The following is a 72,089-nucleotide window of genomic DNA, read 5'->3' on the forward strand; positions in this document are numbered from 1 at the left end:
AAACGGGATACATCGTAGTGTAAGGCTCAGGGATTTCTACCAGGAATGGTTTCTTTATGTGCACTCAAAGGTTACCTCACCGACTTTTACGCATTCGGACTTCATCTAATTGGGTCCGACGCAGTAGCTGTAAAATCCACGACCTCCTTACAAACCCACTTACAAGTAGAACTCGCTAACTATCTCGCCACCTCGGCGTGTAAGCAATTGAAGGAACAGTGGGGAGAAAATACAGCTTTCTTTATTTGAACTAGCCTTCGGTAACTCAAATTAGACCCTTAAAGAAGTTTTCATTAAACAAGATACGGAATATGAAAAACACTTCACCGAACGCAACGCCAAAAGGACGTAATAGGACAAATATTAAAATAGAAGAGTTCGCTGTCTCACAATTATGTTAGCTTCTAAGTGCCTATACGAAACCGGATGCATTATTATCAAACTCCACAGCCTTTTCTTTTCTCATTCCGATGGAAGCAAGCGTCAAGAACTCGCGCGTTCTAGAAACGTGTTATGAAATGAGCACACAGCAGCATTTAGGATTTACGAGATTATAAAAAAATAAAATCCCGTGACGCGATTTTTTTTTTTTTTTTGCACAGTCTTTTAATTCTTTTTCTTCCGTGCAAGCCGCGACCAGCGCAATACTGGTTCCTATGTCAAGATTCATGGAAGCAGCGTTTATATTCCTAAGACTGAGTGGAGAAGAAAAATATGTAAGCGAGGTGTGTGTCAGTTGACGGCACTTAAAAAACAAATGGCATTGATAGCACATTCATTGTCAACAGCGCGTGGCCGAACCGTTTTGACATGAGCCGGTAACCGTTATTTTTTTTCCGGTTCAGTTCCGGTTCGGGTTCATCGCGATAACAATATAACGGTTCGGGTTCAGTTCCGGAAAAAATACCGGTTCGGTTCCTGTTTTCGGTTCGACACCCTGATATATACATATATATATATATATATATATATATATATATATATATATATATATATATATATATATATATATATATATATATATATATATATATATATATATACCGGATGTTCATTTTTAATTCGCACAGATTTATTTTAAAAGAATCCGTAAAACATGCACTGACACGGTTTGTGCAGGTGAGTTATACGGCCAAGTGGACATATTATAGGGGGCTAATCGTAACGATCAGTTGGCTAATTAATTAAAATTCGTTAACTAAATTTTTAATTAATGAAAATAGACACGTGGTTCCAATTAGAAACTTGCACAGCGTCACCGAAAACCACTAAATCAGTCATTTTGAGAAAGACTTTGAGCGCGTGAGAAGCGTAGTAGTGCACTAAAGTTACGACTCGTGGATCAGGTACAAGGCTGGGGCTAGATAAGAGACGGAAAAATCGCGCGGGCGCCTTATCGCAACCGCTAGCTTTGTACCTGCTCCATGACTGGTAACTTTAGTGCGCTACTACGCTTCTCACGCGCTCAAAGTCTTTTTGAAAATGACTGATTAAGTGGTTTTCGATGACGCTGAGCAAGTTTCTAATTGGAACCATATGTCTATTTTCATTAATTAAAAAGTTAATTAACGAATTTTAATTAATTAGCCAACTGATCGTTACGATTAGCCCCCTATAATATGTCCCCCTGGCCGTATAACTCACCTCCACAAGCAGCATAAGTGTAACTTTCACGGCTTTTTAAAAATAAATCTGTTCAAATTAAAAATGAACACCCGGTATATATACTATATATGAAAGAAGGGGGCGCAGACTAAGCAGCTGGAGGATGAGGAAAAAGAAGTTTAATAAACAGGGGGCATCAATAGATTTAAATATTACTGACTGATAACAATTTTAAACGCAATAAATTACGAGATAATATTAAGTAAGCAAAAAACAAAAATACAATTCTGGTGGGCTGACGTTGACGCTTCGGCGGTATAGCACTGCCTTCTTTGGGACGTGGCCCGATCGGTGCGTGCGAGTTCATTCACACATTGCCTGAGGAAAAGGGAAGTGTTTTCGCGATGACCGTTCCCCTCAAGTTAGCTTCACGGAAGGCGAAAACTGACGATTTAAAAGGATTAAGTTCAGTTAATAGGCGACACTCTCGCTGAGTTGATGGGGTGGGTCGGTTGGTTGAAGGTTCTCTAAGGGGAATAGGGGATGGCTTTGAGAAACGCATTCCTATACTTCCTTTCACCTTATGTTGTACCGCACCGAAGGCTATTAGCGCGAGCTCATAGCGCTTGTGCCACCGAGATGTGCCCTAGAGCAAAGAGCTCGCGCTTGAAGCCTTTTCTGCGGGACATCATAAAGTGAAAGAGAGTATAGTGCGAGAGCTCGTTCTGCGGAAGAAAACTTCAAAGCAGCGACCTCGAGCTCTAGTTTCGTGCCTCAGCGGCGGCAATAACAGTTTTATTATTGCGTTGAAAAGGATAGATATCTGGCGCGGTGTTCACGCCAGCGTACGTCAAGATGACAGCCAATGTTCGGTGCGGAAAGAGCCCGCGCTCAATCACCGTAAGAAGAAGCTCCTTTTTTCTTCTTCTTTCGGATGCGTCGCTTGGAAGGGCGCGCGCCAAGAGGACTTTATCTGGTCGATCACGACGCAGTGTTTGCCGTCGTGTGCGTCCATTCCACAGCTATATACTGTAAACGACTTATTTTTTCGCGATTTAGGTCAAGGCTGAAGTTTGGGAATAATTCGCGGGTTCTTATTTTCGCGACACGGTGGGATCTCAATATAGATTTTAATGTTTTCACATTTTACCGGCATTGTTCGCGGGACCTATTTTCGGCGAATTGTACGCGATTCGCGAAATTCACAAAAATTAGGTCCTCGCGAAAATTAAGTCATTTGCAGTATGTCTATACACCAAATACTGAGTACTTGTTGACACCGTGGTCCAGGCAAACAGCCGCTCCCATCACACGATCATAAAGGTACCTTTAGGGGCCTTTAGTGTCGGTGGCGAGCAATTTCGTGATCCTCGGCGCGTGACATGCTCGCGGATTGTAAAGGGACCTATGTTAACCAAGCACGGCGCCCTGACTGTTGCACCACGCGTGTAAGCACGTGCAGCTTGTGCGTGAACGTAGGTTTGGCAAGCTTGCAATGACACAGGCTTGTCCACACGAGCGAATCTAGACATGGCGGCGGCCAGTCGCCTTGCTTGTAATCGTGCATAGGGAGTATTCATTGGCTGCCATAGCTGTGCCCAACTGATGAGCGCGAGCTGACAGCGAGCTTTCGCGGTTCTTTTGTAACGTGCACTCCGCACAATGAAGATTGCCGGCCTTAGCAGCCTAGTAATGCGAGCTCGTTATGAGCATGTTCTCGAAACATGGCATCCAGTGAACACTTTCCATATTCTGGCCGTGTGAATGGGGTAGATACCGTGCCACCTTTACCTCATCGCCGATCATATCGTCGTTTTCATTACACCTTGGTTATTTCTATCGCAAGTTTTTTTCTTCTTTAGAATGAAAGTTACAAGCCAACTGGATTGTGTTTCTTTTATCACCATTTGAAGTTGCGTGACTTTAGGGACGTAACACCTCCGGCGAGTTTTGAAACCAATGTAATTTGAAATGATACAAGTGATACCACTTGAAGTGGCATCACGTAATGATGTTATATGCCACTTTACGAAATGCCATTTTGATGCGTGCTCCGTCAGTAACTTTGAGTGATATCACATGGAAGTATGTTCGCCCGGGGGAGTCCGACGAAGGCCCAAGCGAAACAGCGTGCGGGGAAGCAGATGTCCTCGGGAGCTCCGAATCGATAAGAAAGGACGACCGCGGCGAACGAGGTCACTGACATCTGGCCGCCGCGCGGCGACCGACGGCGCTGGCCAGGGCCACGCAAGCAGCACGTGCCGTCGACATCCACAACCCCAGCGCACGCGCTGCCGGGATGGCGAAGACTACCGCGCTGGCTAGAGTACGTCCTTTATTATGGTGACTCACAGGATCTGAACGACGGCGTGTCTTTCAAACGCACGGCCTCCAGCGCGCGCGCTGTGCCTCGCGAAGTGCTTTTTGGCTGCGCCGCTGAGCGTGACCGCCTGACGCTCACGCGGAGACCAAGCGTTATCGCAGGCAGGAAGCACTTGGCGAAGGCGAGCCAGCCGAAGGCCCTCTCTGCCGCTGTCATCCTGTCAGCGATTCTACCAACTCGGAGCGCGAAAGTACAATCCCCAACCGGTGGAAACAAGTAACCAAGAGCGCGCACGCAGAAGTGCGCGCGACGTTGCTTTCACGCCCGACAACACGAGTGCGGAAGAAAGAATGCAAACTTACGGTGTTAGGGCAGGCGTTCGTCAACAGGCGCTTGGGGCACGAGGAGGGGTAGTCCGTAATCCCATGGAAGCAGCAGCACTACATGACATGGGATCCGACGGGAGGTGTCGTCGGCAGGGGAGCGTCAACACAGCGCCTTGCGACAGCACGGAGCGAGCGACCGCCGACGGGAACGAAGGAGAGCGGCGCGCGTGTTCTCTTTGTGAGCACCGGCTGCATTCCCCGCTACTCCGCCGACCGCAGCCGCAGCGGACGAGTGAGAAGTTAGAGAGCGAGTAGGCGGGTTCCCTCCCTCCCTCTTTCCCCTCTTTCCCAACACCCAGCTGACTTTTTCCTTTTTTGCTTCTCGCGGCTCCGTTTCTTCACAGAGTTTCTTTCGGGATGGTTGCGCCATCTAGGTTCCCACGGCGTCCACACAAACCGCACCCGCGACGCGCGTTTGGGTTGGGCGCTGCCGCATTCGCGGATCGAGCGAGCGGACGTTTGAGGCAGGACTCGCAGCTTGGAGGCTGGTTTGGGGGTTACAACTTACCAGGACTAGGCTCGGCGACTACAACAAGTACTAATACTATTACTACTACAACTACCACCACCAGTACTACTACAATTACTACCATTACTTGAAGAACTAGGGATGTCGCGAACCGGTCGAGTTCGAGTGCGACCAGGTTCGACTTTTTATCACTTCCGCAAAGTTCGACTAAGGTGCGACTCAGGTTCGACTGCTATGCGCATGCTCGACAGGCTGGCCAGTTGGCTTCGGACTGGATGGTGATGGCTAAGGGATTAATTAAGGCCAGCACTGATTGGTTATTTCAGTTAATACAGTACACAAATTAAGTTATTAACTTCTTCAGTATTTAGAATTAGTTTCTTTTAATTGTAACTATTCATAAAATTAAAATAAAACTTTTCATAAAAAAAAAAAAGTTTTTTCAAACTTAGACATGCTTGTATCAAGGTCTGGCCCATAGAGATCATACATACTAACTCGGAAGCAGTGGTTCTCAAGCATTGATGTTCCGCGGACCCCTTGTGGATCGTATATTCGCGTTCCTTTTCTAAGCTTTATTTTTGCATAGCGCGCAGATGTACAGCCTCGCGTCAAGCTAAACTAAACTAGGGGTGTCGCGAACCGGCCGAGGTTCGAGTTCGACCAGGTTCGACTTTTGCGAACCTTTTGTAAAAATTGCAAGTGTTCATAAAATAAAATAACCCTTTGCATAAAAATAAATTCTCCAAACCTAGACATGCGTATATCAAGGTCTGGCCACACTGTCCGCGCAAAGTCGAACCGGTCGAATCTGGTGAAAAGTTCGAAGGTTCGTCGAACCGGTTCGACCCAGTCGAACCCTGAAAGTTCGGCCTAAAAATCTGGTTCGACAAAAGTTCGCGACACCTCTAAACTAAACCAGATAACTGGCTCCGCGAGTGGACGCGGCCCAGGAATACGAAACCGCGCAACCACTAGATTTCCGAGATTTCGACAGAAGGGAAGTTAATGCAGCGTAATGTGTATATTGCTTTTTAAAAGCGTTAGAATAGCTCAGAATATTGTTTACAACGTTAAATTATCTCTGTTTATGTTGCTGAGAGTGTTCAGTCTTCACGATTACCATTGCGAGTGTCGTCCTTCAGCTGGCAACATTGGTTCCTTTCTCTCGTGTTCTGTCGCTATCTTTCGCGATCTTTCACTCGGGACCCCGGATGTCGGCGCACGAGATTTGCCACTCCTCCTCACCCACATCAAAATAACCTTTGGTGCATCAGTAACAAACCTAAAAACTCAGGAACGGGAGGTAAATCGACTCTAAACGAAGATCAGTTACAAGAAGTACCCAAAAATATTGAGAACATAGTGTTCAACCAACCGGAAAGAGAGTGGTCATATGAGGATTTAGTGGGCATTTTTAAGACTGAGTTGGAAACGTACCAAGGTAAGCGAAGAGGAGAGAGAGGGAAAAAGCACAAACCTAAAATCGGGTGGGATAAAGAGGTTAAGGCAGCCATATCACGACGTCAAGAGGCATCTCGAGAACATAGGTGGGCAAAGAAAAGGGGAGCAACCCAGGACGAGGTAGCAGCAAAATGGGAAAATTTTCTGGATAGAAAAAGGAAGGCATCAGCTCTAATACAGATCAAAATTGGCAGCGCAGGGGTTCAGTGGACGATGGAGATATACCAGAACGACAGAAATGCAGCAAGAAGATTTTGCGAGCACATTAAGGCGCAGGGAGAAAAGACGGCACTCACTCACCACGCAGGAAGAGATAAAGGTCGAGGGGAAAGGGGCTCGAGAATACATCAGAAGGACAGTTGAAGAAGCTTTTTCGGAGCTGGAACCAAATAAAAAACTGGAGAACACCAAATACAGTAATGTGCAGGAGGAAGAGAGAGCCGAAACAATAGGAACTACTATAGGAGAATGGGACAGAGCGGAAAGTAAGATCCAGCAGGAACAGCAACGGGTCCAGATGACATTCCAATCTGTGGGATGTTGCGAGCTACCAACTAACACAGGTACCGATAGAGTAACCAAACGGTTGTCTCAACAGCGGCGGCGATCTCAAAGGAGCCGTCAAACCTAGTAGCCCGCGGTCCCCACATCTCCGCGTAATATAGACGACGTTTAGGGCCACATTACCGCGGGTCGGTTCGATTAATTACCTCCGTCGGTGCCAATGATCGTCTACCTTGTCTCACTCTCTCGAATATAGTGGAAGAGAAGACACATGTAGACGATCATTGGCACCGACGGAGGTAATTTATCGAACCGACCCGCGGTAATGTGGCCCTAAACGTCGTCTATATTACGCGGAGATGTGGGGACCGCGGGCTACTAGGTTTGACGGCTCCTTTGAGATCGCCGCCGCTGTTGAGACAACCCTTTGGTTACTCTATCGGTACCTGTGTTAGTTGGTAGCTCGCAACATCCCACATAAAATGGCGCCCAACGTGGGGCCACGGCTTCCTTTATCGTGGTCGTGGCTCCTGGCCTCCGTCCCTTTGTCCGGCCTATTTGGCGACCATCCTTGCCTTTGATCGCCCCGTACCACGAGCGTCCTGATCTCGCCACTTATGGTTGAGCGATTAATGCCGAGTCGGCAACCCGCAGTGCCACTCCTTTGAGCGAGCGCAGTGTGATTCGTACGCGCGTTCCTGTTTTGAATTTGCGTTCGTCAAGCAACATTCGTTATTGCGGGAGGCCCTTTGTTCTCCATACTTGAGGCGAACCCTTCACCTGTGTGTATTTGGGTTCCTTGCGCGCCACCAACAACTTGTCCTGAAGGGAAAATGTAAATAGAAGTTTTGATGATGCTTTTGAGAACCGGGTGGACTCTTATGTCGGGCGGCGAGCGAGGCTTTGCAGAAAAGAGTAGCGAAAGATCAGCAGTGCAATCTGGGAATGTAAATATTCGCGTTTTCTTTGACTCTGAGTAGTCGCGGACACTCACTTAGAGTCGGACGGTACGCCTGCCAATAACATCGATAAGTAGCTGGTACTGCTACTGACGGGCTCCGGGAGCCGGGCCGCGTAACCGTCGGCGTCGAGAAGCAGTTTGCACACTGTTGACGCGCGCGCTGTATTCACTGCTTGTATTGCAGTGGGCGCGGAGGGTTTTTCTTCGGGAGAGATCTGTTTCTGCAGGATGCCAACGTACTCCTGCAGCCTGTTGTTGTTTCCCAAGAACGACACTAGTTTTGCGTTCATGGTGGTGGCGTGACGCGGTCTGAGGCGCACTTCGACAGTATCTAGGTGGACGAGTGACTCTAAGACTTTCGGAGGTTATATGTTGCTCTGAAACCCAGGCGCCATGTAGCCAGAGCGCCCTTCGGCGATATCTGTCAGACTGGCGTGATCCAGGTGGAAGAGTGACTCTAAGACTCTCAGCAGTTACGTCGCTCTGAAACCTGGCCTCGCCTCAAAAGAAGGGTCCACACCGTTGTGAGCCCTTGATCAAGCCGTATCGAGTGCAAGATATGTTTTTCTAGCCTCGGTAAGCTAGCTAGCTCAAATAGTTGGCGAAACTAGCAGGTTTGAGCGTGTGAGCGGTGGCCCCTTTTGTCTTCCTCCGTGGGCAGCAAGATGGCGGCTATTTTGCGCGGGAACCTGCATCTTCCCCGCTCGCAGACGCGCATGCATGGCGGTTTCTTTCTATCCGCCCCTTCGAAGTCCCCGTATCCCTTTACCTCGACTTCAGAAAACGGGCCAGCTGCAGACTGTTATCTGTTATTGGCCACTTATAGTCAACGGACTCTTCCGGTAACTATAAAACCGGGTATTGTAGGCAGCCTCTGTGTTAGCTGCCTGCGCAAATGATTGAGAACTCGGCGTTTTTCCTAGAAGCTCTCTCCCCGGTGGCTTGCTTGGTATGTGGATGCGTTTCGAACGGAGGGCCCCCCTTTTTATGGCTTCTTCTTCCGGTGTCGAATCGGGTCACTCTGGCATGTTCCTGTCACCGTTGACAAACTGGCCACGTTTTTTGCGGTTTTTGTGTGTCGTTTGCTCCTGCCCGTTTCTGCCGCCTTTGCGGCCCGAGGCAGGCGAGCGTCGGTTGCGCGCGCCCCCTCGTTCGGAGGCTGCGGCGCCCTTTCTTCCCTTTGGGGAGGTCTACGGCCGGCTCTGGGCGTGTTGGCTGCTGGCGCAAAACGACTTCGAAGGTCTGCTCCGAGGTCGTCCACCCCCCCTTCGCCAGCCCACTGCGGCCGAGATGGCGCCGAACCCCCCGGGCAGCGTGCCTGGGACTTCCCTAGCTGGTCTCCGCCGGTGGGCGGCGGTCGTTGGTCTTTTTTGGTGCTGCCGCCTTCACGACCGCCTGACTGCCCCCCACTGCAGGCCAGCTCGTACCCCGCGACACCTGGGTCCAGCGGCGTCAGCACGGTGCCTGTGATGCTCTGCGGTGCTGTGGCGGCGACTGTGAAGTGCTTGGAACTGGGACTTTCCGGGTCTTCGGTCCTGAGGGCCAGAGGCCGGATTCTCAAAGCGAACTTACGACGAAAAAAATGCGTACGACAAATTTGAGAGAAAATCCGTATTCTCGAAACGAAATTGTCGTAACTTTTGCGCAGATTACGACAGAATCCTACGACAGCTCCGAAGCTGTCTTACGCACTTTCTACGATCAAATTAACATGGCCGACAACGTCGCTCAGTTGCTCGGTCGCCGACGACCAACGGACATTTATTTTTCTACCTGCACTTCTTGCGCGTCCCGACTTCAAACAGCAAGAAAAAAATGAAGAAGCACTTGAAACCGACCACGACGAACATGAACGGTGGATCCACAGACAGCCGGAAAAGGCAACAAAGGCAACAATCCCACCGACCACGCGAGCACGGCAGAATATATAGGCCTAGCTAGCAGGCACTCCGACCCGTTCCGGCGCAGCGTTGCTCAGACGGTCCTTGGCCAAGACCGTCTGCCCACGACTGGCTGGCTTGCTGAATGGAATATGCCCACGCGACCCTTGTGGACCCTCCCGTATGAATAGTTTGATAGCTGAACAAAATTTCAGAGGTCAACCTATTCCCCTTATCATCTCGATCACCTTGTTTTCCGAGGCAGCGGTGACGAACGCTGTCGTCGAAAAGGGACTCCTCGATTCTATCTCCTTGTTTTGTGCGATATTATAATATAGAGCTCAAATAAACGCCGTATGGATTACCTTCGCAACACGGTATGTACACTTTATTATTAGTATCCCATTTTTAACTGTCGAGCTATATCAGTTTGTGGGAGCTACGCGATGCTGGTCCAAACTTTCTTTGCCGAGTGTCACGTCAGTGTCGAGTTGCGATCGTAGAAGATCGGTCCCGAAGCGCTTACCGAAACGCAGTCTGAATCCAGCACTTCGATCAAACGCACGCGTCCGCTTCGAGTGTGAACAGGTATTTGCTTGACTCTTGCTGACACTCTCGTAGTTCAAACGTATATTTTTTAACGTCGGCTCACTCCTGCATTTCCGAGGCCGCGAGAAACGCCGCGGCGGTTTGTTTCTATCTACGTCGCTTTGCAAACGACTGGCACGGGGCTTTTACCAACGATGACAGTTGTGTTGACTTCGTAGCGATCGAGTTTGTAGCAGTCAACACAGCGTTTAAATCGTGTTAGCGTCGATATACCACTGCACGGACACGAACCCCAGACAAGCGGTGGTGGAAAGGCCGCCCGTGTTTATGAGAATCAGCTTGATCACTAAACATTTACACACAGACAGGACAGGACATACACTCGTCTATCAACGAGTGGTTAGCCTGTGTTTGTTATTAAAAATCCACGTGCTTCGAACTATGCCTAGCTCTCCAATTGGTTGTTCGTTTCGCCGAAGACGCCGTTGCCATAGCAACAGCACCGGAAGTCATCGTTTCTTCGCAAGAGGTCGTAACTTTCCTCCTCTCACTTAAGAAAGCGTTTGTGAATACCGTTCTTGCCTCATCTTACGATGATCGTAACTTTACGAACATCGTAGCTAAGATGTCGTAGGTAAGAGGTTTTTTATGAATCTGGCCTCAGCTTTTGACGGCGGACACTGTGAAGACGCGCGCTGGGTGTCGCGTGTATATGTTTGGGGGTGCACAGAGATATATATTATTTCATGAGAGCAGGTGGGCCCCCTTTATTCTTTCTTGAGACCCACCTACCGTTTTAAGGAGGGGGGATGTGGGGATCTCTCTGGTCTCCCTTCCCCGATGGCTGTGATAACGGCCGCGGGTCGGAACGCTCGGCCTTCTTCGCCGTGAGCTCCGACCTGTTCGTGAGGCGGAGGGCCGCCTGGCTTGGGGGGCTCTCCTCTCACTCTCTCCCGGGGGGACCTCTTTCCGTCCCCCCGCTCGGATGCGAATCACTGCCGACAGGCGAGGAGGTTTCGCCTCTTGTTTTTCCGCTTTCGGGAAAGGGACTCGTCCGGGTGACCGCGAAAGAGACAGGACGTGTGTCGGCGACTTCTCCGATGATTCCCCCGTCTTGGCTCTCCGGAACCCCGCGTCTGGCAGGTAAGGACCTTTTCTTACCTTGCCGGCGTGGGGGGCATTTTGGATGGGGACATAGTAGTTCATATTAAGAGTATGTTAATAAATGCTCTTGAACTCTGTCCTTACTCTGGTACGTGTGTCTTCTCTTCCGCTATATTCGAGAGAGTGAGACAAGGTAGACGATCGTTGGCACCGACGGAGGTAATTAGTCGAACCGACCCGCGGTAATGTAGCCCTAAACGATCGTCTATATTGCCGCGGAGATGTGGGGACCGCGCGCTACTAGGTTTGACGTCTCCTTTCAGATATCGCCGCTGTTGAGACAACCCTTTGGTTACTCTATCGGTACCTGTGTTGATAGCAAAATCCCACATTAAATGATGAACTACTATGTCCCCATCCAAAATGCCCCCCGCGCCGGCAAGGTAAGAAAAGGTCCTTACCTGGCCAGACGCGGGGTTCCGGAGAGCCAAGACCGGGGAAGCATCGGAGAAGTCGCCGACACACGTCTTATCTATTTCGCGGTCACCCGGACGAGTCCCTTTCCCGAAAGCGGGAAAACAAGAGTCGAAACCTCCTCGCCTGTCGGCAGTAATTCGCATCCGAGCGAGGGGACGGAAAGACGTCCTCCCGGGAGAGTGTGAAAGGAGAGCCTCCCAAGCCAGGCGGCCCTAATCATCATCACCCATCACTTCCCCCCCCTCCCCCCGCCCCCCTCCCTTATCCCCCTGCCTACCTTGAGGCCAGAGCCGTACCCAGAAAAAAATTTCGGGGGGGGGGGGGGGGTTTCGGGGACAACGGCGGCCACTTTGAAAGTGTCTATTGTCTTATTTTCGCCTATGAATCATGTGCATCGGTGGCATATAATGGAGAGCTGCAGCAAACCAGAGAACCGGTCCCGGTTTGGTACCCGGTAGCCGACCGGCGCCACTGCGCGTGCGCAGAGGGGGGGGGGGGGGGGTCAGAACCCCCTATCCCCCCCCCCCCCCCCCCCTGGTTACGGCCCTGCTTGAGGCCCTCCAGCCAGAAGGGAGATATTAAATAAACGTATTAAAGGGCAACTCCGGTCCATACTTTCGATTTTGGGATTATGGCTGTTTTTAGTGCAGTTAGCGCCCCTGAATTGCAAGGTGTCATTTTTTTCTCGTTATTGTGCGTAGTTTTAAAGATATCGACGTCTCAAAGTTTTGTTTGGGGCGCGGCCGACAAAACCGAAACTAGCCGCTCGAGGTTCCGGCAACACTGGAAATCAGCCGCTATGTGGATGTGACGCCAAGATCGTTCTCGTTCAGCGAGTACGCAGTCCAAGCGGCACCTACCTCTGTTGCGCTAGCCGTCTAAAGATAGAAGGTAAGCTCATTTTGTTTTAATTCTGCATACGTGGTAGTTATCCAGCATATGTAGCAAGAGTTAGCGCGTATACCCAAAAGGCTAGCGACTGGAAAACCCGTCAACTCGTTCGGTGGCGTACTCGGCGGCCGCTGCCGCGCGTGCGCTGTGCCGTGCCGTACTCGTTGCTTGTATACCCAAAAGCTAGCGACTGGAAAACGAGTGAACTCGTTCGGTGCCGTACTCGGCAGCTGTCGGCGTGCGTGCGGTCTCCCGCACTCGTCGCTAGGCCTAAATTGTCATCGGGGCTCCGTGGATGGAGCGGCGTTGCTCTACGCCGCGCTGCCAGTGACGTACAGTGCTGGCGCTTTCGCGCGGCGGGTCAGTCCCAGACACGAATCTTTGAGGCTCTCCGGCGCGTTCCGCGATAACCGAACAGACGTGTGTCAAGCTGTAGACGTCTGTTTTTTCGTTATTTTTTCCTCAGGCGCGTAAAAGCCGAATCTGTAAGCTACGACACTAATTCACCACATAAGTTCGTCCAGGTAGTGAATCTTTGTACAAATAAAAAAAAACTTGCCGCACTAAAAAAAAAAAAAAGTTCTTTGGGCAGTCATTTTCTTCTCGCAGCTAGCAAACGTTTTTGTGGGTGATAAAGGAAAACAGATAACGTTAGCAAGGTGAGAACACTTTCTTTCCCTTCCGCATTCCCACCCCCACCCACAACAATTTTTTTTTATTAGAATACATAGGATTTTAAGTTTTCCTTCGTAACTTTTGACTAAGGCAAGTGTTTTTTTGTTTGTTCTTTTTTGCATTTTTAAGTATTATATTTACCTCCAGCCGAACTCGGGCAAATTAGAGAGTTGTAACTTACAAATCCGAACTTTCGCGATTTCTTTAAAGTCCCTTGTGGTATTCACAAGCGCATTGTTAATACTGCTGCGTAACGGGTTCGAACGATTGGGAGGCGAATGTTTATATCGCATGAGCTTCACGCGCCGGCTGTTCGCTAGTAGTCATTACGGACCTGAATACTACGCACGAGATTGCGTAGTAAACAAGCAGTGACGCAAAGCAGAACATTGTTTTCGTTTTCATTACAAACTTCAGTGTTTGGAGCTAGTTAGTGGTTGTACTCTTCATGCCCACCATTCCCCATTCAACAGACATTCGATGGAGCGTGAATGCTCAATCTTCAACACTGCACTTGACAATGGCTGTTTTATTTATTGATCAGGATACTTTTATCATGTTTACCTTTTCTGTACATGTACGGTGGGCAAAGAGCGACGGCACGGCATCCTTTTTAAGCCTCGACCCCTTCGCTGACATGCCACAAGCAACCAACACCTGTAGGTTTCGTTCGTAACTCTCCGGCGAAAAATGATCGGAGCAGAGCTTCGATCTGGGGGTCGACGTCCAAGGCTTTCCAAAGTCCACTCGTCGAACAGCGTTCACCCACACCTTCTCCGATTTCCGATCCGTTGGAAACTTGTGAAAAAGCACCTCCGGGTTGCGCAGCGGCTTGTTTGAGCAGCCCACAGCGCTTTAAGTTGTACTCGGCATCTTTCGAGGAACAGCTCGGCAGTCTTGGGCGCACCGAGTTGCTTTCTAAAACGAGTCTAGGAGTCCTCACAAGCAAAAAAACAAAAGGCTATACCTAAGCTACACGGGCTACAGGTAAAAGCAACGGCTAAACACGCAATTACAAGCCGAAGTAGCGGTGATAGCGGCACAAAGAAGCGCGCGCGACGGCTGCGCCCCGCGCCCGTCCGGAACGGAGGAAAAAAAGAGAACGATGTTGACATCACGGCCCAATGTTGCTTTAGCGATCGGCAACCCGCTGGCCGCCCGCTAAGGAGCAGCGGCTCGCGGCGGGTCGCGTTTTTATGATCGGCATTAGTTGAGAATGTGGCGTCCCACGGACGTGAAATTTTGGCTGGGGTCGTATTTTGTGTCACTAAAGTGATACCAGTAATTTAATTCATTTTGAGTTTTGGCCGGAGTTGCCCTTAACCAACCAACCCTCCGCCTCACGAACAGGTCGGAGCTCACGGCGAAGAAGGCCGAGCGTTCCGACCCGCGGCCGTTATCACAACCATCGGGGAAGGGAGACCAGAGGAATCCCCACAAATCAGACTAATAAAGGCCCTAGGTAAAGCAAGCAAATTAAAGCTAAAACAGGTGATTGGCCAAATAATTAAAGGGGGGGTACGTACCCAATGATTGGAAACTAAACAAGAAGAGACTAATATATAAAGGCAAAGGTAATCAAGATAGTATTAAATCATATCGCCCAATAACAGTATTCTAAGTGAGCTCCAAAATGGTTTCCGAAGGGATAGAGGGCTTGAAGATAACTCATTTATAGCCACCCAGTGCATAGAAATTGCAGCGACAGACCATAGACCATTATGGGTAGCATTTTTAGATATCAAGGGGGCATACATCACATCACATACTTACTTGTAACATCACATACTTACCCGGCATTAGTGACCATCTCGTCATCGATTTAACTCTCTCTCTCTCTGCTCCTCGTAGATCACATTACTGCAAATTCATTCGCAATTACGCGAAAGCTGATTACGCATCAATCAACTCGTACCTCGAAGATTTTTATCATACTTTCTCAGTTAACTTCTGGGAAAGAACGGTTAATGAAAACTGGACTCTATTCAAAGATAAAATGATCTACCTAATCGAACGCTTTATTCCACTGACCCGTATTATATCTGACAACACTAACCCTTGGTACAATAAAACAATTCATAGTCAATCCAATAGGAAAAAAAGACTCTATAAGCGGACTAAGGCTGTCAACACTACGGCTTCTTGGAACGCCTACTACGAATGCGCTAGGGCTTATAAATCAGCAATAAATCACGCCAAAACCAAATTCTATAGTATCGACCTCCCCAACATACTAACCACGAAACCAAAGAAGTTTTGGAAAATAATCAATCCGGCACTTTCACTTCCTTTGCAATTTGTAGATGACGACGGACTTCCGCTTTCTGATAAACACGGCGCTCTTGCTATTAACAATTTTTTCTGCTCCATCTTTACTAACGAGGACTTACTAAATATTCCCGACTCGTGCCAATCCACTCACCCTCTCATGGATCCTATCGTAATTGACCGTACTGGAGTACTTAAGGCTATAGATCAACTAAAGGTGTCCTCCAGCTCCGGAGATGACCAAATTAACTCTAAGGTATTAATAAACACTAAACACATTTCTTCCACTTTCCTCTGCGACATATTCTCTCAATCTCTTAAACTCTCTGAAGTACCATCTGACTGGAAAGTTGCTAACGTCATACCCGTTCATAAAACAGGCGATCGCCAACTAATCAGCAACTATCGTCCCATCTCGCTCACCAGCGTTTCATGCAAACTCTTGGAGCACATTCTCTATTCTAACATAATAAATTTCCTAGACTCTCATAACCTCCTTTTTAAGCACCAGCACGGATTTCGCAAGTCCTACTCATGCGAAACTCAGCTAACAGCATTTCTAACTGACGTTTACTCAAATTTCGATTCCAATGTTCAAACTGACGCCATCTTTATTGACTTCTCCAAAGCATTTGACAGGGTCCCTCATCAACGTCTTTTAATGAAACTAAGAAATATTAATCTTCACCCCTCAGTAGTCAATTGGATTTCTGAATTCCTTACTAATCGCACACAGTACACTTCTATTAACAATATAAAATCTACCACAAGCGCAGTAACGTCTGGCGTCCCTCAGGGAAGCGTTCTTGGCCCCCTTCTTTTTTTAATCTACATTAATGATCTCCATCATTGCATCACTTCTGAAGTACGTTTGTTCGCCGATGACTGTGTCATATATAGACCTATTCATTCACGTCACGATCAGCTAACCTTGCAAAACGATCTCCAACTTATAATTCAGTGGTGTCATAAATGGCAAATGGCTTTAAACTATAATAAATGTAAATCGCTATCTTTTTCCCGCAGTTCACATGTTCTATCCTCCTCTTACCACTTTTCTGGCATCCCAGTAACTGCTTGTTCATCGTATAAATATCTAGGAATTCATCTGACATCTGACCTGTCATGGACCACTCATATAACAACTGTCATCGCCGATGCTAACCGCACTCTCGGATTTCTTCGCCGTAACCTCAGACAAGCTACATCCCCCGTAAAACAACTAGCTTATACTACCTTGGTCAGAACTAAACTAGAATTCGCTTCTTCCATATGGTCACCGTGGCAGGCATACCTAACTAACAACCTGGAATCCGTTCAAAGCAGGGCCCTCCGTTTTATTTATTCCGACTATTCCCCATACGCAAGCATATCAGGACTTCGCCAATCAGCTAACCTTGACACTATTTCTCACCGCCGCAGGGTGTCTCGTCTTTCTCTTCTTCATCGGATCTTTTATTACAACAGTCATCTCAGACAAAGTTTGTTATCACCTCCTTACCGCATTTTCCCTCGTCTCGACCATTCTTGTAAACTCCGTCCGATTTCATCGTCAACCGTCACTCACCAAATGTCTACTTTACCATTGGCCATTGACGACTGGAACTCACTGCCTGACGTAATTGTTACCTTATCTGATACTAAGAAATTTTCTGCAGCCATTAGCTTATTTTTTCTAACCCATAACTAGATTACAGCGTGTTTTTGTAGATAAATTGTTTTGTTACTTGTTTGTTTTTTAAGTGTTCACTCCCTTGTGTAATGCCCCCTGGGCCTTCAAGGAATAATAAATGATGATGATGATACGACAATGTGAGTCAGGAAAAACTCTGGGAACTGCTGAGGAGGTATGAGCTAGATGCACATTTAATTAGATTCTTGCAAAAGGTGTATACAGATAATGACTTTGAGACGAAGGAAAAATAAAAAAAAACGGACAGTACAACGAAGTCTCTGTAGAGACTTCGTTGTACTGTCCGTTTTTTTTTTATTTTTCCTTCGTCTCAGGGTTATTATGGATACCATTCACCAGCTCGCCTGTGTTTTTTACCTTTCTTCAAAGATAAGGAAGTGGTTATAAAGTGGGAGGCAGAAACTAGTAAACCAGCAGCAATAAAAAAAGGAATTAGACAGGGTTGTCCCCTGTCACCACTGCCCTTCGTGGTTTACCTGAGTGAATTGGAAAGCAGGTTAGAGCAGAGCAACTTGGGATTTGATCTGACGTATATGGAGGGAAGGAGTAAAGTAAACGAAGTCATACCTGGACTGATGTATGCAGACGACATCGTCCTTATAGCAGATAGCCGGGAAATATTGGACAAACTAATCGGGACTCGTGGAGGAGAGGGCGACAAACTTAATCTGAATTTCAGTAGAAAAAAAAAAAAAAAAAAAAAAAAAAAACTGGAGTGATGGTTTTTAATGACGAAAAGGGGGAGCCGCTGAGAATTCAGAACTTTGAACTAGACTATGTATAGATAAGTACAAATATCTGGGGTCTGGATGAAACTGGGAAAGAAATAAATAGAGGAACATGAGGAAAATATAATAAAAAAGGGGAAAAGAAATTCGGCTATTATGAAACATAGAGCACTATGGAATTGACCTTTTTCAGAGATCGCTGGGCGCATGCGCCGACTCTGAGAGAGGAGAGGAAAGGGAAAGGCGCCATTTTTGGTGGCTCTCTCGCCCGCTCACGGTCGCTCAGACAGTGCTGGTTATGCTTGACTCCTCCGGTATTCTCGAGGCTTGGCTTCATAGTCGTCATGCCTCACCACCGCGCAGCAGAAGGTGGTACAAATAGAAGTAAACATTCTTGAAATGCCAAATTTGATAAAGTTCTTGTAGCCTTTGGCGGGTGGTGCACGAAAGCACCCGATGTCAAACGCCCCGCCTTTTTTGCCCTACTTTCAAAAGCCTATGACGAGAGTCCCCGTGTCAGGTGGCTGCATCATCAATGTGACGGCGGGACATTCTGCTTTTAATTAAAATACAGCAAATGTGAACATGATGATATACCTGAAATTGGGGTAGGAAAAGGAAAACGCAAAAGGACACAGAAAAACAGCCGGCAACGTCTCTTGAGACGTTGCCCGTTTTTCTTTGCGTTTTCCTTTTCCTACCTCAGTCTCAGGTTTAGTAATGGAAAATGAGCGTGCTGGTAAAGAGATACGAATACATGAAAGGATAAAACGTCAAGGACGGGGACGGATACAGGACTTCTTGAAAGAAGTATACTCTTTCCGTCCCTGTCCTCGATGTTCCTTCAAGCTTTCATGTATTCATATATCAAGTTTTCCATCATGTTAAACTTACACCAGCTCGTCTGCACTCTGACCATTTTTTGTTAATAGTAAACGTGGAAACGATGTTGGGTGACGTAATCATGCCATACTCGGTACTCAATTAAAAAATAACAGCATAAAGCTTTCCGTTCTTCAGGCGTGCGCTATGCACATTCGCGTCTTGCCACGTAAAAAAACTGACAAACCATTTAAAGCGAGCGAAACGAATTTAAGCCTTACGGCAACCAACCGTGAACCCCCCTGTTTGCAGGGCCCACTTTGTCGAAGGTTCGTAAACGTGCCGAATTCAAAGATGGATTGTTTCTAACATACCGTTCCTTACATTTTGATGGTGCAGGCAATCCTTCGCGATATCAAGACGGCCCGGATTTCGCACCGTCCGAGTTTGTTTACACATTCCCGAATACGGCAACGTCCCGTGCCTTAGCGCGGTACACAGGGCGGCGAAGTGACGGACGCGATAAGCTTGAATAACTTAAGCGATCAAGGAGAGTAAAATCAGCCGTTTGTAGCGGCCGGGAATCATAAATGGAGCTCACAAGCTCCGCACAAGGTGGATGGTTGGGTCGGTATCCAAGCTGGTCCCCATTACTTTCCTTACATAAGACTCTGCGACTCTGCTTTGAAAGCAGACCCCTTTTTTAGTTGCTTGCATGTTAGACAGTGACTTTTGTTAATCCTCCAGGTCGTTCTCAGCCATTTCGAAGAAAATATGCACGCTAAGCGACGACAGAAAGACACGTTCAGATTGGTGAAGGACGGAACAACGCCACCAGAAAACACACGCAAAACCATGGACCGGGAGACAAGCCAGGCCTACCGCGGACGACGGAGAGACGGTCCCGGAGCCACCAAAAGTGTTTCGAGTGATTCCCGCGAGGGCGCGCCACGATCGTAGCCAAACTCTGAAAAAGGTCAATTATAATAGATATGAAGTAGTTCGAGGCATTTGGAAAGGACTCACGGGGTCAGGTTTGTCGTTTGGTAATGCAGTGTTGTGCATGCGATCAGAGGTTCAGACATGGATTGGAGGTCAGACAGAGAAGTGTGGGCAGGTTGGCACAGGGGGCGCATCGGAATACGCCAAATGAAGGGTACAAGGGGACATGGGCTGGTCGCCTTTTGAGAGTAGAGAGGCTATCAGCAAATTGAAATTTGATCAAAGACTAACAGAAATAGAGGACGTACGATGGGCAAGGAAGGTGTGCAAGTATCTATACATGAAGAGTTTGAATACAAAATGGACGAACCGAACGAGAAAACTAAAATATAAATATCTGTCATCTAGGCAGGAGACTGAGCGGAACACGATAGAAAAGGGCGTAAAAGAAGCCCTAAAGGAAAATGTGGAGTGGTAGGATGCAAGGAAAATCAGCTTTAACAATTTATAGGTCACATAAGCAGGAAATAAGAAAAGAACAGGTTTTTGATTATTCACGGGGTAGTTCCCTACTATTTGAGGCGAGAACGGGGGTTTTAAGAACCAAAACGTATAGGGCTAAATTCGAGAAAAGAGACACGTTATGTGCCTTTTGCCAAAATGAGAATGAAACAATGAAACATCTGGTTTTAGTGTGTACGGGGCTTTGTCCTGCTCTCCAGGGCCGGTTTTCTCGAAGCGATGGTAAACCCATTTTGGTAAACCACGATGCCTAGGAAGGGAAAAGTACCTAGGTACTGTAATAAACGGCTGGATATAGAACAACAATAATTAGTTTTGATTGGGCAATAAGATACGCCATCTATCGGTGAAACAAGCCAGTCATTTTGTTTATCCTCTTTTTTCCGCTGGCTGTCATTAATCCAGTATGGTATTTTAGTGGTATATTCGGCTGGTCACTTTCGAGCACTCCAGTCATCCGAGTCGTAGCTACCAGATCCCGGAGCGCCTCCGCATCGGAGCGAGAGAATCGGCGCGCCCAGCCGAACGCTCTTCAACTTTTCAGAGCGGCAAGCCGAGCGGATAGAGGGTGGCGTGCGCCACTACAGGACGGCCCGAGCCGCCCTTTAGCGGAACTTTTGCTCTTTGGATTCAAAGGGTTGAGCAGTATTCAGGTATCCATCCATCCGTAAATCCTTGCAAAATGGCAACCGTCAACGCGGACGCTGATAAGATCATCGCAAGCCAGCCGTGCCAAGCGGAAGTTCCTGCGAAACTATAAAAAAAAAAAAAAGACAACATTACAGCTTGAAAACTCTCGTACTTTTGTACTTACCGCTTTGTTTGAGTAGGTTCGCACTATAAAAACATAAGCCTTGACCTTGGGCACCGTACAAGGCAACTTTGGTACAAGGCAACGTTAGGCACAAGGTGCGTCAAACAACTCGGCAAACATCGCTTCGCGAACACGGTCCTCGTCGTCGTAGTCTGAGCTGCTGGTGTTGTTTCTGTCTACTAGCTTCGCCAGCAGCACTGGCGGTGCCACCACTAACATTAAACGTCTTCGTTTCAACGACATTTCACCTCAATGCGGGGAGCACAACACAACGGTGAAGGCGTCGAGACTGACGGCTGTTTTTCGCAGCCCTCTTTTTGCGGAGTAGCTGCGTTCTCGCCGTCCGCTTCCGACACAAAAGCAAAATGGCAGAATGGCTGAAGTCACGTGACCGGTCGGCAGCCAGATCTCTCGCGCGCTCCCACTTCCAAGTCAGAGTGCCTCAAACCACTCCGATTCGGAGGCCGGCGAGAGTCGGAGCTTCGAGAGCGCTCCGAAAGAACCAGGCGAATATACTTGGAGCGCCTGGCATCGACCAGGCGAATGCACACCGGCTTTTCAGAGCGCTCCAAGAGGCCGAAAAACGACCACCGAATATACCATAAGTCAAAATATAGTAATGTTGTACTTGAAGACCAATTTATTTGCTTCCGATGGTACAAAGAAATTTTAGCTACTATGCTAGAGTTTGTCGACGAATATTCGAAAATGTAAGAAACATTTCCTTCAATATGTTTCGCCATAAATACAGCCACTGTATATGGCAGCGTAGCGACACGACGCAAAATTATCTAGATGCACGACGTCAGAAGCGCTGAAAGTGATCTCCATTTTGGGCCTGGGAGGTTGCCATGGCAACCGTGCTTCTAGCGACGCCGAGCGGCAACCTTTGTAGTCTAGTTGATATCTCTATTCGTTCATTGAAAAGTGGTATAAGACGCTTGACATCGCGGTACGGCAACAACCTCTGGAGGAACGGTGCCTGTTTTTTCTGAAAAGTGAGCCGATTTGCAGCCCAGGGACTGTCGGGCGACGAGAGCTGCTATGGTGTCGTACGTGCACGGACAAGGCGAGTGGTTTTTCGGCGCCGCCGGGATGGCGGCCGCCTCGTGGGACGAACGTACCGTCCTAGTTAGTACTTTCGGACTTCGCTCCGATGGAACAAAATCCGATTACGCCGGCCGCGACAGGACGATTGGCTCGGAACATGACTGGTGCTCGACTGTCATATATAGTGAACGAGTATATATGTTTAGCATCATACCTCTTCAAGACGCGATCATCCCTTCAAGATGAGATTTTCTCACCGACTGGTGAGGAGCGACGTCGGCGGGGTTCAACCAAGAAGGACGGCATGGTGGTCTCTAGGGAATTGTTGACGCCATCAAAAGAGACGGACGCCGGATATGAGGTGTCTGGAAGGAAGCGCCGAAAGACAGGGACAAAAGAAGTAGGTAACGACGACACGTGGCGCACTCGCAACTGAAGGTTTATTGGAAAATACAAAGACTTAAATACTATAACAAACGTGCAAGAGAACATGCGTCAGCTGTCAAACAGACGCCGTCAGGGCATCTGGCAGTACATTGCGCTAGATGCCCGTGCAGACCTTTGTTTACTAACACCGCCATCCTGGGACGACACAGCGATAAAACCACAAGGGAAGTACACGAAGCATTCATTATCAAAACAAGGGGCGTTGACAAGTGCGTCAGCGAGCCGTCTGTGGCATTGTTAGATAAGGAGATTCTATTTTTAGAGAGAGAGTGGGGTGGCAGGAAATGAAGTGGTTTGTTATAGTATTTAAGTCTTTGTATTTTCCAATAAATCAGTTGCGAGTGCGCCACGTGTCGTCGTTACCTACTTCTTTTGTCCCTGTCTTTCGGCGCTTCCTTCCAGTCATGAACAACCAACTAGCCCAACTTAACATTCTGATATGAGGTGTTCTTGCCGACAGGCCAAATGGTCGTTCGGAAGTTTACCGGCATTCAAAAAGTCAATATTTTTATCTGGTGTAGCACACATATCCGTGTTAAGGGGGCCACGAAACTATTTTTAAACTTCTTCTTCCTTACCTGTAATCCTCAACTCAGAAGAGAACTGTGAAATCACGCAGTCGTGACATGCTAGGGCACCGGTGCGATGACCCCAAGCTTTCACCGTGCCTTTTAAGCACACCGTAGAACTTGGCTTTCGCAAGTAATGATAAGTTCCGTCAGGGCATTCATTCGCCAGAAACGCGAATTCTATTATCCATGGACGAATTGATTGCTGACGAGCGCATACATCCGAGCGACGCAGTTTTCGTGTCCAATGCGTGAGTTGGGGTCGGCTGATGTCATTTTGGCCTTTGTAGGCATTGTAAAGAGGATATTTGGAATTATACAAACATGATGATAACGTCATAGCACACTGACATTAAGGAGCACAAAACGGGCCCAGCTACAGAAAATAAATATTACACTCGTAAGAAATAAATACGTCTGTAACTTGTTAATTACAAAGACGAACACACCCCTGAGCATCTAAGTTTAATAGTATGTGTTGATGCATTGTCATATAGCAGGACATTTCATATACGTCACTTGAGCAAACGCCAGCTTTTCACTTGAAAAACAAACCAAAAAACACTGCAATCAAATGCAAGCTATTGCAACGAAAGTAAGTTATATCGAAATCTTCAGAAGTGCCAATTCGTAAAATTGGCGATTAGTAAAAAAGGTTAAGGATCGCAGGAGCTTCCTCGCTAAAAAATGCTTTGATTATTCGGTGACCCAGGGCTGAAACAATTTTCCGTAGGCCCTACACGCGCCGTATACCTTTGGTTATGATTCTCAGAAATTCAGACTTTCAAAGGAAGCTAAAAAAATGCAAAAATTTTATCCTAGAAGCTATGTGGAGCGCAAGTTCGTCCGCTTCTTTTTGCAGGGGTTGTGGTGACGTCAGAACGCCGAGATCTGAGTGGCTCCGATTGAAGGATAGCGGGTAGACCTAAAAGCAAGCTGCCTTGAGGTTTACCCACTATTCTTTATTCAGAACCAATCAGAGCTCAGCATTCTGACGTCACCACAACCCCTACTAAAAGAAGCTGACGAACTTGCGCTGCGCATATCGTAAAATCGTTGATTAGTATACTTGGGAGTCAGCGGTTTCCCCAGGAATTGAAATCAGGGGGTGTGTCTAAATTTTTTTTGGGGGGTGTAAGGGGGGGGGGGGGGGGGGGCATTGCGAATATAGACGCTTTGCAGCAGCTGTGCATGGACGCCGCCATAACTGACCTTCAGTTTTTGTTTCCTCTTATTCCGTTTATTTCACTTCATCATTACCATAGCAGGCCAGGTTATTGCCATATTAAATTCAACTGTGTCCTTTTCTAAAGTATCGGCCTTTGTAGAGGATCGTCAACTACCGTTTCAGTTGCTCGGCATCTTGGTAAGACAAGAGAAGGTCAGCAATGGCGGCTGTAATTTGGCGCGTGTGTAAAGCGTCTATAGGAGTCGTTGTGATTTAAGGGGGTGCCTTCGTAAAAACGAGGGGGGGGGGGTCCTAACCCCCCCCCCTAGGGATAGTCTAGGGAAATCCCTGTTGGGAGTTGTGTGAATATTTATACAGCTCGTACTTGGTCAGCCATTTCAAAGTTGCGACGAGTCACTCGCTGTAGATGAGCAATTTAGCCAATGCAGTATAACCGCTAGCTCTATAGGTCTTTAACGTGCGCCACGCAGTAGTGATACACAACCGCAGGCCGGTACGATGCTCATCCAGATCGAAACGGGCAGGGGTGGGGATTGAACCCCGGTTCCCTGGTTGGTTAGTACAAAACGTAAAGATCGCAGGAGCTTCCTCGCTAAAAGTTTGTAATCATGGGGTTACCTGGGGCAAAAACAAATTCCCCAAAGCCCGACATTCGACGCATAGATTTCGCATCGATTTTCAGACGCTCCAACGTTCAAATAAAGCTAAGAGAATGCGAAAATTGCATGCTAAATGTCTTATCGATCCTCAAACACATCCCGAAACCCGAGCACCGCTAAGGCGATATTAATGATGCTGTCGCACAGGTGCTAATATCCAGAGCGATCTTGCACAGAAAGGGTATAAAGTATCATTCTTTCAGATCTTCACGTTATACCTACGTCAGAAAGCACGAAGAAGCCCTAAATCGTCGGCAAGCTGCGGCACATCACGACTCCGCGCACCGAACAAACTCGCATCCACCAGCTCTGGGCGCTGCCATCTTACCGGTGACATCACGGCTCTTGAGAGGTCACGTGACGAGTCGTCACTCGGTTGCTACGGAAACCGAGCCAGCTCAGCTCGTTGCTATGGTACCGCGTGTGGCCAATCACGGTGAGAGGCGTCACAGGGAAAAGCGTGGCGCTACTCTGGCAGCTACGCTGCCTATCGAGTGGCTCTAGCCATAAACAACGCATAACTTTCCGGTGTTCCTTTCAGTCTGGCAACGCCGGTGCTGTAGTCTCGTTTTTGTTCCTTGCGACGCACGTTTCTGCGATTCCTGCTGATCTCAACTGTTTGCCCTCTCTTCCGTTTGCCCAACCGATCCACCGGTGACGAGAAGCTAAGCTTCTCGTCACTGTTGAATTGCTGGCCACCGGGGATATGTAGAAACCTCAATGCTGTCGGCATACTGTCGGCGCACTGTGAACAAAAAAACAGTACAATGTTTCAGCTGTTCACCCGGAACGAAGACTTTATTGAGGATAACCCCCTTTCTCCGCAAAGTAATTGCTGCTCACGAGTTGGCGTGCATAGTGTAACAAATTAAACGTCTTAGTATAAATATATACCAACACTCGTTCGCAAAACATTTTTTACTCACCACAAGAAACACTTGCAAGGCTTACCGTTACATGTCTTGGATCCCGGACTGCTGAAGAGTGATGCGTTCGCGGAATGCTGCCGTCGGTTAGTTTAGTAGTCCCTCTGAACTATCGCTTTGCTTGACGTGCTAATAGGTTGATGGTGCGTCCTTAATATAACAGCCGGATCGAAGTAAATGTTCAGCAGAACAAAGCAGAACTATTAGCCCTCATTAAGCAACGCCGCGGCCATTTTGCTTCTAGGTACTGCTCCTCCCTCGGCGCCCCTGCTCTCCCAGTCACGTGACCTAGAATTCCCCCTTCTAGGGACAATAGTTAACTTTAAACCACGGTTCGCGTTCGAGAAAACGGGCCCAGGAGGGGTCGGCGGATTTGAAGGGGGCGTTCAGTTTTGCGGACGAGGATGAAAGAATTGAGAAAAAAAGTGTTACCATCACAAAAAGGGGATTGGAAAACTGGTGGATACAGTCTAGGGAAAATGAAACAAGGACGAACAATTAGCACAGCTGGGGGACAGGAGGGACAGAGGAATATTGGGACTCCCTCCCGCGTGGCTCCGGCCCAGAGTCTCACTCCTGTCCCCCAGTGGGTGTAGTTTAAGGAGGAACACCGACGAGATTGACCAAGGAAAATTGGCGACTCCCTCGCCCGGGGGAAGAGGCGGGGGCGGTGTTTAATTTTTTTTTCCCAATCCCTTAAAGGTCTTTCTGGAAAGTACTCTACCTGCCCGGTGATAAATGCAGAGAGGTTAAGGGGAAAAATAGAAGAAAAAAGGAAAAACAAATTTTTTAATTAATATTTTAAGGCTAGGTGGCGCAAGCTAACGCCCGATAGAAAGGGAGCAACCAATATCCATCCACCCATTCATCGGTAAGGCTAGGTGGCGCAAGCTACCGCCCATCCATCCATCCGGTCGAATCTGCTTAGAAGTTTGAAGGTTCATCGAACCGGTTCGAACCAGTTCGAACTCCGAAAGTTCGACCTAAAGAATCCGGGCGGAACTTCCCTGAAACCAGGACAGTGCAAAGCGCTCCGCGGTCGTGGAGCGCGAAGTGGGTGCAACATCAAGGACCAACTGCTCCGCGTCGGTGCACCTAGAGTCACTAAATAAGCTACGCTTTCAGAGTACGGGATTCCTTTTCTTTGGTATTTTGCCGAGAATACAGTCACTCTAGTCAACAATATTCTGGTTCGCTGCTGCATCATTGGACAGCGGCAGTCACGTGAGTCGCTATCATCACTATCGCGTTTTTCAACGCCATCATCTTGGGTCCAGCGATCCTCTGCCTGCTGCTGTTTGCTGTTTACTGCGCGCGCGCGCTGAAGTTCGTTGCTGAGCACGCACGTTTTCCGTGTTACGTTGAGATGCGAACAACACGACTTTGATTCGCTGCCACAGCTGCGGCCGCGGCAGCTGGCGCAGACGACGGCTACAGCTGGGCTTGGCTCAGCTAGTCACTCCTTCATCTGCGCGCGGACCCAAGATGGCGGCGCCTGACGTGCTTCACACGCAAGGAGGATAGAAGGATAGGAGAGGGCATGACGTCAGCCGCGTAGCCTCCACAAGCCATGCTCCCTTGACACCTCGCCTCTTTCTCATTTTCCTCCTTACTCTCCTCACTTATCACAAATACTTTAAGTATTTGCTTATCAGCTCAACATGACCACAAATACTTTACGAGTAAAGTATTTGATGACCACATCACGCGACCATAGCTAGCCTTCGTCTAGCTTTCGATCTGATAAAACCGAGAGTCACTAAATAAGCTACGCTTTCAGAGTACCGCATTTCCTTCCTTTGGCACTTTGCCGACAATGCAGTCGCTCTATTCAACAATATTCTGGTTCGCAGTGGCATCATTGGACAGCGGCAGTCACGTGAGTCGCTAACATCATCATCGCGTTTTTTCAACGCCGCCATCTTGGGTCCAGCGATCCGCTGCCTGCTGCTGTTTTAATAGGGTGTTTTCGTAGACCGCGTTCTTCCCTCCGCTAAGCCCTCCGCAGCGAAAAAGCCGCTACCGCGCCTGCGCGCCGATAGCCTTGGCTGTAGAAACCTGGATCTCGTAGCGGGTTGCGGAGAGCCGTTGCGGGACAGCGGAAACGATCTAAGAAAACTCCCTAATGTTTACTGCGCGCGCACGCTGAAGTCCGTCGCTCATCATGCATTTTTTCCTTCTTACGTCGAGATACGAACAACACGACCTTGATTCGCTGCCACAGCTGTGGCTACGGCAGCTGGCGCAGGCGACGGCTACAACTCGGCTTGGCTCAGCTACAGGCGCTACTTCATCTGCTCATGGACCCAAGATGGCGGCGCCTGACGCGCTTCAGACGCGTAGTTTGGGAGTTTCGGTGCTCTGAAAGCGTAGCTTTATTTAGTGACTCTAATAAAACCTACCGGACAAAGCGCACGCAAGCCTGCAAGGATTCCTCCTACAATCAACCACCCACCTCGCACATGACATGTCACGCGCACCAATCACCAGAGAGATCTGCGATCACGCTGGCCACAAAATCGTTTAAACTTTTTATGACTAGGCTTCACCAATATTGCAACGTGCCCCCTCCTGGTACATATAACCTCCTTGTTCAGACGTGTAGTTTGGGAGCACGGTGTTTGGGAGTTTCAATACCCTGAATGCCACGCTGAAAGCGTAGCTTTATTTAGTGACTTTAGGTGCACCGCGGCGACCGCCATTATGCGTTACCTCGCGTTTTGTTAGTTTTTTCTTGCGTACGTCCGCGCGCGGTGCCCGTCTGCTGGGAGTTTTCAGATAAGATCAAACAACCCTGTCCGGTGACTATTTTTAAGTTTGATGAAAAAAAATTTTTTTTTGTTGGTTTGATGTTTGGAAGAAACAGACAATCCTTGTTTCAGAAAAAAAAAAAAAAAATTGCCTGCGAAAAAATAATTTAAGCATTCTTTCAGTCACGTTTGCCTTCTGCGTAGCGCGCGATGTTGGCATTTCAAGGGGATTCCCCGAAAAACTATTCTGGCTACGCGTCTAGAAATATCTACTGACAAACTAGACGTAGGAAGAATTGACAAAAAGGTATTAATCACCGACTATTAGGGTCGGTATTGGGAAAAGAAAAATCGGAAATACCACACATTCCGCAAAAACGCTCTGGATTAAAGTATCTATAAAAGCTAAAATCTTCAAACTTTACCAGTGTGTTTCCCTTTATATAATTTACCTTTGCATAAAATATTGTTGTCCTGGTTAGCGGGAGAAATTTACAAGAATTGCTCACACTGGGGTATTTAACTAAATATACATTATTTTGAAGATCATTAAAAAAAAAAAGGCAATCTTTAATATTCTTTAAACTCTCCGAAATTAACGTTCATAAGACGTACTAAGAGAATCTGCGAAAAAACAATGGAATATGTGTGTGGCTTTTAAGTTATCAAGCGAGAAATATGGCCAAATTGACGCTAACGCGGTTGCCATAAATGGGGCGTGCGAATACCCGTTCTTCAGAATTTCATTATTATTACAAAGCGTAAAAAATGCTACTGGGCGGTCAGGAAAATACAAACTGACAACAGAGCGGTGGACGGTAGTTTTGAAGGAAAAATTGTTAATACATTTTGGTACAACCGATCCAAAAATGCCCATGCACTGTTACACTAGTTACTGCATTGCTAGATTGAGATCTTAATTTTTTTTTTTGTACTCATAGCTGTCTGTTTTTTTTACAATGCAAAGTTGGTGTGACGTCATTATCATTTCAAATCTTAGGCGAATCATCGAATGGTTTACACTTATTAGTGCTTTGTATTTTGTTTTAAATTTAGTATTGCCTCCACCCCCCCTCTCACCCAAATAATACCCTAGTAAAGCCGTGGAAGCCGTCGGCATACAGACTCGAACGCTAGTCACCACGAGATCCGTGCTTCGAGTGCCACATGGCAATGAGCTCAAGGAGAAACTTGGCACGCGGCATTCGAACCACGGATATTGCGATGACTGGTGTTTACAGACTGTCTTTTGTATCACGTTCGAGCAGTGTGACCCCGGCTTAAAGGGGCCATGAAACGAATTTTGGGCTGGGATAAATTATTTTAAATTGGGACTTCACTAATCGCCTATGCATGGTTTGGTTGGCCAAAAGGAAGAGGGTAGACAGTCAAAAGACAGCTTTTCGGTACGAACATTTGAAAATATAGCGGACTATTTTGTTTCTTCTTGCCTTCGAAAGCTCTTCGCCTTTTCACTATGATACATCCGCGGTTCCAAAAGCGCGTCACCGGCGCCAAACTGACGTCAGCTGAGCCCAGCTCACACGTTGGACACGAGAACTGCGTCAATTGGACGTATGCGCTCGTCAACAATCAATCCGTCGACGAATATTTGGATTCGCGTTCGTGACCAATGAGTGCCCTGACGGAACTTATCGTCAGTGGCGAATGAGAAGTTCCATGGTGTGCATAAAAAAAAAAGCACGGTAGAAGCTTGGAGTCATCGCACCGGTGCCGAAAGCGTGTTTCACATGCAGCGGTTTTGGGCCTAGAGCGGCGCGATTTCTGCCGTCGCGGCGCTCGTGCCGCTCAATCGCTGGTGCTGGCCAGAGCGCCGCGACGGCAGAAATCGCGCCGCTCTAGGCCCAAAACCGCTGCATGTGAACTAAGCTGAAGAATGTCACGACGACGCGATTTCACAATAGACCGATCTCACCAAGCGTTCGACGCATGCGCGAGGCAGCCATAACTTTAGTTCACAGGGGGCAATGGGCACTGCACGAGACTGCTCGTGCCCTGCATGCGCAGAGCTCCAGCGAGGTTGTCGCACGCGCAGAAAGACTAAAGTTCCCTCGATGCATTGCGGCACCGGTGGCGTAGTCAAACTGGCTGGTGAGATCGGTCTATTCACATTTGAGTTGTGGATTAAAGCTAATGATAAAGAAGAAGGAAAATCGTTTTACGATCCCTTTAAAGGAGACACTGCAAAGGAACAAAGAAAACCAAATGCTGCTTCGAAGTGCGTGCCTGTCAGTGTCAAACACGAGCGTTCAGTGACGGCATTGGTCTTAAGCGTAGGATAATGACGTCATAGGATTCTGGTGGTAGGACTGACTGAATGGGCGCATGTGACCCTTTCTGATCCTTTGAAGCGCGTGATTCTCGCTCAAATGTTTGTTTGGAACACCCGTTAATCGGTGGGGCGTTGGTTGGTTCAGACCAGTGATGTCATTAACAATCGAAAGTGGGCTCAAAATTAGAAATTCACCCATTATGTTCAAAGTAAATCAAATTTCCTCTTTATTTTTTTTTTTAACGTGTTGCTAGAGTCTTACACGCTAGCGGCACTAGTTCGAGCGAGCGTGATGAAAATTAAAAAAAAAAAAAAAATGGCCAGAAACGCTTTGCAGGGGCCCGTCAATAGAGCAGACAAATAAAACCCGTTTGCTCTACTGATGTCTTACTCCTGGTTAGCTCAGTTGGTAGACCGCTCCACTGGAAATGGAGAGGTCCCGGGTTCGACACCCGGACGAGGCGGATTTTTTTCGGTCGCGCACCAATCACCTAGCTATGTCTGGAGATTTGTGTTTCTCCTTTGTTCCTCTTATTCCCCTTCTCCAGGGATTATTTCCGTCACTCTTGTCTAGCTCGTTTGCACATTTGCATCGAATTGCAATATAATCAAACCGAATGAATCACGCACACTGAATGCGCCACGTTCCCGCAGTTCCAGCTCTTTTCTGCGAAACTTTGGTTTAGGTTTTGATAGGAAACCCACAATAAAACCGAGCGCCGTGACGATGCTCCTTTGGGGCGGCTGGCTTATCCTCACCGGATAGGAGCGTTGGCTAGGGTCCGACTTGAAACAAAGTATACACCAACACAGTGTTTCCAAAGGAGCCCGCTTTGCCCACACCAGGTGTGGGCACTGCGCCTGCGCAGAAACGAAATTCGGGAGGAGTGAAGTGTCTGCGCATGCGCAATATACGACAGCAGCGCCAGCGCACTGGCATGACGTCAGTGAGTTGAGTTGACCTTTACGTCGAGCGAGTGTTTCTAAATGTGTCTTTGGCGCATCGCGACGCTAGGAGAGGAACGCCAAGCAAAGGGGAACACAAAGAACGGACAAGGAATGCGCGATGAGAAGGCTGCCAAGCGCGCGGCCTAACTGGAAAAAATTGGGAGAAAAAAACCCCCCAAAAAACAACAACACGTGGACGCATTTAGAATGCAAATTAACCCACGGGCCACGAGGTACGCAAATAGACGACGAAGTTGCACCACGCATAGTTCTGCCGGTCGGGGACGCGGCAGATGGACCCTGTTGCGATAGGCCTTGGCGAAGGTCACGTCCTTCCTTCGCCTCCCCTTCTTGTCCACCCGGCGAGGTTTGGCCTTCGCATTTAGGATCGGCGACCGGCCGTCTGAGCCGTTGTTGACAGAACACGTCGCCCGGCGCCGCGTGGACGCCGCCACACCTGGGAGCGGAGCTGAGCCGGACTCTTCTCTCTGGCTGCGGGGGTCAGTCGATCCATGAACCAGCTGCCCTACCGGGAGAGGATTCCGGGCGACGGCGCCGGCGGCGGGACTTCCGGCCGAGTACGTTCGGCTCAAGTTTTCGTCCGGCGCCACTTGCGGATTATCCCGCTAAACCTTTCCCGAGCCACGACGCCGCATAATGAGGGGATCATCTCCATCACGGTCAACGTCTCACGAATTGACAGCGGACCCTTCGTCACCGACTCTTGGCGCGGCTTATCGAGGTCAAGAATGCCCCGGCGCCGGATTGGGAAGCCCGTCCGACGCTGCAGTGTGTGCGTGAATGTGTGTGCGCGCTCGAGAGGATGAGTGGGGGCGGGGCCTGAACATGACGTTCGTTGGCAGTTCGGCCACCATTGGCTGCCAACCGCTGGAACATCAACAGCAACTGTATAAAAAGAGCAAACGAGAGGCCGCAAGGTGTGCTCTCCGACGAACAAGAAACTTCTGTACATATGTATTAAAACAGAGTTTATCGCGAGACACCCTCCCGTCTCCTGATGTCCCTGCCTGGAGTCAGCCTGCGGTTCCTGTCCTCGCCTGGCCCTGCCTGAGGCTGCCTAGGGAACTCCTCGGTCGCAACAACTGGTTGGCAGCGGTGGGATGACGTGCCTGCTCATGGTTCCTGGTACGGGTGAGTGCTTTGCAATTTTCCCTTGATTTGCCAGACCTTTTGCTCAGTGTTAGGTACGCGAGTAGAAGGCTGCCCTTTCGGCTCAGAAAAAGCGAAGTTCAAGCTGACTGAGTTAGATAGGGGAGGGAGATAGCGACACTCGGGGTCATGGAAGTCAGTAAGCTACGCATTCCTGAGTTGGTGGCGGTATGCGAGGAGCTTGGCATAAGCGTGGGGCAGGCAAGGCGAAGAAAGCCGATCATGGAGCTATTTCGCGAAAAGGAAGTGTTCGACGTAGAGCTTCAGGAGGCTTGGGAGCTGATTCAGGAGCGGGACGAAAAAGCGAAGGCTGAAAAGCAGGAGCGGGACGAAAGAGCGAAGGCTGAAAAGCAGGAGCGGGACAAAAAACGCGAACGCGAACGCGAGAAGCGGGCTCGTGAATTGGCGGAGAAAAGGCTCGAGATTGAAACGTTGATGCAGGAGGTTCGGTCTCAAAGAAGAACGGTAGTAGTAGAGGTTACAGACTCGAAGTACCTAGCAGCGACATTTCCTCACTGGTTCACGTACGAGGGTGATCCGAAGCCACGAGAAAAAGACCTTGTGTCCAGGAGGGAAAGAGCGGTTGCACCAAGCGGAGCTAGAACGCGTCAGGTAGCGGCAGAGACGGTGTGTCAGACAGAAAAGGTTGAAGAGGAAAGGCCCGTTCATACTCTTGCGACCGAGTACGACCGAGAGAGACCAGACCGGTTTTTAATCCTCTTGCGACTTCTTAAGACCAGCTCCGCTGCATCGCATCCGGTCCTAAGAAGTCGCAAAAGGCTTAAAAACCGGTCTGGTCTCTCTCGGTCGAAGTCGGTCGCAAGAGTGTGAACGGGCCTGAAGAGTTCAATTTAACCGACGACCAGGGTCTTCGTGCCGACGGGACTACCGACGCCGTTCCGCACAACGCCGACTCCAGACCTGAAGCGCTGGAAGTTGGAGGGGATCCCGCCAAAAGAAGAGAGGAGGCCTCTCAAGCATCTGACGTCTGCTTCCTGGGGGACGAAGACAAGGCCAGCATGGTGATGCCGCCGCGGAAGTCTATCCAACTCGAGGAAAGCAACGTGGAGAAGTCAGCGGATGGGGAGGCGGAGCAGGAAGTGGGTCGTCCTGGCCGTCCCCCGTGGAACTCCGAGACCAAGCCGGGGCTGGACGAGCGAGACCAGAGTCAGGGGTGCTCAGAAAAAGCGTCCTGTTCGAGCCGTCCTTCTGGAAAGAAGGAACAGAAGAGGAAGCAGCGCAGGGTCAGTGTTTTCCGTCCTGCTCCGAACGATTCTGATCAGCAACGTCAACAGAGGCGCGACGCGTCGAGCCAGAAGCAGAAGTCCAGGCCGGAAAGGGGGAAACGCGGAGGCACCCATCCCAAGGATCCATCAGCCGGCGGCGGCTGCAAGAGAAAGGGATCCAAGGGGAGCGCGGAGAGAACCAGGCTGGATGAGGAAAATCCGGAGCAGGGTCCCTCGAAAACCTCGTCTACATCGCAGAACGACATCGGGTGTCCGTCCAGACGGAAAAGACATAGGAGGAAGAGGCAGCCCGAGATCAGCGTTCTCCGTCCTGGTGCGGACATTTCTGATGAAGGGCAGTTTTGGAAATCTGGCGAAGGCGAGTCTCGCAGAAGGGAGCTGTCGTCGAGACTGGGACACAGAAATCCCGCGGACATTCATCCCAGGGAAGTATTTACGGACAGCGGCTGCGAAAGCAAGGGGCTTGGCTGCGACAAGGAAGAGTTAAGTCTGGGCAAGCGAGAGGATCCGAAGCGCAGGCGGTCCGAGAGGTCATCCCGATTATGGCACGGCAAGTCTGATGGCGACAATTCAGGCGCCGACATGAGCGGGCCGTTCACTCAGAAGAGACACAAGAAGAGAAGGCTGCGCAGGGTCGGTGCCTTCCAATCCGGCCCGGCCCCATCCAATCAACAACGTCACCAGAAGCTGAAGAGGAGCAACTCCAGAAAGAGAAAGCCGTCGTCTGGGCTGGGAGACGGAAATCGTGAAGATATCCACCCCAAGAAAGCACCAACCGACAGCGGCTGGAGGAGCAAGGAGAACAGCGGTGACGCTAGGAAGCCAAAGCTGAAAAAGCAAAAAGGTTCGAAGCAGCGGCGCTTTAAGAGGCTCAGTGCGCGCAACTCCAGAAAGTTCTCTTCGAGGCCGGGAGAAAGCAAAGGCCGGGACACCTATCCCAAGGAGCCATCGATCCAGACCAGAAGTGCGAGCAACGGGCCTGGAGGCGACACCAGCAAATCTGCACTAGATGCGGAAATGACGAGACAGAGCCGCTCGGACGAGAAGAACGAAGGCTGCGAGGAGTCACGCAGCGTAAGGAAGCCGAGAGTCAAGCCGTCACATTCGTCTCATGCTTCCACGACGAGAAGAGAAGATGATCGAAAGAATGCAGGAACCTTGCTGGACACCTATTCACCTATTTCTCGTGTAACGTCCGGCGTACCCCAAGGTAGTGTTCTTGGCCCCTTGCTGTTTTTAATATACATTAACGACCTTCCTGCTAACTTAACGTCTGAAATTCGCCTCTTTGCTGACGATTGTGCTCTATACAGACCGATAAGTAATAATAATGATCACCTACACTTACAGGCTGACTTACTAATAATAGAAGAATGGTGTCAAACATGGCAAATGACAGTTAATGCAAATAAAACGAAACTAGTGTCTTTCACCAGATCACAGTCCCCGTCACTCTTTCCATATCAACTCAACGACACAATAATTGACCCCTGTACATCTTATAAATACCTCGGCGTTCATTTAACCTGTGATCTATCTTGGGCAACTCACATTAATTTTATTTTATCTAAGGCTAATTCATCATTAGGATATCTTCGGCGGAACCTCAAACTGGCTTCACCTGAAATTAAACAACTATCATACATAACATTTGTTAGATCTCGTCTAGAGTATGCGTCTTCTGTATGGTCCCCATGGCAGCATTACCTAGTTATGAAATTAGAGGCAATTCAAAACCGAGCTTTAAGGTTCATTTTTTCAGACTACTCTCGTTTCACTAGCGTAACAGGCCTAAGAAGCAAAGCTAACCTTCACGCACTCTCATTCAGGCGCATTCTTTCTCGACTAGCCCTGTTTCATAAATTATACTATAACAATGCCTCTATTAGAACAACCCTCTTCCTTCCACCCCACAGCATATCTCTCCGCCATGATAACTCCCGCAAAGTTCGCCCGATTTTTAGTTCAACTGTATCATTTTATAATTCCTATCTGCCCATGACAATCAAGGACTGGAATAAATTACCCGATAGCGTTGTAACCGAAACTAACTCTGATAGATTTGCCGAAGAACTGATCAATTACCTGGAACTTACAAACATGTCTATCTGCTAATTTTTTTTCTTCCTTTTTACTTTTTACAGTGCATACGGTTAAAATATTAATAATATTGTGTAATGTTGATAACTTCTTGTATTTGTTGTTCTTTGATTCATCTGTATTGCTGACTTCCTCTCTTTGAGTGTTAATTTATTTTAATCTATGATTATTAGTGTGTTATTGACCCCCCTTGTATAATGCCCTAACGGGCCCTCAAGGAATAATAAATGAATGAATGAAATCCTCAATCTCGTCCAAGTACCTCGGGTCCTATGAGTGCGTGCTCGCCTCGCAGCTTGTTCTTCAGCGGAAGATTAAGTCAGATGCGGAAATCAAGTCAGAACTTTCCGACTGTGGCTTTGAGGAAACTTTCGAGTCTGGGGACCAGGGCTTTTCTGGTGAGAGTGGCACCGAGAACAGACTGGGTATAGGTTAGAACGCAAGTTCTCGCCAGTGAAAGCGGACGAGGCAGAGGCCGCCAGAAAAGGGGAAAGCTTAATTTGAATGTCTTTTCCTGAAGTCGGCTTAGCAAGTGGTATGAATAGCTTTTCTTTTTTCGGGAGTCTGAGTTTTGCGTGTTGTTCGGCTTCAGTTCCTTGCGTCGGCGGTAGAGTTCTTTTAAAGCGGTTTAATCCTCGGTATAGTTTGCCTTATGGAGGAGGCGCTTGAATTTAATAGGGATATGTCCTATGTAAGTTATGTAACGGTACGTAATGTGTTCTTTTCACGGGAGTCCGTTTTCGCGTTTTGTTGAGCCGCAGTGCGATGTGTTAGCAAGCTCTAAAGTTTATCTCGCTTCACGGTAGTAAGCCTTCGAGGCGAGGTAAAAAGGGGCACAGCTAAAAGAGGAACGCTGATTATCTAAGCCGGGGCTTCTAAGACGTGAACGAGCTCCTTGATCGGATTGTACAAATTTGTAAAGTTTTTTTGTTTGTTTCAAATCCTTGGAAAGGGTCATCTTGATTTTGTGATTGTGTTTTTATGTCAAAGCACGCTACCATAAACTTTTGTTTCTGTTTGCCTGGTTTGGGGTATGGTTTACTTTAAAGCGCTTATTGACAGCCTGAGCTCGAGTGTCGAGTGAGGGAGATTTTAGGTAGTAGGTGGGGGGGGGGGGGGGGGGTTGTCTTTTTTTTTTTTGGTCTGGCGGATCGGGGGAGGAAAGCGAAGCACTTGTCGCTACTGGGATCGTGACTTGCTATGTTTGTCTCGCCCACGCCTTCCTCTTGTGACCTGAGTTGAGGTCACCCACTCCAGAGATTTGGACCCGACCCTCGCCTACGTCTCAAGGCAGGAGATGATCACCTGACCCTCTCCCTAGAAAGCGAGGCACTCATCGAGTCAGCGCAGCAGTGTGGGACTGCTGCTCTCCTGATGAGCTCAGTGGCGGCGGAGGTGTTGTTGCGATAGGCCTTGGCGAAGGTCACGTCCTTCCTTCGCCTCCCCTTCTTGTCCACCCGGCGAGGTTTGGCCTTCGCATTTAGGATCGGCGACCGGCCGTCTGAGCCGTTGTTGACAGAACACGTCGCCCGGCGCCGCGTGGACGCCGCCACACCTGGGAGCGGAGCTGAGCCGGACTCTTCTCTCTGGCTGCGGGGGTCAGTCGATCCATGAACCAGCTGCCCTACCGGGAGAGGATTCCGGGCGACGGCGCCGGCGGCGGGACTTCCGGCCGAGTACGTTCGGCTCAAGTTTTCGTCCGGCGCCACTTGCGGATTATCCCGCTAAACCTTTCCCGAGCCACGACGCCGCATAATCAGGGGATCATCTCCATCACGGTCAACGTCTCACGAATTGACAGCGGACCCTTCGTCACCAACTCCTGGCGCGACTTATCGAGGTCAAGAATGCCCCGGCGCCGGATTGGGAAGCCCGTCCGACGCTGCAGTGTGTGCGTGTATGTGTGTGCGCGCTCGAGAGGATGAGTGGGGGCGGGGCCTGAACATGACGTTCGTTGGCAGTTCGGCCACCATTGGCTGCCAACCGCTGGAACATCAACAGCGACTGTATAAAAAGAGCAAACGAGAGGCCGCGAGGTGTGCTCTCCGACGAACAAGAAACTTCTGTACATATGTAATATAAACAGAGTTTATCGCGAGACACCCTCCCGTCTCCTGATGTCCCTGCCTGGAGTCGGCCTGCGGTTCCTGTCCTCGCCTGGCCCTGCCTGAGGCTGCCTGGGGAACTCCTCGGTCGCAACAACCCGTATTTCCATAGTGACGTGCTTGATTCTGGTGCAGTATCGGAAGTGCATTACAACTCTTTCTATTTCGTACAGTGGCAACAACGATACTGAGAAACAAGTGTGACGTCACCGGTCCAGACAAACCGTTGCTAGAGGGCGTTGTTATGGAAAAGTCACGCCATTCGTTGTTGGGGAACTGCTCGAGACACGTTCTTCGCGCCCCTTCTGGGAAGAACATGGCGTCTGAGATCTAGCTCAGTGCTGCGCTGTGTCGCGATGATCTTCCCAAAGGCTGCACGTTGCACGTGCCTCGTGCATTGGTGCACCTTGCGCTACTTTTGAAACATGAAGGGGCTTTACGAATATTGATTTCGCTCCGAAAGAGCGATCGGATTAAAAATCGGGCGTGGAATTTGAATTTCTCAAAAGAATAGATATAGACGTTTACTGTCGTTCTCAGTCATGTGGGTTCCGTATCTGGTATCCGGGGCAATAAAAAATAATAAAATATTTCAACTTGAAATATGTGAGAAAAAATAGGCGAGGCAAAGCAAGAACACGCATTTTTCGTAAACACCTTCCAGCGGCGTGGAGAGAACAGAACGATGTTTTACCGCATACCGGAAGTGACGACTTTGAAGATGGCTGCGCCCTTGAGGGAAAGGTGTATACGCGAACTCATCTCTGTTACGTCCGGCGCGGTGGTGTCGCGTCGGGCGCACTTCCGGTCTGGGGCTGTGGGCAGAAGTCCCCATGTGAGACGTTTATTCCTGCGTTGTTTTGAAAGGAACCTTACAAAAACCTGCTTTCTCGTCAGAACGCCGCAACTGGGGCTGTACCAAAACAGTCGAGAAAGGTCTGAAGATCAGTTTATGTGTGCTCGTCCGTTTGAGAACGTGGATATGTGCCGTGAAAATGGAAAACCAGACGCCGTCGGACCACGATTGCTTGGGCGGGAAGATCTTTCGGTTGAATTCATGGATGCTTGTGGTCATCAGATTTATTTGTTTTGTTCCAACATGAACGCCGGAAAACCGTCAAGTTGTACGGACCACCTGCGGATTACATTCGGTGCGTTTTCAAGTTCTAACGGCCGCCTGATCATTCGAACTGTCGTCATGCTCTTTCAAACGCCTCTGCTTGTCGTCTGCTCTTTTAGACGACACCGGCCAGTAGACCCGGTACTTGCGATAAGAAGTCAGTGCAGGCCTCAAAAGACTTAAGTTTGAAGGTTGGTAAGCAGGCTCGATGTAAACAGTAGATACAAGGAGACGTTGATCATTGTTACCAGTGGCCATCACCGACTTGTTATGCTTGCTTCAACTGATCCAATTCTGCTTGCGATTTTCAGTATCGACGTCGACCATCTCAGCAACGGTTCACGTTTTTGCAGCCCGAGCGTCGTCGCGACTGAAAATTGCGAGCGAAATCTTATCATGCAAATCAGGCTTTGGCGTACATTCTGCGGCGCCCACGCGGAATGAATCGCCGCATGTCACATTATTCACGCGAAGTTTTGCGGTGTAACGAGCCTCGGTAATTTCGCTGAGGCCGCTCTAGTAGTCCGACATTGCTCAGGAAGACGTAGAATCAAGAATTCGAGCATAAAGAAGGGTAGGGGGACTCGCACCGACGCCGACAACAACGCATTTCAATGGTTTGTTTATGGGCGACGGCGAGCTTCTTGCCCACACTCCATCGCTCACGCGCGGCGCCGGTGGCGTCCGCTAGGGGCGCTCCGGTTTGTTTGTAAACATGAGTCGGTTTATAGGGATAGATCTCACACTTACCACGACAGAAAGTTGCCGCGAGAATCGGCTGTTTCTGAAATATTTGTAACGACAACTTCCGGTCTTCGAGACGTCCCGAGATGCAGACAACAAACGTATGACAAACGCACACGGAATGACTGAAGTATGCCGCCTGCAACTGCTTCAATAGTTTGCACAATAATCCGATTATGATTTCGTCATCATTGTGGAACATGGCGGGTATAAGGGAACACATCAAGTTTATAAATGCGAATTGTTTCTACCAGCGATACGATATTGTCTGGCGAAAATTATCACACGCATGAAGATCTGTTAAAAATATACCGAGAAAAATCATCTGTTTAGAACGTAAAACCAAAGAAGCGTCGGGTCATTTTTCATTTTGCTGTTGACGTGGTTCGCAATAAAGGAGTAATTATTTTGACTCTAAGGTGAGCGGTCTGAGACCAGAAACTTCACTTTTCAGGCTCGCAATATGGGTGTGTATTTTCTACCTTCTTGTCATCATCACACTGATAAAAAATCCTACTGAATCTTCAGTTGTAAGTAAGACCTTAAATAGTGAAGCAGCTGGGCAATAACATGCGGTAAGCTATATTTCCGTGTGCATGACCGAGGAGGAACCTATCCTTACATTTAGATGAATCGTGTTTATTCTTTCCCCGAGTGTAAACAATAAGGACGCCAGAATGACCTTGCCTAGTCAGTCTCGAACATTTTAGGTTGAATGTTCGAGATGGCGACTATAGTAATAAAGAGTCGAGCGTGAGCTTAGATTTTCCCGACGACAAGCACATTCACTCTCGCTCCAGCCGGCTCTCACGCCGACGCCGCGACGTACGCTGCTGCTGTTTCGACGGATTCCCTCGTATGCTTCTGGCACAAGTTCGCCGATTAGACCTTTATTTCCAGTTTACGGCCGTCGAGGTCGGGGTCGGGGGTTGGTCGGTCTGAAATTCTCAGTTTTACTGGGACGTCCTCTCCCAGCTATGACGTTTTGCCATGGGCCGGCCGGCGCCCCCCCCCCCCCCCCCCCCCGTCCCCAAAATAAAATCCTGGCTACATGCCTGTCAGTATAATTCTGCGAATAATATTGTGTCGGCAGCCGGTATAGCAGCCTATAAGAAGGACTTGCATTCCAAACCCTCTTTTACGTGGCAATACTGTGCCCTAATTTAGATGGGGTTTAGTAAGTATAGTTTGTGTTAATGCTGTTCTAGTCGTATTTGCAGGAGTATGCAGATGTAAAGAATGTCTGGAAACAGGCACCTCCTTGGTATAATTGTCGCGGTGGACGAACGTGAAAATGGCACTGTTACTCTTTTACGTAAGGGTATTTGGAAGAATAGCAACATTTTCACACTGTTATTTCATTTCAAATGTGCGAAACACAATGCCCGCAACCTTGATTTCTTTCAGAATAGGACGCAATGTGCATATCATGCAGCCAAAAATGTCTAGACTGGAAACAACAAATAAATTTACATTGCACATTTGGTGCTGGAGACCTTGGGCTTTTTACACTTGCGAGCCAGCAACCAAACATCCCATAATTGTAGCCACTGCCAGCCATGACATGGCACTGCTGGAAGGGTTCCATACAGAAACCTTCTGTTGACAGGTCAGAAGTACAGTCGGTCGTGGGAATAGCACCAGCCAACATTACTAGCACCAACACTGTAGAATGACATCGTATGCAAGCCATGTATACGCGTTTCCAATGTTTACAAATCTGCAGCCCAGCTTGCGACCTCCACAGACTAGTATGCGAATGTTCATCGCTTGAGAAAATAGCGAGTCAGGTGCCATACGCACGGACTCTGCAAATGGCATCGGCCAGGAGATCTCTATTGGAAAGGTCTAAAGAAAGACTCATTTCAAACTTTGCTGCCCGGTCAGCTGAAGGTTGTATGAAGTACAGTATTACTGCGAGGGTTCACAAAATACTCGCAAACGCAGATTGGAGATAAGTTATGCATGATAACCATATTTAAACTTTTTCACAAAATCTCACTTGTGTATTAGAATCACTCAGATTTGTCTTTGTAATAGCGTATCTTAGCAGGATGTCGTTGCTGAAGTGATTATATTGGGCCAAGTTGTAGCCAATCATAAGACCTTTTGATTAGTCACTTCTCTAATGCAGACAATCCATGCAATATTTCCAGGTTCCTCGCATCGCCTGGATCCCTGGGACACGTTGGTGTCAGCTACAGGAGGCACAAGGCAACACTGCCTTCCATCCTCCGGGAGATGTTGCCTGCCTTTGGGAGATGCTGGCACCCTTGGTTTTGAAGCCGCCAACAGCTGCCAAGTGGGAAAAGATCCGCAGATAGTTTGAGGTTAAATGAAATTTCCGAACGCTATTGACGGGAAACATTTTGCAATGAGATCTCCCTCCAACTCAACGACGACATGTTTTAATTACAAAAAGTTTTACTCTATGGAACTTCTAGCCGTTGTTGATGCTCGCTGCCGATTCACCTTGGAGGACATTGGTGCTACTGGGCATCAGTCGGAGATTTTAGGGATTCAAACATTGGGAAGGCGTTAGCTGCGAATTCTCTTCAAGTCCATAATGTCGCGCCCCCAGCCTTTGTGCATCCTCGGGGATGAGGCTAGAGCACTGCACGGGCCCGGGCCAGCCCGAAAGCTAGAGCCCGGCCCGCGGGCCGGGCCCGGGTCGAGTAGCACGTATTTTCTCGGGCCAGGGCCGGGCTCGGGTTTGAACAAAAAAGTTTTCGGGCCGCGTCGACCCGGGCCGTGCCGTGCTTGGGCAGTCGTGTGCCGTAAATTCTAAATTGTTGAGAAAAAAAAGTTTGCTCGTTCATCTTTTAGGTTTATTTGAAACAAAAAAGGTGAGGTGCAAAGTCACTACAGTGCCGTTCACAATAACAAAAAGGCGTCTTGCAGTTAAAAAGCCTTCAACCGGATAAAAGAAAACGCATGGACTCCACCAGCACAGTGGGAGAGTGCGGGCAAGAAAACGGGGGCACTCCGGTCGCAAGGCAAAACATGATTCTATTTTTTCTCTGCTTTTGAAACTAAAAAAAGGAAGAAAAAACGTAACCTTGACTTTGTACTTCCTGCGGGGGCCTTACTATGCCACAAAAGACAAGCTAACGTGCCCTGGATACTTTTTTTTTGTTGTTTTGTTTACGCAGCCTTTTGAAGATGCTCTAACGAGGTTCTGATTGTCTCTTCTTTTCTTCTAGGATGTTTCCGGGTTCGAAATAACCAATAGCATTAACCTCTGTCCTGCCCGTGAACCTTCCAATAACAAATAGACTCTTGACGAGTCCATTTTTCCATGGAAACTTTTCTTGTATTACCATTTAAATTTCTATACTGCCACTTTCTCTCCCGGTGGCAGCAATGGAAGGTGGGGCGCCAATATCGACAATCGGCGAGCCTGGCATAATTTGTGCTCTACAAACCTGTTGAGAAGAGAAACTTTAAGAGCCTTGTACGGAAAAAAAAAAATTTCTCACAGCTGTGGACTCCAGAACGGCAGTGCCCAAAGGACATGTTCAGTGTCGTTCGTTCAAAGACCGGGATGTCTCATCTCAGTCGTCACAATCAAGGTTTCATTAAACAGCGCAAGTATTCCTTCTTTTTTTATCACCTCAATGCCTTGAACCTCCCGTGCCCGCGGACGTAAAGAAAAAAGTGACCACCGCGTGCGCGAAAGGTATCCATGCTCTCAGTTCGAGGAGATAGAAGCACTGCTCAAGTCGAGGAACAATCCAGTGATGGAAAGCGGGAACAAGACAACACTCAACGAGTTAATCGAGTTCCTGCAACCCTTCAAAGATGCTAGAGACGCGTTCGAGGAGGAAAAACGTCCAATGCTTCCTCTGGTTGTGCTTTACGCTTCCGCATTGAAGAACCATCTTGAACATGCTCCGGTGTCTGCAGTAGAGGCAGTGGAAATCGAGCAGACTAAGGCCCGTGCTCGTCATTTTCTGGACACGAGGCTAAACATTTCTCTCATCCACAAGACCGCCACATTTTTCTGGCCTCAGTTCCGCCAACTCCGCATGCTGCCCGAGGACGAGCGCCTTAAAGTCTACGCGCACGTCAGACAGCTAGTTGTCTGTGTCACTGAAGCAATGACCCAAAATGAAGATGAGACTGACAATGACACTCGAGATCCCGCCTCGAAAAGAAGGTGCCTGGGTTTGTTTCAAGACTGGTGTGACGCGGAAGATGACAAAGTAGCCACCGACGAATTCGAGGAGTATCTGCACGGCAAGAAGGACTACTCGTGCTCAGGAGTGTTTGAGCTTTGCGACTTGTGGAGACCGCACGAGAATGAACTCCCGAAACTGTCCCTTCTATCCAAACGCATCCTGTGCATCCCCGAGTGCTAGCAGCGAACGTAACCTTAGCGCGGCGGGCTACGTCATACCAGCAAGGCGGACCATGCCTGAAGAAAGAGTCAATGGACAATTTATTATTTTTTTCACAAAAACATGTAGGAAGGAAAGTTCTCTGTGAACCGAATTGAATGGAACAACGAAAAGTGAAATATCTGTCCAAGAAATTCATAAATAAAAAAATTCCCTTTTGTTTCACGAATCCTCGGTGTGTCATAAGTTCAAAGACTGTCGCAAATGATGTGCATATTTCGCCCAAATTCTTGAAAATATCCCTTCTAAATCGGCATTCTTATGGTGTAAAAAAAAAGAAAAATCTCGATCCCAATTTTTCGGTTCGGGCTGGGCTCGGGCTCATATTTTAAAATTTTATCGGGCTCGGGCCGGGCCCGGGCCGTGTCGGGCCTAGAAATTCAAAATTCTGTTGGGCTCGGGCCGGGCCGTGTCTCTACCAAGCCGGGTCGGGCCGGGCCTAGAAATTCCAGCCCGTGCAGGGCTCTAGATGAGGCATTTCCGTTGAAGTCCTTCCTAATGCGTCCTTTTTCGGGAAGAGGACTGGACAGGCGACGGAAGGTATATAACTATAAACTCTCTCGCGGAAGGCGTACCGTGGAGAATGCCTTCGGTATCCTAGTCTCCCGGTGGCGCACGTTCCCGGGCCCGATGCATGGCAGCATGAAACGCTGTGAGGGTATGATTAAGGCAGCAGTCTGCCTTCATAACTTTTTGATGGAAGTTGAGGCGTACTGCCCGCCTGGCTACATGGATAGAGAAAGGAGGGGCAAGAGGGTGGATGGCGCTTGGCGAGCGGACATCACGGCTGTTGGTGTCAACAGAGTCCCGGGGCCCAACTCCAGCAGTCCTACTGCACTCGGCATAAGGGACCTACTGGCAGGCAACTTGGTCTCGCCAAGAGGATCCATTTCTTGGCGGGACAGGGTTGTGACAGGCCCGCACGTCACAGCCAACTTGTCATACAATAACCGGTCACTGGTCTAAGAGGGAATCTCGTTGTAGGTCAACCCGTAGTAGGAAAAGAGGGAATCTCGTTCTTGAAAAATTGATCACATACCTTTCAGTTTTGGCTGGGGGACTGGCTTTAACCTAAAAAGTGGTCGCATCGACCTTATCATTTAAAAATTACCCTCATTTTGTTTGTTTGCAGGCAAGTTTTGTGATCGGCTTTTCGGTTTTACCTTTAGTTTCGACTTCCCTTTGTTATTAATGCTGAGCAACACAACGGCCATTGTGTTGTCTTGGTCTTCCCTCTCGTCAGTGTATGAAAGGCTACTTTGTTATTAGACCCCTTTTGGAAGTTTTTCTGGGTTAGAACTCCTGCACAGTGGCAAAACAAGTACGAGGCTGTCAATCAGCATGCCTTGAGGGGCTGGAAGACCATAACGGTGCTCGACCGCTTTTGATGGCCGAAAGCATCTCACGAAATGTTTGGCTTTAACTGGCACTTCGCATTAATTGTCAACTTCGATACTTACCTTATTTTGCGAATAAACACAAATTTAAACGTTCGTTTAATTTCAGTCAAATGATTATCCCTGGCCGTTTCATTCTTGGACATCATTGTCGCATACATTGTAAAAACGTAACGCTAAGGCCCCCCCCCTCCCCCCTTATCGCAATTTTTCTACCATTGACAGAATAAGTGCGCAGGCACAACCAAAGCATGGCGGGAGGTAACGAGACCTTAATGGAAGCAGAGCTTCTACCGCATCCTTCACTTGTCGGCAACAATAGGACCACGTCGTGTGTAAAAAAGAAAAATGTCGTAAGTTATTTTCCCTAATCAGCTATTGAAATCTAGTTGCAAATGCATAATCGTCGAAAAATGTAAATTGTGGCGAATTGGACAAATGCCAGCTGCCCTTCGTTGCAACTTTTTTCTGTACGAGCTGGCCTATGACGACTTGCCCTATTTCACGAGCTCACCTAAGATGAGTTGGCTGTTAAGAGATTACGCGTGACGGGCTTTCCTAGACCCCAACCTGATATGTAATGTTTCGTGATTTGTTATCCTCTTCGTTGTACGAACCTTTTTTTCAAGAATGCTGTCTGCAGTAGCTTTCATGTTCACCTCTCTTTGTGTCCTATTTCTTTTAAGTGTACTACCTCTCTTTTGCACCACAAAAATAAACTGAACATAGCGGCGAGCTCAAACTTCACCAGAAGGTAGCCCTTGCATTTGGAACCAGATGCGAAAGTTTCAGAATGGAGCACTATTGTAATAAAAAGCTATGGGGAAATATTGAAAATTTTTAATGAAAACACTTTCAGCCTTTCCACTCTGGTGAAGAAGGAAAAGCAGCGGAGGTGTAGCTTTTGTACTCGGCGGTGGCTTTCCAGGCGAGTATCTGCTCTTCTTTCGCAAGGGAATCTGAAGCGCTCGACGCAGTGGAACTTTAGGCGACAGCGGCCTCGCGCGGGTTGTGAAACCATTCGCGCTGCTGCGCACATCGACGCTCCTTCCGTTCCCGCTCTTTTTCCTCCGAAGAAATGTTGCCGCTATCTATGAGCGACGGCGGCAAGCAGACAACCGGCGAACACAACACTCTGGACAGCTACCGCCATCTATGAGCGACGACGGCAACCAGTGTTGTGTCGGCCACGGGTGTCGATATTTGTTTGGTACCGGACACGATCCTGGGGTAACTAGCCCTTAACAGCTCCGCTGTAAAAAAAAAAGGGGGCCCATTTCTAGTTGCATCTCCTATTCATCTCAACGTATGCACGTGCATCGTCCACCGCCATTTTCTCATTAAGTTTTCAATAATTGCTCATAGCTTTTTAATTCGACGCTGCATTTCTCCAACTGCTAGAGCTACATTCTGGCAGAGTTTGTGCTCGCCACAATGCCTCGTTTGGTTTTGTGGTGAGGTTGCAAGAAAACCAGGCAAGTATGCCTGGTTTTCTTGAAAATGCAAAGTGCTAGAGTCCATAACACTTGATATTAGTTGAATATAAGTACGGTTTTTCTACGAGATGCAGTACACTCTTCCCTTCAACCTGAAATGTGATGTTTTGTGACGCGTTCATTTTTTTCTGGTATGTTTTTTAAGAAGTGCTGCCTTCGGTAACTTTGATGGTCCCTACTGTTAGTATTCCATTTGTGTCATGTTTGTACTAATGGTGCTAAACTATCAATAGTTGATGTGTAGAGTATTGAATATGAATAAACTAAGATACATGACATTTTCTTTGTTTTGTCTAAAATACTGGTGGTCAGTTTATCAGTGGTCGAACTGACAAGTGGTGATGATGATGATAATGATGATTAGGAGTTTATTGGCGCAGCAGCAACGAAGGCCATAATGCGCCAAACTTGACGTATTTTGAGCATAATATAACAAAAGTTTACTTTGAGGCTACATATTTACAAATGGTACAAATATCCAGTTTGTTTTAAAAAGTCTAAGACACAGCTGAAAGGAACTAAAGGTTTATCGCCGAGCAAAAACGAGGGATTAAATGGGAGATGGTCCCTAAAAAGTTTCAGAAAACATGATTGACGGAGTGGCTGATGGGACGAACAATGCCACAAAATGTGCAACACGGTCAGAAGCTCTCCACAATGTTCACATAGTGCGACATCTTCACCATGAAGCAGATACTGATGTGTCACGCGGGAGTGACCTATTCTTAGACGGCACAGAAGAACCTCCACACGAGGTTCTCTGTTATAAGAGCTCTCCCAAACGCCCAGAATGGGCTTGATAATGTGAAGTTTGTTGTTGCTCTCTGTATCCCATTCCAGCTGCCATTTGAGAAAACTAGATTTCCTCAGAAGTGGTTTCAAATCTTGGTAGGGTAAGCAATTGAATGTTATAGACGAGCCTCGGGCAGACACGGCCAATTTATCCGCCTCTTCATTGCCCAAAATCCCAACGTGGCTTGGCACCCAGCAGAACTTAATGTCCCGACCGCGTCGCAGGGCGTTTTTTATCTTACCATGTAGATGTTGTGCAAGGAGGTTCTTTGTGGGCATCAGGGAGGACACAGTCAATAAGGCACTTTGTGAGTCGACAAAAATGACAGCTTTCATTATACTATTGTCGAGTATATGTTCGACCGCTAGTAAAATAGCATAAAGCTCTGCGGTGAAAATGCTTGCTCTACAGTCAACTTGCGTGGCGTTGCTGTAGGAGGCGGAATACAGAGCACACCCTACAAAAGACGACGATTTGGAGCCATTTGTATAAAACTCCAGGTAGTCTGCATATTTTTGTTGCAAGGAGAGGAACTCCTGCCGGAGGATTTGTGGTGAAATGACCCTCTTACTGTATTTTGCGAGTGCCCAGTCACAGAAAATCGGCAGAGCATCCCAAGGAGCAACCCTATGAGTGTTTTTAAGCAAGGGAATCTCATGAATGGAAATATTAAGAGAGTGACAAGTACTTTGCAAACGGAGGCTTAATGGTCTAACAATGCTCGGCTTGTTTTCGAAAAACTGTGAACTTCTGCAAGTATGAAGGGCACTGTAGGAGGGATGTTTTGGATTTGAAAATACTTTGTAAGCATAAGAGACGCTGAGGTACTGCATCCGTTTCTCGAGGGACATTTGATGCGTATCAACATACAAACTCTTCACAGGAAATGTGCGAAATGCACCTGTAGAAAGTCGTAGTCCAAGGTGGTGTATTGGTCAACCATCTTAAGGGCAGATGGCCGCGCTGACCCATATACTACTGCACCATAGTCGAGACGGGATTGAACTAAGGAGTTATACAGCTGCAGGAGACAGCGCCTATCAGAACCCCATGACATATGTGACATCACCTTTAGAATGCTTGATGACATCAAGCATTTCCGTTTTAAAGTTTTCATATGGGGCACAAAGGTACGTTTCTTGTTAAAAAGCACACCCAAAAATTTGTGTTCTTGCTGGACTGATATTTCAATGCTATTAAGATGCAAGGAAGGATCAAGAGACAATCCCCGGCGTAATAAAAAAGGAACACAGACTGTTTTTTCAGGAGAAAATTTGAAGCCATTTTTATCGGCCCACATTACACATCCTATTGATTGTAAGTTGCAACTGTCGTTCACAACTGTAGAGGTTACAGGAAGACACAGAGATTTGCATATCATCCACATATAGAGAGTAAGTTACTGATGATGGCATAACCTTAGCTAGACTGTTAATCTTAACAGCAAAGAGGGTAACGCTCAGCACTCCTCCTTGAGGAACACCATTTTCTTGAGAGAAAACATCTGACAGTGTGGAGCCCAATCGGACTTGAAAAGCTCTTTCGCTGAGGAAGCTCTGTATGCACTGAAGCATGCGGCCCCGCACACCACAGTTGTACAAGTCACAAAGTATTCCGTATCTCCATGTGGTATCATATGCTTTGTGTAAATAAAAAAACACTGAGACACAATGCTGCCGGTGTACAAATGCCTCACCTATAGCGGTCTCTAGGCGAACCAAATGATCTGTGGTCGCTCGTCCCGCCCGAAAGCCGCACAGTTTACATCAAAAAAATTCTCAGTCCCTAAGGAACTGACAAGACGACGATTCACAAGCCACTCATAAGTCTTTCCTAAGCAACTTGTGAGTGCGATGGGCCGATAGCTCGTAGGAATGGAAGGGTCTTTCCCTGGTTTCAAAAAAGGAATTATGTGGGCATGTTTCCAGCAACGAGGAAAGGCAGAGGCTTGCCATAGATGATTAAAAAAAATTTACAGACCGTTCATAGATTCAGGGGACAGTTTCCTCAACATTTCATAGTGGAGTCTGTCTGGCCCTGGTGCAGACTGCTCCTTTGCACCAAGAGCGACCTTGAGTTCACACATTGTGAACGGTCTATTGTAAAAATATGAACCACCCTCCGACATCGAAATGGGCTGCTTTTCAGCAGTCGACTGAAACTTCTTGAATTTTTCGCTAAAATTAAAGGAGCTGCTAATAAGCTGAAAATGCTCCCCGAGAACATTTACATGATCTTGCAGCGATACAGAGGGGGAAGAAAACAGAGGAGTTCGGAAAGATTGGTAATCTCCTCGAACTTTCCGCAGGCGATCCTACACTTCTTTAGCTGGAACAAAGCTATTTAGAGAAGATATATATTTTTTCCATGATGTCCTCTTCGCCTGTTTCCGTGTCCAACGTGCCTTGGCCCTACATTTCTTAAATTCAATCAGGTTAAAAGCAGTGGGATAACGCCGAAATGTACCCCATGTCTGGTTCTGTTTCCTGCGAGTGACTGCGCAGTCTTCATTCCACCAGGGTTTGCATCTCCGGGGTAGGACGCCGGATGTTTGCGGAATAGAAGATGAGGAATAGACATTCAGTGACAAACACCGTCGCCTCCTCGGGGGACATACTGCGAAAGAGCGATGGATCCAGTACGGCCTTTAGACCAAAAAGAGCCCCAGTCAGCCTTCTCCAACTTCCACTTAGGAAGGCGGGTTAAAGGCGAAGGAAGGGGTATTGAGCTTTCTAAAATTATGGGGAAATGATCGCTGCCAAATGGATTATCTAAAACCTTTCATGAAATGCACGGAAGTAAAGCTGATGATGATATCGAAAGGTCTATTGATGTAAACGTGTTATGAGCAGCACTAAAGAACGTTGGCTCCTTTTTATTCAGAAGACAGTGCCCGGAAGAATAATAAAAGTCGTTCTATAACTCCACCACGGGAATCCTGTCGAACACCACCCCACAAAGGGTAATGGGCGTTAAAATCCCCTAGAATTAAAAAAGGCTTAGGCAGCTGATCTACGAGTCCTTGTTGCTCGTGGAGCTGCAGTGGAACATTGGGTGGCAGGTAGAGAGAAACGAGGGTGATGAGTCGGTCAAGGAGAACGCGAACTGCTACTGCCTCGAGTGGTGTTTGTAGAGGAACCTGAGCACACACAACCACGCTCTGCACCACTACTGCGACATCACTAGAAGGGTTAGGAGAAACGCGGTCCTTCCTAAAAACCTGGTGACGGCGTAAGACCTGTGTGTGTATGTCATTCAGATAGGTTTCCTACAAACAGAGTGCCACAGGACGAAGCTCATCGAAAAAAAATTAACGTCATCAATATTACGAAGAAGGCCGTGACAGTTCCACTGCATGATACCTGATTGTTTAGTCATAGCAGTGCTAAAATTAAAATAAACTTTAACTTATAAACTGCAAAAATGGGTAAAAACGAGTTACTAAGGTTTAAAATCAATTTTTATGCGCGGAGCGTTTTTCTTTTTCGCGCAATCATTTTGCTTCCCATTAGAGGTAATGGGAGCAGCGAGGGAGGACTCCGATCCCAAGAGGATAGCCTCGTCGTCGGATCTGAGCCCACACTCTTCCATGGGCTCTTCCGGTAGTGTCGTCAGTTGACCCTTAGGGGCCAACTGCTTCGACGTCTCACCGGGCTTCCTCGGGCCAGTGGGGGGAAGGGGGGGGGGGGGGGGGGGCATCCCCTGCTCGAGGGTGGATGCCAGCGGGCCAGCACCCTCCCTGGGCTTGGGACATGGTGCCGCTGGCAACGTTCCTGCGGGTTTGGGTGGGGACTCCGACGAGACCCGCAGATCGTCCGGAGACGTCTGTGTTCCCGCCGATGCCATTACTGGCCGTGCAGGTCCCCTACGCACGACCTCGGCATATCCACCTTTTGCCAAGAAAGGAAAACGTTTTCTGGCCTCAAGGTAGGGAATATTTTCCTTTGCCTTTAGAGTGAGAACTTCTTTCTCTTGCTTCCACAAAGTACAGGAGCGAGAGTATGCCGGGTGAGGACCGACACAATTGGCACATTTCGGATTGTTATTGCAGGTGTCAGCAGCATGTTCTCTGCTGGAGCACTTGGCGCAAGTGTCGGCTCCCCGACAGCTCCGTGACCCATGGCCAAACCGTTGGCACTTGAAGCACCTCTGAGGGTTCGGCACATAGGGCCGTACACGGCACTGTAGATAGCCTGCCTTCAGAGTTTCAAGTAGTGTGGTCGAGTCAAAGGTCAGGATGATGTGTTTGGTTTTCCTTTCAACACCATCTCGGCGGATAGTGATGCGGCGCGCAGCTACAACCCCTTGACCAGAAAGGCCCTCAACGATTTCTGCCTCAGATGTTTCAAGCAAGTCATCCTCAGAGATGACTCTTTGTAGGTAGTTAAGTCTGCGATGCGGTGTTACGCTAACTTTGTAGTCTGTGACGGCATTCAAAGCTAGGAGAGCTTCACTTTGTTGTTCTGTATTAATTTCAACAAGAAGGTCACCCGATGCCATCTTTTTGGCATTAAAATTCATTCTAATAAGACCTTCGAGAACTTTTGATACGAGGAAAGGGGATAACTTTGTAAGTGGCTTTTCGTCTTCTGAGTGTAATACGAGGAACTTTGGGAATTTTAGGAATTCAATACGTTTTGCGGTATGGTCTTTTGCTTCGGTGCGGACCCTTTTCAGGGCCCGATCAGCAGTTTTTTTGCCTGGTACCCATAAAGATGGGAGGAAAGTTCAGTGCCCGGGTGCACCGCCCACCACGGAGCCCAACAAGGGGGTAGGTAATTTGTCATAAGAAGGAGAGCTTGACTGACACAATTACGCTACCAGTGCTGCCCGGGCATTATACCCTAGTGTGGTTGCAGGTACAGGACCTGTTTTCACTCAAGGTTGGCCCTTGCCGCCTAAGGAGGTGAAAAAGGAAAGAAGAGAGCGCAGAAGAAAAGAGAAAGAGTTGGGAGGAAAAGTGAAAGAAGGAAGAAGAGGGTAGAAGAGGCGACTGACTGAATCATCCTGGTCGGGCCAAGCCAGGACACCCGTCTACGAGAACCAGGGGCCGAAGCGGTGTATTGCCTCGCCCGGGGAGTCCCGAAGGGTCCAGACATACCCCGGGCTCAACTCAACCACCAGGGTCCCCTTTTCCCCGGACACGGGTACGCCACGCACAGCCAGACGTGGGTGGGCGAACCCACGTGACTCGGGGTTCGTAGTGACGCCACTCACCAAGCACCTACTAAAGTAGGTGCCCCCTGCGTGCGGGTATGGTGGCCCACGTGGCTGGGGTCCGTGGTGACGCTACTCACCAAGCACCTAGCACACAAGGTGCAGGCGCCCCCTGCGGGGCTCGGGGTACGTGGAGACGCTACTCTCCAAGCACCTGCTTTCACAGGCGGGGCTGACAAGTGGTGAATTGGACCAGCTCTTGTAGCAGGGAAAAACGGGTTTTGGAGAAGGGAGTTCCACTTTTGCAGCAAACGATTTTGAGCTTTCATGTCAGAAAATTTTATACAATCTCTGAAAGTTAATTTGTGGAAAAAAAACTATAGTTGTTGGAGAATTGGGAGACTATTTAAAATATCATACCTACAGGGGACATGTTCGCTATGATTATTTTTATTTATTGAACAATCATAGGGTGGGAAATTTATAAATGTCTGTGTTTGACATAAAAAGATGTTTTGAGCTACTTTGTATGGTTTGTATCACGCTGCTCCTGCTTGTATTCCACCTGCTACTGTTTATAGAGCGGCTAAGCGGAGCTCAGCTGCTCTATAAATTGTAACCGATCACAATGCTTAGCTGCTCTACGAACTCTAACCGATCACAATGAATAGCGCTAACAATTCATTATGATCGATGTGAGCACGGTTCACCCAAACACCGATAACTCTTCGTTAGGCATGTGCAAATAATGGATATCGGGTTCGAAGCAAATTTAAAGTGAATAGTGGTTTTGTCCAAATATTTTTGAATTGCGTATTGAATAGCCCTTATAAAATTACCAATGAGTTTCAATTGAATTTCTAATGTATTCTGTAAGAATACATAAAAAACTCAATGCAAACTCGCTAATAATTTTTGTGAGGGAGTTGCTCCACCTTTCACTACTGTTACAACATGTTGAAACCAAAATTTAGCTGCACTTGCAAAGGTTGTTCCCAAGCTTCTAATTGTCCACTTTTGAGCTCTGTTAAATTTAATCTAGCTATAGTCATAGACTTTGGCCTCACCAAGTCAAATACCTACATTGGGATAGCCAGTAACCGGGATATTACATACAATTAAACCTATAAAGAAGCTCAGCCATACCTATTTGAGGGGATTTATAAATCTTCTTGCTGTATGCAAATTCTATGTTCAATTCTGAATTAAAAATAAAAGAAAACCAAGCACACATAATGAACACAGGTTGTTAGAACATCGCTGCCTAACTCTTGCATAAAACCCACAGTTAAATTTGGAAGATTTTACTGCGATGTAAAAAACAATTGCTACGGTTCCTGTATTCTGTTTCTTTTCTTTTTTTTAATGCATTAGACGCTTGCGTGTACCAGACCACTTTGAAGGAGTTTTTTTTTTTTTTGCATAAGCGCGCGGCACCGCTGCCGGGAAGCAAGTCGCGAGATCGCGGTGTCAGCTGTGCGGGTGTTGCTTCTCGGCAGTGCACCGGTTTTTCAGGAGAAGCCTACTCAAGGCGGCTAACCCGCAGCGAACAACACTTTGAAAAGTATGAATACTGCAGTTCATCTTGAAGAGAATAGAAATAGCGTATTATTTGAAACTCATATTCGAATATTTACATACTTAGGCATCAGAGAAAAAAAATGTACTTCCTTAATTTTCAATGGCATCGCTAACAATGCTACTTGCCAGACACAATTTCTTTTTCGAGAACAGCTTCTTTTTGGCACGGATAATGTATTTTGCACAAACACAGCCTTTGGAGCAGCATGTAGCAGGTTGTTCGTTCTGGCGAAGTTTGGCGCAAATGGCACAGTAGTTATACCACTGGTTTATGTAATATAACTAGGGTTCCGCGTTTTCAGTTTAATTTTTCTTTTTGAAATTAGGCATACCTTTTTTTTATGCTTTTCTCCCCTAGAACTCTTCTACTCACAACTATGTTCCCTGATACATATAAGAACCCATTATAGTCCCAGTGAACCGAACATGCTGGCGGCCGACGACTGCTTGAATAAAAGGTCTGCCCGAAACATTTTCATTTTTTACTTTTTTTTTGTTGTGCATCTGGTGGTGTTCTCTTATCCCAGCAATAACGAAGTGTAAATAGGAAGCCTGCTTTCTGCAGAAAAAACTCGTCTGCTGTGAAAATAAGAGTGGACTACAACTCCTTTTTCTTGCTTACTTGGAAATCGCACTTCAAACTCTGCAATAAGCCTGTGCACCTCAGCACTGAAGAGGGCGTAAGTTTCTGCGTCCCAATGCTGAATGGAAGCTCCAATTGAGTAGCCAAGGGCCTCTGACCCCGTCATTTTTGACTACAATGCTTTCAGCTTAGGGAAAGCAAGAGCACGGGCTGATTCGCCGGTAGAAAAGAGACCTGTGTTAAATGTACCTTTATGTCGACCATGTGAATGGGGTACTAGACCCTACTTCACGTGTGCAAAGAACGGCGATCTTGATGTTGTGGAATGGCCGTCGCGGAAGCACCGTGGAAGCTTTAACATATGCAACGCAGTAAACGCGTTAGCGTTCTCCGCCAAGGCACATTCAGGACTAAGGAGCTCTACGATCGAGCAATACAGCGGCAAACTGGCGCTGCTTCTAAGGAACTCGTGACGTGCCAGCATTCCAAAGGAGCTGCACAGACCGCCACCAGAGGCAATTTTGAGATCTGTTAATATGTTTTAAGATTAGTTTTCCTGACTTTCCTGCCGGCCGCCCAGAAACAATAGTTCAGTTTATTATTTCTCGGCTTCCGGCACAACATAGACCACATGTAAACAAAGAAATAAGTCCAAACATTTTTCCGTAGCACTTTAAACTCACTCAGGACTTTTTTTTTTTTTTTCTAGCACTTTTTTAGCACGCTTATTCATCGTATACCTGGCACATTGCTTATTACTCTATTACCACCAGTCCTGTATTCATTCGTCCCATAGTAATGGTCGTGGGCAATCAGGTGCAATATCCCATTTGCACGAGCGCTCTTAACTGCCATTGAGCCAAGGACAGTTGACTGAATCGCGATCGGCCTGCGTTGCACGTTGGCGCCAACTGTCACTGATCCACTAACGACAGGTGGGTTCAACTGAGCTGGCCTACCTGAGGAGGCACTGACCGGAGTTAACTCAGAGCCTCATATAAACCGGTTTCCGAAATCCTAGCTCCCAGCGAAAAAATGAGAAATAATAAACTCAAACGCAGGCTTTTGTGAAGAGAGCCCGTTACGCACAAAACACGATATTAATTTTTACGGCACTCTTGGCATCGGTGTTGTTCTTTGTGGTGACCCAAGATACATTGGTGACCGAACGTGACCCAAGTGACAACTGTAAAGAGGACTTTGGTGGAATGATATCAGAGACGTCTGACGTGGGTACTATAGGAAGTCGGCCAAATCATATCGGCCCTTCATGTTAAAAATAATGGTCCCCTATTTGCAATGGTGAACTGATGATGGCAGGTTAGTCGAATTATGATGGCTCCGTGTTTGACGAATGTAAGTGTGATGGCACGTAAGTAAAAGCTTGATAAAGCAAATTGCTTTCAATGAAGGGGGTATCCACATACGTTTCACCCGTTTCAAAAATCCCGACCCCCGCTGCATGCGACACTTCTGTACAGCCAGTGCTTGAAGTCTCCCGTAAGTTGAGGGGGGTCCCTACAAGAAGGGAGGAGGGCGGGGGGGGGGGGGGGGTTCTGACGAAATGTGGTAGATGCACATAAAATAAAACCGACTGCTGACTCTGTCCCCGCCGTACCTGCAACCCTTAAATTGCTAATCCCCAAATGTCCCATCCCTGAGAACAAGCTATTTTATTGCAAAATATGATTTTGATTTCACTAATGCTGGGGCTGTGGAGGAGGGTCCCAGACCATCCGTTATAATCAGTGGGGGGTCCGAGACCCCCCGAGACCCCCCAGACTTTAAGCCCTGTACAACAGCGGCACCGGAAACAAACTTAACAACGAGTCGCGCTTTAGCGTGTTCTTGCTTACAACCGACAGGTACTCCAACAAAAAAACGTGCAGTCAATAAATGCAGGGCATTGACAAGCGCTTCCTGAAAACGGAAAATTTTTATGATCAGCAGCCACAGGGCGACACAAGAAACAACGGCAAACCAGGTGACGGCATTGCTTGGATGAACGCAGGAACGAAAAGGTGCTCGTGATCGCGTAGAAAAATAAAACCTGACTCCAACTGTCGCAAGAACAAATGCAATAACCCCAGTCTCCCGTCCGTTACACAATAAAACCGACAATCACGTCTCATGGGCTTTCAAGACCATTTTCAAGATGAAAGTCGCGAAAACGGAATGCAATTTATGCACGTTCATACGAGCACAAAGAATAACTTACGACACATTCCATAATTCAGCAATAAAAAAGAACATTACGAGCTGTCGCACGAGTGAAAATGGACAAGTCACGCCTCTTGCAGCGAGAAGTGCGCCTTTCGAGGTCGGTGGCGGGGCCCAACCAGTAAGTTTTGTTTTCGCAATAAACCATTGAGGGACACGCCGAGGTATTGGCACGGTACAAAAGACCAGATAATAGCCAGTCTTAAAATAGGGGGCCCTACAGCTTTGGGTGCCTCAAACCACGCCCCAAACAGCTCGGGGCGTCCCACTGCGCATGCGCAGAACTTCTGCGCATGCCCATTGCGATGCCTCGAGCTGTTTGGGGCACCCAAAGCTTGGGGGCCCCAAAGAAATAGGGGCTCACAACTGCGCATGAGCAGAACCCAAACTCCGTTTGGGGTTTCGGGTTGGCGCTCGACCCCTACAAAGAATTCGAGCAATAGCGTGGGGCCCCAAATTGCTTGGGGCCGGCTTGCGTCGGCAAACATGGCGGCGCCCTTTCCACTCGCTTCGGAGCAAAATCGTCATGGTCGCTGCAGTATTAGCCACTTTCATTGCCAATAAATGGTGGAGCCGGCTTTCGCTTTGCTTTATCTCGCTCAAGTCACAAAGAATGAGCGGTGGGTTCGGCCCATTTTAAAGATCGTCCCTGATTTTGGCCGTTCCCAAGCCTAAAGAGACGCGGTAATCGTTGGCATGGCAACGTATTGCTAGTTTGCTACTGCGTGGTCTTAAGTATTTCGTTCGTAGCACGATAACCGCAGCTTTCAAGGCTTTAAAGTCGCTCCAGCTCAGATCTAAATAAAGCAGCCGCTCGCAGAGTATGCTCGCTCGCGTTCATCTCAGTTTTGGCATAGTTGAAGGCCTAAATCTTCGGCGACAGACCGTCCAAGCGCACACGAACGCCCTAACAATTTGAGAACGAACGCCAAATTAGAACTTGTTACGGATTGGATTGTTTTGGCTCAATGCGGCCAACAGCATTTATACTGATTTTAATTGTCTCTCGTTTTAGGCGGCTGGATTAGGATTTACCTTAACTATTATTTTTAAACAAAAATGAAAGACGTTTACAATCCCCTGTAACGTCGAATTAGAGCGCAGCTCTTGAGGAGGAGGAGGACAAGTACTGAGGGGAGAAGGTGGAAAGTCCCCCACTACTAACATGGGTTTGGATCGACGTGTGGCTTAACGCAAGTCGCAGAAAATGCACATCTTTGGTGAGAGCATCGCGTGTAAATTTGGCGGAAATAGAGCGGGAAAATTTTTGCCCTAACTCTAGCAGGGAATTTTTTCCGCTAAATTTAGTGGGGAATTTTTTCCGCTAAATTTAGCGGAAATTTTTTTCGCTGTGACGTCACACGTGACGTCACTGATGACGTCATCAGCGACGATGACGATGACACCATTGATGCCACTGGTGGTCCTTGTGACGTCACGTATGACGTCACGTGACGTCATCGTGATGACGTCATCGTTATCGCCATCGTCACTGATGACGTCATCAGTGCAGTCACCAGTGACGTCACGCGTCCCATAATGCACCGCGCGGTTACGCTGACGGTGACAGCGACGGCGACGCCGCTGAAGCCGGAAACGGGTGCCTACGAGCTGTGCTCTAAAAGTAATTGCTACGCGCGTATGTTTTGCGTTTATTATTTTTTTACAGCGGAGCTGTTAAGGGCTAGTTTCCCCAGGATCGTGTCCCCCGCAAAGAAATGAAGACACCGAGGTCTGGACACCTAGCGCCATCTATGAGCGACGGCGGCAAGCCACTTATCTGGTTACGGCCGTTGCTAATAGATGGCAGCAGCCTTTCCACTGTGGCTTGCCGACTTGCAGCCGGCCATTATTTTCCATTGCACAGCTCCGCTGGTCTTCCTTCTTCACCAGAGTGAAAAGGCAAAACGATTTTTTATTAATTTTTTTATTGTTACGTTTATTAGCCGCATTGGCGCTGCAAGCAGGAAACGTAAGCGCGCGGCGGTGCGTTGCGAAACCCCTATTTTATAAGCCGTCGACAAGAACCTTGTTGCGTTTGAGTACCTCAATTTATTAAAGGAACCCAAACGTTGGGGCCCCCTATTCTAAAACACTCTAACGCCTTCAAACTCTGAAGGCGTTGCATCCCCCGCACTATGCCAGTGACCACAGCACTTGGACCAATTAAACACCGCACCTGTGGCCTCACCAAATTAATTAACGAGACCAAAACAAACCTACAGAAACTGTAATGGCGTCTTCGTAACTCATAACTTTCACGTGAGCATCACCCTAAGTAATAGAGAGTTTCAGAAAGGGGGCCCCAACGTTTGGATTCTCCTAAGATATTGGGTGACCCAAACGCAATATGGTTGTTGTCGACGGCTTATAAAAAAGGGTTTCGCAACGCAGCGTTGCGCGTTTACGTTTCCCGTTTGCAGCGCCGATGCTACCAACAAGCGTAATTTTCTAAAAAAGATAAATAATAATAAACGCAAAACATATGCGCTGAGCAAGTACTTTTTGTTTACAAATAATAGTCAAGGTAAATTCCAGTCAAGCCGGAAAAACAAGAGGCAATTTAAGATCAGTATAAATGTTGTTGTCTGTATTCAGCCAAAACAATCCAATCCGTAGCGCGTTCTAATTTGGCGTTTGTTCTCAGATTTTTTGGGCGCTTATGCGCGCTTTGACTGTTTGTCGCCGAAGATTTAGGCCTTCAACTATGCCGAAACTGAGACGAACGCGAGCGAGCATACTCTGCGAGCAGCTGCTCTATTTAGATCTGAGCTGGAGCGACTTCGAAGCCATGCAAGACTTGTTTTCAAGCTGCAGGTATCGTGCAACGAACGAAGTCCACTCGGAGCCACGGGGTAGCAATACGTTGCTTTGTCAACGGGTACCGCGTGTCCTTAGGCGTGCTTTAGGCTTTGGAGCGGCCAGAAACAGGGGCGATCTTTCAGGGTTTAAGGTGTTTATTGGCACAACTTCCACACAGCCGAGTGACTGAGCTTTAAAATGGGCCGAGCCCACCGCTCATTCTTTGTGACTTGAGCGAGATAAAGCAAAGCGAAAGCCGGTTGCACCATTCATTGGCAATGAAAGTGCCTAATACTGCAGCGACCATGACGAATTTGCTCCAAAGCGAGCGGAAAGGGCGCCGCCATGTTTGCCGACGCAACCCAAAGAAAATCGGGGGCTCCACGCCGTTCCTCGAATTCGGCGCTGGAGGCGAGCGCCAACCCAAAACCCCAAACGGAGCTTGGGTTCTCCGCATGCGCACTGGTGAGCCCCTATTTCTTTGGGGCCCCAAGCTTGGAGGCCCCCTTTTTTAAAACTCTCTAATACCTCGACGCTCTGGCGCCAAGGAACGCCAACGGATCGGCCCACGCCACAGAGATAAGCGGCACACCGCCCCCCGTTCCTCTCGTCATGCCGCGGTGTAGGGAAAGCTCGAGCTTTTCTCCGCATCCGCCGGTTTTGCGGTGAGCTTTTCTCTCGTGAGCTTATCTCCGGTGAGCTTTTGTCCGGTGAGCTTTTCTCCGGTGAGCTTTTCTCCGCAATTCATTGCTTGCGGGCCCGCGCGCGCGGCTCGGGTTTCGCGGCAGAGAGGCCCCCGTCTTGGGGGAACTTCTGTCTGGGAGCAGCCGGGGTCCGGGCCACCTACGAGTTTTTGACTTGTTTTCCGATTTAAATCTCCTGGTCGCTAACACTCGATCAGGAGTCTCTGCTGTAAAACCCGAGCCGCGCGCGCAGGCGCGCGGGCCTGCAAGCAAAAGCTTCGGAGGTGATCGTCCTCTCCCATGGAGAAGAGAATTCCTTCCGAGACGGCGAGCCGGACGCACCGCTTTGCGGACGGCTCATTCTCATGTATTCCCTTATGTAATCAGTGCAACCTTTTAAATCTGAATCTGAATAAAAAGTTAGAAGGAATCGCGCTAGAAATGTTTGTTTAATGGGACCGACTTTTTCTTCTTGACTTAAGTTTGTCCGGGAGTCTAGATGTTACGTATCTAAAGCCTGGTTCAGACAGTTACGTTTAACTGCGTTTGACTGCGTTGCGGCTGCGAGAAACCAGGACATCCCCGCTGCTTATATCGCGTGCAGAGAGGATTCCTTGAACTGGAATCCACGCTTCATACGAAGCACAGATGTGCCGGTGGCTCGCTTTCCGTTCTCGACGCAACGCAGTCAAACGCACTCAAACGCAAATGTCTGAACTGGCCTTTAGTCAATACATAGGGCGAAGCTCACACACCTTGCAAATCACCCCAGTGCCAAGTAAATAAATATTGTTAGGATAAATATTGTTGCTTCACTGGCTTTTACGCTCATATATTGAGGTAAGTACTAACATAAAATAGAAAACCTTACATAGGTCAAAATTCTGCTCAGCTGAGCGTCTATGCGAAGTCCCGTTCAAAACTCCCATAGCACAAGACTCGAGTCCTTATAGCGGTTCTACAAACAATATACTACAATTTCTCTTGGTAGTTCCTGACAGACTGCTATAGTGACTAACAGTGAGTAAAAATAAAAGAAAAGGTAAATTTTTTTGAGAAAATCGACTTTAAACTTGCGAGTTTTTCTAAATATTCGTTCTTCAGGCAACTGATCCGCTTTATATGTTTAGCGCGAAATATGCAAATTAAACTCAAAAGAAAGAACTATAATTGTAGCTTTACGGTGATGTAAAAGTCATAAAAATATAATGATTAGGTCACACAGCACAGCTTGCTGAACTTCGTCAAATATTGTTGCAGAGAGACGGTTTAAAAATTAAAAGAAAAAAAAAAAAACATTAAAATATTATGACCTAGACGTTTAATTAGCGTAACTCGCCGTTGGCATCTTTTTTTATCAAAGGAATTTACAGGTAGCTACTAAAAGTTTCAGAGGCTGTAATTATGAGTTAGTGTATTTCTGTGTGTCACTAGTATTACTGGCGACAGGTGAACAAAAACCAAAATGTAAACTTTTATAGCCGCCATAGAAACAAAATATTGCATTTTCTCTTTATTTTACTTTGTAAAGAACTGCAATAGGTAGCTAGAGAAAAACAATTACCCAAATAGAAGGTAGGCTTTTTAAAAAATCGACCTTCAATTCGCAATTTTTAAAAACAATAGTCCTTGCTTTACGAGGAAATACTGCCCTTTCTCTTTTACACACCGCATCAAATTTTTTATCATTAGAAGGACTATAGCCTGAGCTTTCTGAAAATAATAAATATGTTAAGACACCTTATATTGTCACACGGAAGAGCTGGTAAACTTGACAAATATCGTCCAGAAACGTCATATGGGCCAATTTTCGGAAATATATTTTATGGAAATAATCGCAATTCTCATTTATCAGAGAATAAGTGTGTTCACAGATATCTCTTAAAAAAATAAGAGGCGCCAGTTTTGAATTAGTTTATTTTTGCGAGTAATTTGGTTTACTGACAAAACAGTCAAACAAAATCAGACTTCAAGCTTTTATAGCTGCCATACAAAAAATATTACATTTTCTATTTAAATTACTTTATAAAGTACTGAAATAGTTAGCTAGAGAAAAAAATCTGCCAAATAAAAGATGGGCTTTTTCTAGAAAATCGACCTCCAATTTGCAATAAAATAGTCCTCGCTTTACAAAAATACACTGCCCTTTCACTTTTATACAAAACATTAAATTTGTTATCAATAGAAAAATTGTAGTCTTAGCTTTCTGAAATTACTAAATATATTACGATATCTCAAATAGGTCACACGGAAATGCTGGTACAACTATGAGAAATATTGTCAAAAGGACACACTTTGACAATATTTAAAACAAAAGTGAAGATGAATAATCACAATAAAAATTGATCATAAATAATCCCTATTCTGAGAGTGTCCGAAAAGAGTTGCGTTGCACTACAAAAAAAAAAAAAAAAAAGGCAAAAAGTAGAAAGGAATGAAACATGACACCACCGACAGGCGAAAGAAAGGTCAGTTTGCGCCTCGGCTGCTTTAAATGTCCATAATTCGAGAACAAAAACCGCCCGAACTTGCGGTTTGCACTCGCTGTCACCACATGGTCCCCCCTCCCCCCCAAATATATTTTTTTTCGTCAAAATTAGAAGTTCAACCCCAACTCCGTGTGTGACTTGAGATGAAACCACCCATAAATTATCTTGGGGAGGGGGGATTATTTTCGGGTCTCCACTACCTCCATAACAATTACCAAATGGAGATAGGTAATTGCGATGAGATTTCGAACGTCCTCCTGCCGCACAGCTCCTAAGATATTCAAAGCTACTTGCTTGGCCTCTTTGGAGTAATATTTCCGCGTGCATGACCGAAAAGGAACGCTTCTCCGTTCATCTAAAAGATTTGCGGCAATATTGTCACGAATGACTGACGAAGGGGCAGGAGAAAACGGACTGAACTAAAGATTTAATGCGGGCGAACTTGTGCCAGAAACGAAAAAGAACAGACGTCGAGAAAGCAGAAGGAAGCGTCGGCGGCGGCAGCATCAAGCGAGGTTGGTCGGCGTAACAGCTGGCTTTCGCGAGAGAGAATCAGTGGATGAATCTGCAATACGGTGCACGGCTCTTTATCTACTAGGCGCGTCATCAATATTCGATTTGACCTAGAATATCCGGGAAAGAACTAGGGCGAGTCTGACTAGGCAAGCTTATCCTGGCCTTCTTATCACTTAAACTCGGAGTATCAGTTTGCGCGAATCTTCTAGATGAATGGAGAAGCTTATCTTCTAGATCATACACGCGGAAATATAAAGGCTTAGCGCGCTTCCGCATCCGTGTTTCGGCAGCTGTAATTTTTTGGGAAGTACCCCCCCCGAAAAGTTATCTCCACGTTTTCTGAATTCAGTTCTAAACCACATTCTGATCTTATTATACAACAAATTCAAACATCTTCCGTTACACAACAGACATATTTACAATAAAACATATTTTCACTTAACCTCTTCAAGTAATCTGTGTGTGGCTGTTTGTAAAATATCTTTCTTGCGTATCAGTACGTTGAGCGAAACCAAACTTCTTAACCGATTGATTCAGATGAACAAAGGAAGGCGGCTTGCAGTTAGGAGAGGTCAAAGCAGTTTAGAATCATGCACATTTATAATCTCTTGAATGGTACAGAAGGAAAACACGTCACGCATGAGAGAACTTTATTGTGGTGCGTTCCTCTTAGCCTGCGTGCAACCCACAGCTCCTACAATGGTGCACGGAACTTCTGAGATGAAATATACATAGCAACTCCACTCCAGCCACACTCAAATTCACGAGGGCGTTGTATACCTTCGGGCAGGCACGGCAGCTTTCAGGGAGGGTGCTGATGTCCTCGTGGCTGTTGCGACTGGGAAGGGGAGGCACAACGTTGCGCTGAACTGCTGCAGTTGGGGCAGCCGTCAAATTTCTGTGGAACATTGTCCCTGCAACGTTGATCAGTCCAGTGAGCGGTTGTTCGTGATAAGGTGGACATACTCCTCGTGGGTTTTGATAACCTAGCACTTGTAAAGCCTCCTCTTTCTCAGCATCATGCTTACTGTCATCAAATGCAATATTTCCTAGGCTCGCTGGAGTCACAATCAGATTCGATCCCCAAATCCATGCCGCGGATTCATCTGTGCACGCAACACCGATCATTTTGTTTGAAAAAAGCGTGCTCCAGTTTCCATAGTATGGCACCAACATGACTGCATACCTTTGCCTCCCCAGCCATAGAGAAGCATCCTCCGGTCACCACACGGCCACTCTTGCGCACGCACACCCACGCCTTGCTGGGGGCTGAGTTGATCGATTATGACCTGCCAACATCTAGCTTGTAGTACGACAGGTCATCGTTGGTTCTACGAACAAGGACCGTTCCTACCGAACCAGCTCTCAGGTAGTGAAAAAAGTCTAGGCTTTAGTATGCCCTCACATGCTAGAAATCACAAACCTTAAAGTGTAAAAAAAAAAAAGTAAGTTTGGCGTTTTAACGGGTTCCCAAAACTTATTTTCATCCCCCCGCACAGACACTTCCTTGGGATGCACATAGGTTGTCGATTTCAATAGAAAAAAAAAATACAATTCTTGTACAAGCAAATACCAGTGCCTTCAGGATTAACCAAAAATGTAACTCTTGAGGTAGAGCATAGTATGCGACATCCTACAACCCTTACCCTAGTTGAAGCTGTTGATAAAAAGTGCTACCACCAGCATGGGTAGCACTTTTCTATTCGCCCTCTTCTGTTTGGCAATAAGGTCAGTGGAGCCATCTATGGATAGAACTGGCACACTTCGGATTTACGTATATTTCCCATTTTTTTCCTGCTCATTCTTTTTATCACATAGTGAATTAGTCCTATAAGTGGCCATTTACAGACGATAGTAGGTATATTTGAGTTCGAAAATACAGCAAAGCCCGTCGTCTAGTTCAGAACCGGAAACGGTTGGGGGCAATTTGCACACTGGCGCCACCACGTTTCAACTCGCGCAAGAAGGAGCGAATACCAAAATTGCGTCGCAGCACTATCAATTTTAAGTGCTGGGAGGCGTGCTTCTACACGCGCCAAAACAAAAACAGACAAAAAAAAAGAAACAAAAGTGTTCGGGGCAAAATGGAACAAAACAAAAAAAGCGTTTGGAACAAAGCTGATTTATATTTTGTTCCAAGCGCTTTTGTTGACGCACCCCGCGGTGCGTGAACACGACGCCGATGCTCCACGTCCCCGCCGGAACGTCTCGCAGCTATCGATGTTACTGGACTGTTTATTAACACAACAGGGCTGCTCAATGTTCTTCACTGTCTTTTCTCTACATTGCGTCTGTTTGAAAATATTGAAAAATATTTTATACAAAACGAGTTCAATTTTTTTTATGTCAAATATCCATCGGTGCGTTTTACGCAACAATGCGACTTATGTGCGTATTTGATTTGCGTGTGTGTAATTATGGGTCTAAAATCCAGAAATTTGCAACAGGGTTTTATTTCTCGTTCGAGTTGTTTACGAGAATAAGCTGAAACTTGCTTTCGTTTGAGGATACACAGCGATCATAATACACATGCGCGAGCTTTTGATTACAGTTTTGCCGCGCCATACGCGCTGATATATAGTTGCGGCTAATACAAAGCACAGGTTCTATGGGCCAGAAAATAGCGCAGTCTAACGTGACATCCATGCAAGTTAAAAACAACAACATAAGAGCATAACGGTTGAAGCCTCTAAGATGTCAGAGCATCTCATTTTGCGGCAGTCAGCCTCCGGGCCCTTTGGGCCAATCTATTCAATATAGTGTATCTGGTAAGTTCTTTCGTCATTTATTGCTTCTAAGTTACTCAGATGTAAGAATTGAGAAATTGAATGGCGTTGAGAAATTGAGAATTGAGAAATTTGTGTAGCTCCATCTTCGCGACCGAACGCATCGAGATGCTACAGTTGAAATTTGAAGCATTGGTCAAGGAGCTTTCAATGTTATCTAAAGGTTTTTTTTTTTCACTTCTGGTTGTGAAGTAACCAGGCTGTGCGCGTAAAAAGGTGTCCAAACAGGACACGTTCTTGGCAGTTCACAGCATTGGCTGTACCGAAAGGAGACGTTTTCCTTCGGTTCCGGTCCGCGTAGGAACGTTTTGTTGTTGTTGCTCCTGCCGTTTGGTGGGAAGGGGCGGGAAGGGTTGTAGCGTGCTTATCACGTGTGTTTGTAGGGCAACTCACGAGCTCTGTTCGGCGCGGACAGGACATCCGCTGTAAGTTCCCAACATCCCGAAGCCAAAAAAGGGAAGGAGACGGCAGCGACGAGGCGAGGAGCAAAGCCATGTTGCTTGCGTGGCTGATGTCCTCACGGAGAAAGTGAACGCGCCTCAACGTTCACGTTTTAATGCGCTAGCGTTAGAACGCTCGTTTTGACAAAAACGCGGCTTTTTTTTTTTTGGTTTGTTAGCACCCGGAAGAGAGGTAGAAGGAGGGGGCGAAGGTGACGCGTGCGACGCGTCCATTGGTCCCAAGCATTGACGTCGGCACGCGTCAAACTCTCCCTCTCTACCCGGCGCTGACAAACTGAGAGACACCGCCGATTTTTTCTCGAAACGAGGCCTTTCGTTTTTTTTTTTTTTAAAGTCACGCCCAGAGCTGGTGCGGAGCCAGAGACAAGAACCCCCTACGGCGCGGTAGAATGCGGCATGCTCAGTTGCCGCTCTGCCGTCGTCGGTTGTTCTTCTCTCTGTGTTTCAGTAGTAGCGGTGTGTGTGCTGAGATGTGCGCGTGTGTAGTTAAAGCGATGGATTTGGTTCCCTCCACGAGTGATAAGGATGTGAATCTTTCCACGAGTGATATGGATGACAGTATCCAAGTACGTCGATGTACTCTGACAGGCAAAGTACCGAGAAGGGGGGAAAATTACAGGAAGATCCATTGGTAGATTCTTAGTGAATGTGTTAGCATGATCCTTGGGACGTACTCCTTTGGGAAAGGCTAACACTGATCCCGTAAAGATGCGTTAGCGTTAGCATGATCCTTACACGTCCTTCTTTGGGAAACACTAACACTTATCCCGTAAGGATGCCAATAAGAGGAAGCAAAAAGAAATGAAAAAGACAAAGCCAAAACAAAGAAGTGAAGGGGTTCACTTTAGCGATTCCTAAAGGGCAACGTATGTGGCGTTTCCCAAGGGTCATGCTAACGCATGCCCTGAGGGTCCACTCATAGATCATCCTGTATTTCCTTTTTTTTTTAATAAGGAACTTTTTTTTTTATCCTGCGTGCACGGAATTGCCTGCGCCTTGTTTGGACAGCTCTTTATAGGAACGCGTTTACGGCGACTCACGCGTGTATTGAGACAAATAAAGAAGCGAGACGGAAACGCCTGCAGCCTCTTCAACGAGTTTGTTCTGCTGCTTCCACTGAATCATACAGCTAACGCGTTTTGCGCTGCAGGTGGCATCCGTCATGGCCGTGTATGATTACCTGGAAGCTCTCGCTTTTTCCGTTGGGAGATAAATACTAAGAAATAAACATCCGCTTTCTCGGTGTGCATATATTGAGAACATGAGACCCAAGAACGCGTTAGTTTAAAACGCGCAAGCCCTGGGAAGCCACGAAAATGGAAAAGATCATTCGATGTCTCCTGCTGCCAGTACTCGTGCATGTCTTACAGTGCGCTGGTGAGCCGTTCGACATGTGTTTGCGTAACCTGAGTAAGTATATCTCCAAACACTAAAATGATAACGGACACGTATGCTATCAGGCGCGTTACTTTTGATTTATTCTATCAGTGCGCCGAGTGCGCATTCCTGGTCAGTATGTGCGGGCGGTGAGAGTCCACCAGGTAGTATTTTCGCCGCAGGTTGCGCTCAAGTCACGCTTGGAAAGCCAATCGGCGCTCGGTACCCGATCGGCAATTGTTGCGATTCGTAAATGCGTCTTTCGAAATTTTGGATACAATCGCAAAGAGGTGAATGATAACGGTATTATCCAATGCAGTCCTGTGTTAACATATCAGGGGAACGGAAAATCCTCTCCTGCGTTTCAAGGTAAAATTTCAGAAAAGTGGCGAACCATGATTTCAAGCTCCAAGACTGATACATTGTCGTTAATCTTAAGTGTTAACTATTTATGCCCCAGTTACTAAGGCAGCCTGAAACAACGGTTGATTTGGGCCTTAGTCACACTTAACTGCGCTCGAGGGTGCTCGTTTAAGCAAGAGCATAAGTGGCACTAGTTGCCCCGATGACCGCATATTAAAAACTTTCATTGGCTTGGAGTCTCTAGTGCTGACGCTCGCTCGCGGTGCACACGCTACCTCATACGAAAAGTCCGGAGACTACAGAAGTACAGGATTTGGTTAACGTTATTGTACCTGTCAACCATCCTCCAGATCCGGTGGAGACCTTCAGAAGCACAAAAGCGTCTTCGGATTTGTTCCTTGCGTGCAAGAAGGCAGTCATAGAGACGAACGTCCCGTATAGTTTCATGAAGGTATGCTATTCCTCAAGATTTTATTATACATTTCTAAGGAAATTGTTCTCATCTTTTTTAAACGAAAATGTCGTGTAATATTCTCTCCAAAAGGAGTAATTATTCACTGCCTGTAGCTCCCCTAAAAGTGAGGATTGCAGTAAAACAAATGTCAATCTTTTTTTTTTTTTTTTTGATGGGGGCGGGGGGAGGGGGTGCCTAATTAACTTCGTTTGCTGTTTTACATTTTTTTTTGTGCACATGTATAGTTTGTTGTCAATCCTTCTCATCGTTAAATGCTCTTGAGCGTGTTGAAATAGTCTATTCCATTACCGACAGGGTAAATGGTATCAAACGCAACTGGCTACTTACTAACTGCCTGATGGAGGTCGGTAACAGGTTACTAACTCAACAGATGCTCTTCCAGCTTTTTGCCTTAAATAGCTGCACCAGCTTTTTGCCTTAAATAGCGGATCGTCGCATTCGCGGTCAAGGACAGGCGAGCGGTGGGTCTTGGACAAAACGGACATCACATCTTCATTCTTTAAGAGTAGAGGAGCCATTTGGCCAGTAAAGTACGACTGGTAACGTGGGGTCCTTATTCTTTTTAGATCGAACACAATGAAGAAGCGATGTTGGAAATTTCGAATATTTTATTATGTCAACACAAGCTGCGAACACACCGCATTTGTGCTCATTTCTAGAGACGCATCCAATCAAAGAGAAGTGAATGTAATTTATTATGTCAGGGGTAAAGCAATCCAGTATTTTCTTACGACGGTAATTAGTAATGGTAATTCATTACAACTAAGGCTAAGAAACGTGGAATTGTAATCTATTATATTTTACGAGTGATGTGCACAAGTCCGGATAGAGATCAAATTTTCATCCAAAGAAATATTTTAGAGATTGATTTTACCCTCTGAATTATTAAGCCATAGTTCCATTTCTGTAAAAAAATACGAACAAAATAAAAGGGCGGTGCAGAGTATTGTGTACTTCGCGCGAATACCACTTAGAGTTAATCTCTGAAGTTCATAACCTATAAAATATGCGTCCGTTTTTACAGCGGAGCTGTTAAGGACTAGTTTCCCAAGGATCGTGTCCGTCAGGAAACCAATGCTGACACAGAACTCTGGACAGCTACCGCCATTTATAAGCGACGACTGCAACCAGACAACCGGTTTGCCAGTTGTCTGGTTGCCGGCGTCGCTCATAGATGGCGGCAACCTTTCGAGCCTCTCCACTCTGGCTTGCCAACTTCCGGTCGGCCATTACTTCATTCCCACCATAGAACAGCTTCGCTGGACTTCCTTCTTCACCGGAGTGGAAAGGTTGAAAGTTTTTCTCTTCGTGCAATGGTAGGGGAAAAAAAAAAAAAAAAAAGAACATCCAAGAAAAACGAGCAGCGTTTATTCCCTCCTCTCACAGTCAGAACATGTGGTCACGTGACCTGGAGGCGATTATATAGCGCCAATGTTTATCCTAGCCACGCGCTGCGGTTGGCCAAACCATAACCTTCTCTAGAGGAGGCTATGACCAAGCGCAGTACGCGCTGAGTTCCAAGCCTTGTTAAGAGAGAGTTTCAGCAAATCGTTTTCAAATGCCCGCTACCGCTACGGGCGCAGGCTTCACACCGTGCATCAAAGTGGCAGCGCGAGCTCCCGCAACAAGTAGCGTGGCCTGAAAATGCGACCTACTAAAACTCTCTCATGTTCGGTTATTTTCATCATTGCAGAGATTGGACAGGAGCCGCTGCCCGATTGCTTGTCGAACTAGCTCACACTATAGACACTGGGGTCGCTAAACTCGTCAAACACAACGTTGGGCCTAAGTTCGCGGACCGTGCTGATTGGATTCTCGCGACGAGGGTGTCACGCGGGACGAGATGTCAATCATCCAAACTCTCGCGGTGCTGACATCATTCTAGGGAGCACAAAGTCGTAGCGAGCTTCATCAGAGCGCGAGCGAGCAACACCATGGTGCCAGTCGATCTTACGGCCGCACTGATGACGTCGCGCCCGCGTGTCCCTACATCCCTACGCCACGTTTGAGTCAATGCTGTCTAGATTGTCCCCAGGCCGACTGTGAATACATTGAAATTTTTCGTCGCAAAATCGTCGTTTGTGGAAGATATCGGTAACAACAAAATGGCGCTTCA

Source organism: Ixodes scapularis, unplaced genomic scaffold, assembly GCF_016920785.2.
Source record: "Ixodes scapularis isolate PalLabHiFi unplaced genomic scaffold, ASM1692078v2 PGA_scaffold7__128_contigs__length_106722199, whole genome shotgun sequence".
Lineage (NCBI taxonomy): Eukaryota > Metazoa > Arthropoda > Arachnida > Ixodida > Ixodidae > Ixodes > Ixodes scapularis.